Genomic DNA, 60,948 nt, shown 5'->3' with positions numbered 1-60,948 from the left:
TTCCATGACTTTTTTAAAAAAATTGCAAACTGAGTGGAAAAACGAGATACTGAAACTGACAAGTTAGTCAATCCCTGCATTTGAAGCACATTTGCTGTTCATCTCCTCGCTCCCTGCACTTTTGTGTATTTGTGATACATGTTTCTTGCTGATCTCCTCTCTCTGTGCCCTTCGCTGGGTGCTGCATCATCTGCTGTGCGGTGTCGCCAGCATAACTGTCTATTGTTGTCATTGCTATTATTATTATTGCTATTATTATTACAGTTAAAACAAATTACAGTCACAGGAATAAGTCTATGTGGGGAGGTGCCATTCACACTGTCAAGCAGCTCTGTGGACAAATGCGTTCTGCCAATAGGGGTTCCTGAGACTGTAAAATTAATTACTAATCATGTTGTGATTATTAATAAATATAGTTTGGGAAAGTAATTATTTATGGTTGCATCCTGCGCTGTGTGCGTGGAGTTCTGCTCGTGGAATGAAGCTTTCCGTTCCTCTCTTCTCCTCATGCCCTCTCCAAATCTGCTCTGCAGGGTCCCCCAGCCAAGGGGAGTTCTGTTGCACAAGTGGAAGTTTGTTGGTGCAAGTAGAAAGGCAGTGCTGGATACACAACCCTTAATAATTATGTCTTGATGATAAATATAGTTAGAAAAACAAAAGGGAATGGAGGTCTTTAATTGAAGCTGACGCACACGGACACATATTCTGGACAACCAAGTGAAGCTTCCACAACACTTTCAAAGACAGCACAGCATGTAACACATTGCAATAGTCTAAATGGGAGTAAGTTAGTTGGACAGGGAGTCGGCTTTTGGGGAGGCAGCTAGGTGAGAATTGGTGTTCAAAAACCAGAGCTTGGAAAAGTTACTTTTTTGAACTACAACTCCCATCAGCCCAATCCAGTGGCCGTGCTGGCTGGGGCTGATGGGAGTTGTAGTTCAAAAAAAAGTAACTTTTCCAAGCTCTGTGAAAAACCCATTTCATCTCACCTCAATAATAGCTTAGAAAAAAAATGCTGTTCTTCCTTTTGGAGGAGATCTGAGCGTCGTCCTTTGCAGTGTAACCACTAGGGGGAGAAACTTGCAGCAGCAGTCTGGATGGCAGAGATCCTAGACTCTGTCTGGAGCAAAAGATCCTTGTTTGAGGGACTTGCCAAGCAGAAAAGCAGGACATAATTTTTAATATAAACGTATAAAGAAAAGAAAGTTGTCACCCCAGCGCTCTAGGTGCAAGGGATGTGAGTCAAAGCTGTGTAATGCTCCGAGTCTGATCTACCAGGCTGTTGAGCAGGCCATAAATCCTAGATTAGTGGTTTGCATAAATTTTAACCCCACAGACCACTTGAAAATTTCTGAGGGTCTTGGCAGACCACTTAATGATTTTTCTGTCTGTTGTAGCAATTTTAATGTACTGTGCTAGATGTTGTATGACTTTTACTTTGCTGCTAGTTGCCTCCGCTCCTTTTAAGTGCCTCCTCCCTTGATCACTTCCGGTCCATCTTGCTCACCTTCTGGATGGACCTCTGAGTTCTAATAATGACAGAACAGCTGCTGCACCTCGTGTTGACAGCTGCTGCTCCCACTATACTTCAAAGACATACCGTGAACCACCTGAATGAAGCTTGCGGATCGGACGTGGTCCACAGACCACAGTTTGGGAGTTCCTATCCTAGGCCATAAAACGTGCAGAAATTTTAATTATGGAACATTCACATCATGCAAGCCCTCACCTGCAGTCTGAAGTGCTATAGACCAGGCACAGGTTGGCCACCTTATCTGCTGTTGGTGAAAACTTGATCTCAGCCTTCAGTTCAGTCGACTCTACGCAGCATCTTTCCTTGACCTCTACAATCCAAGTTTTTAGGGCACCAATGGAACTGCATGCAGTCTGAGAATTGCACACCAGAATTCTTATCATAAGATCATTGAGAACAGCCCTGCCAGATGAGGCCCAAAGCCCATCCTACATCTCAGTGGCCAAACCCTGGGACTGGTGGTAATCATCATCATCATCATCATCCCAAAACAATTTCACAATAGAATAAAAACATGTAACACAATCACATATGTAAGAACAGTTTAAAATGCATACATAAACATTTTCAAATTCAATACAGACACGAACTGGTATCGGTATTGAAGACAAACAAGTTTTCCCTCCAGTGCAGCATAGCAAATCCATTGTTCTGGTTCCAGTGAGGAAAGCTTGTGATGTAAACAGGTCGCAGGCTGTCATATCATGTTTTGGCCGAGGCTGGGGGGGACTGCAGTCCAAAAACGTCTGGAAAGCACCAAGCGGAAAGAAGGCCAAAGTAGAAACACACCAGGCTGTCAGATATCTCGAGGGGAAGTCAGTACAGAACTTGCCTGCTGCTGTTATTGTATTGGTTTTGTTCCAGGCACGAGGGAGCAAGGATGCTGGTTATGCCACAGCAATGTTCTGCATGAAATGTGTTTGTTATGGGGAAACGATGTGTGGATGCACAAGATACTTCCCCGTCACATCAGGATATGTTTTATGCGATGTAATGCCAGATATTCTGGTAAGCATTGGCAGAACAGCTAATGCTATCTATTTCCTTTTCCTAAACAGCTGATCTATGGGAATAAAAAGAAAAAAAAGTCATCTGAAGTATTGGATAAGAAACATTTTGTGAAGTTAGCATCCTGCTTTCCGTTCTCTAAGTGCAACTTAACAGTACAATCCTGTACACATGTACTCAGAGTTAAGCCTCACTGAGGCTATGGGCACACTAGTCACTTGAAAAGCAGCCAGAATGGTTTTTATGGATGCGTTTTGAAGCTACTCTGCCCTGTGCTGGCCACCCCTCCCTTCCCTACTGCTGCCTTCAGACCTTTCAGGACCGCCCACAGCAAAGTGTTGGGCCAATCACTGTCTCTGCCTGAGCCTACAGCAAAATGTTTCTATTAACCACACCTGGAGGGGCAACGGGTTGATCTACCCATCAGATGCGATACCTCTCTGAAGCTGGATTTTTAAAAAATGCACTGGAGCTATCTGATGATGATTTTAAGAGTAAAAAGGGGTGGAGTTCAACTAGCATCACGGGCAGGGCTGGTTCTAAAGGGCGGCCAGGTGGGGCACTGGCCCGAGGGCCCCTGGAGCTATAGGGGGCCCCTCAGTGGCCCCTCCGCTCCCCTTCCGTGATTCGTGGCGATCTGCACCCCCCCCACTTACCTTTCTCCTGCCTTTTAGTATTGCCCTTAATGAAGATGGCGGCCGCGGTTTCCCTAAAGTACTGAAGCCCCTACCACCATCTTAGTTGATGGCAGAGATGTGCGTGCATAGGCTTCATCCCCTTAGGGAAACTGCGGCCGCCATCTTGGTTAATGGCAATAGTAAAAGACAGGAGACAGGTAGGTGGGGGTGTGGGAGGGGCCTGCGCATGCACAAACGCACACACATGCCGGGGCCCAGGACAAGCTGATGCCCAAGGGCCCCAGCATGCCGGAAGCCGGCCCTGGTCACGGGCTCCTGTTTTGAGAAAAGAGAGATGGAGACGCACTGGAACTGGCACAACAGTAAGCGTTTCTCTATCCTGAGTTCAGGTGGCATTACTCCTTGGTGTGCATAGCAGGAATACGGAACCTGTGGCCCTCCAGATGTTACAACTCCCACCCTACCTGACCACTGGCCATGTTGGGAGCTGGTGCTGATGGGAGGTGGCATTGCAAGGGCCTATGGCAACAAGCAATAAATATTCATCGTATTGTGAGAGCGTATATGCTAATGCCGCACCCCATATCATGTCCCTAGCATAGCGGCTCTTTCACAAGCCATCAACAGCTGCCTGGATCTAGTCCTCATGACGGAATATACCTGACCAAAATATAGATTGTACAGATTTGGTGAAATATGGTAGAATTCGTCCTGAAACACCATCCTCCCACAACAGAGGAAATAAGACAACCCTTTTTCACACAGTAGCACCAGATTCTATTTATTTGTATGTATTTACATTGCATATAACATTTAACTGTTCACCCACAGTGGGTGGGAGGCGGGGAGGGCACTGGCAGAGAGCATCTTTAAAAGCCCTTGGATTAGCTTGGAAGAATGATCCAAGGTTTTTTTCAGTTGCGGGGGAGGGCGGCAGGAAGACCTCAGAAAATTTTCAAGTTAATCTGAGGTGTCTAGTCCGAAGCTGTGTTGTGTAACTCAGGGACGGCCAATATCTGCTCTGCACATGATCTTGGACCCCAGTTCTCATCAACTGTGACCAGCATGGCTAACAATCAGGGATGCTGGGAGTTGTAGTCCAACAGCATTTGGAGGGCACCAGATTGGCTGTCCTTGGCCTTGTAGTGTTGACTTTCACGTGGCTACATAATCTAGGCAGGTGAGACACTGAAGCCCCCCTCCCAAACCTTCCTCTCACTGTGGCCATTCACCTGCTCAGCATGCAGCCATTCTTTAAATTATGTAAGAACTGGTTCCTGAGTCTCATCAATTTCCTCTCTGCTCTTCACCTTTTCCAACCAACTGTAAATGTATTATAAATGTAAATGGTAAACCTCCTTTAACAGAAAAGCAATGCTATCAGTGCAAAATAAATTAAATAAATGCAACTCATCTGTAACGCTGATTATCCTGTCCAAAATGGTTTTACACTTCTATTCAAACAGATTTAACCTTTTCTTTACTTATTGAAAACCATCGATCAAAGTTGGTTATTAAATAACAACAAAGAACAAACAAATAACTTTTCCTCAGAACTTTTTAAAACCACATGGAAATTTCGCCTTCTCCTGATTCACCAAAAGCATGGGAGAAATTTCCCCAAAATGGAAGAACCATATAGCATAGAATAACTCTGTGCTCCTTTCGTGTATTTTGTCACACGGACATCAAACTCTGGCTGGTTCTGCTTTGAGGACGTGGGTGGGATATTCCTGGAACACATGACCTTCCAGCAAGACAGAGGTGTGTCTGTGCTGTGCATTTGTTTGGCCTTTGAGGGATGCCCACCTATGTCTCTATTTAAATAACGTAGGGATAGCAAAACTGTGGCCCTCCAGCTGTTGTTTGGAATCCAACTCCCATTGGCCCCAGCCAATGTGGCCAATGGTCAGGGAAGATGGGACCTCTAGCCCAGCAATGTCTGGAGGGCCAAAGGTTCTCCACCTCTGAGTTGAAGCATTCACAAGACAGCAAGCCTACCCTAAAGCCAGATGTGTATGAACTGGAAAAAACAGTTGACCAGTCACAGTAGATTAGGGTACTGCCCAGATGTTGTTGGACTCCATCTCCCATCAGTCCCAGGCAGCCAGGCAAATGGTCAGGAATGATGAGGGCTTTAGTCTAGCAACATCTGGAAAGGCTCAGTTCCCTCATCCCTGCCGTGGATCAACACTGCTGACTCTAGTCTACAAGCAGACAATCCAGTCTTCCCAGGTTGTATATTTATACTTTGGTTTCTTCAGAACCCTGGAACTGTGATGACCTCAATAAAGAGGGAAACTGGGTTCCTTTCATAGGCCTAAAACACATCTCTCCTAATTCTTTTGGGCCACGGTGGTCACCACAATACATGACCAGGGTTGGCTTTCATTAATGAGGCCAAATTCACATCAGGCTTAAATCCATGTCAATCCTGTTCTTCAGTAATGTCCATTGGATGAGGATAGGCATTGCTATTCAATCCAGTGCCGGGAAGTGACGCCAGTGCTATACCACTGCTGTGTGAGTGCAACATTATTTCAATGTTTACGACTGCTGATGTAGTGGGACCGTAAGATACTTCTGCCCAGTCCAAATCCTTTGGGATTGATTCTGCCCATCAATCTGGCTGGCTTTACTGATGCTGTAGCGAAGAGCATTGGGTAGGATCATCAATGACTTTTTCAGTACAGCTGAAAAGGGGACGCTTAACAAACCTTAGTGATTCTGCTGAAGTGAAGGAGTGGTCCAGCATAGATGGATAAAGTATGGGGTAGGCTTGAGGAATCCCATTACTCATCTTTATTATCTTCCTGGAAATCGCTCTCTGCCCTCAACTTTTGGCTGCTGACCTCATTGTACTTCAGCCAGAGTAGGACCTCTTCCGGAAGATCCGGAGACTCCACCTACAAGAAAACAGAAAGGAGATAAAATATGCCAGGGTGGTGGCGGCGGAAGAATCCATTATAAATCAGAGGAACACAAAGTTAGCATTTATGTGAAGCAATGACAATGCAATCTTGTTTTCTACATGCAAAAAAGTTAAAACCAGAATTTGATAACAAAATCTGAATGAACACCAGTAGCATCTGGAGGGCAGGTTTCAGATTTCTCATTCACCAAGATACAAGGTTTAAAGGCAATCCCCACCCCTCACTTATTTTCAGCCAAGTTAAAGTCCAGGTACTTAAAACAAGCTTTAAATTTTCAAATGGGGTTTTTTAAACGTACATAAGATTATGTTTCAGTTCTACTGCAAATCTTCATGGTTATATTTGCACTGTGTGCTGTAAGCCTTGGCTCGATAATATGGAATACGATGTCTCTGATGGTGGAATAGTGGCAATCTTTTCTTTCTGGCTAGTCCAGATGGCACAAGGAAATTTCTGCTAAAGTCTCACAAATCACAAGCAACAGGACCACCTTAGAACTTTGCTTTGTCTTTCTTCTGTTTCCCTACATTTATATCCCAGCTTTCTCCTATCATGGAACCCAAGGCAGCATAGATGTAGTTTCCAGGCGATTACCCATCTAGGTAAAGTCAGACTCTTGACCAGCTTAGCTTTCAGTGTCCCCAGGTAGAGATTCTACATTGCACTAACACAAGAATTGCCTTGTTGCTTCAAGCTCTGGGTAGAAACACCCTCCCTGTTCTGCAGATTCCAGTGCGTCTCCACTTCTCTCTTCTGAAAACAGGGGTACACCACCCTGCTCAAAACCTACCCCTTTTTACTGCAAAACCTGGTGGGATCAGATTGAGTGCATTTTCCCCACGCAAAAAATTCAGCATTGAAGAGATTTTGCAACTGATCGGCAGATCAATCTGTTCCCCCTCCAGGTGCGGCTAATGGAAACTGTTTGATCAGGCAACTAGTGTGTGTCTATATCTATTTAGTTCAGCATTTTGCTGCCAACAGTGGGCATTCAGATCTATATAGGAAGTTTATTTATTATTTGATTATTATTTGATTATTATTTGATTTATATCCCGCCCTTCCTCCCAGCAGGAGCCCAGGCAGCAAAAGTTCACCAAACAGGGAATGAAGGTAATGGGTGTCCCTATTGCTTGTCCCCCCCCATGGTTGCGCAGTCCCTCCCTCCATGCCCACATCTTGCCAACGTAGTTCACAGTCACCCCTGCCTCCAGTCTGGTGTGGTGGTTAGTGTCACGACTTAGGGAGACTAGGTTGCAAAATCCCCGCTCAGCGATGAAGCTCACCGGGTGAACTCAGGCCAGTCACCTTCCCTCAGCCTAACCTATCCCACTGGGTTGCTGTGGGGATAAAAGAGGGAGGAGGAGAACAATCTCTGCCACCTTGAACTCCTTGGAGGAAAGGAGGGATATAAACGTGGTAATAAACATAAATACAAATCCAGATCTCCACCCTGCAAGGTTAACATCTGAAGCTCCTAGCTTTGACCATCAAAATTATTTATCATTCCGATTTCAGTAACCCCCAACGTTTTAACTCCCCTGCCTCCAAAATGAATTGCTACAAGCCCCCTGTAGCTTCCTTGCCAATTTCTCACATGAAGGGATCACCTTTTCCTTCACAAGCCAACCTGCCCCCTAAGACTGTTTCCCATTCTTTTGCTTCCCCCTTGCTTTCTGGGAATGTGTAACATCTTTTGGTTCAGAGGCTCCTGGAATGGGCCAGAGCAGAGGCTAGACTTGCCTGCTGTGCTTGTGCTGGTTGTAGTTCTACCAGGGACATCGGAAGTTGCCTTATACTGAGCCACACCATGGGTCTGTCTCTAGCTCAATATTCTCTACACTGGCTGGCAGGGGCTCTCCAGGGCTTCAGAGTGGGGACATTCCCGGCCCTTCCCCGGAGATAGCAGGGACTGAACTTGGGACCTTCAGTGTGGAAAGCAGGTGCTATGGCCCTTCCCTTCAAATCTTGCCAGTCATTTCACAGAGAAGTCCAAAGCAGGTGAGGGAAGTAGCCATGGAGTAGGTTTTCGTGAAAATTTTGAATCAGGTTGTTGTTGTTGTTATGTGCGCCTTCAAGTCGATTATGACTTATGGCGACCCTATGAATCAGTGACCTCCAATAACCTCTGTCACTAACCACCCTGTTCAGATCTTGTAAGTTCAGGTCTGTGGCTTCCTTTATGGAATCAATCCACCTCTTGTTTGGCCTTCCTCTTTTGCTACTCCCTTCTGTTTTTCCCAGTATTATGGTCTTTTCTAGTGAATCAGGTCTTCTGGTTATATGTTCAAAGTATGATAACCTCAGTTTCATCATTTTAGCTTCTAGTGACAATTCTGGTTTAATTTGTTCTAACATCCAATTATTTGTCTTTTTCGCAGTCCATGGTATGCGCAAAGCTCTCTTGCAACACCACATTTCAAAGGAGTTGATTTTTCTGTTATCCGCTTTTTTCACTGTCCAACTTTCACATCCATACATAGAGAACGGGAATACCATGATCTGAATGATCCTGACTTTACTGTTTCCCAGTAATTAGGATAATTTGCATACGAACTTTTTAAAATTTTGCATTTGGTAAGATGGTTTTGTAAAAAAAACAGCTCGACAAACTCACAGAGGAGAGATACCCGCAGGTGTTTCCCATGGCAGCTAAATGTGGCTTTTTAGCTTAGAGGAAAGGCGAGTCAGAGGCAACACGGCAGAAGTATATAAAATCATGCATGGCATGGAGAAAGTGGATAGAGAAAAGCTTTTCTCCCTCTCTCACCACACTAGAACTTGTGGACATCCAATGAAGGACAGACAAAAGAGTTTCTTCACACAGTGCAGTTAAACTACGGAATTCGCTCCCACAAGAGGCAGTGATGGCTTTAAAAGAGAACGAGGCAAATTCATGGAGGATAAGGCTGTCAGTACAGCTGGTATAGCACAGTGGGAAGGAAAGTCTGGCTGGGAGTCCAGAGTCTGCAAGTTCAAATCCTTGCTCGTGTCTCCTGGGTGTCAAGGGCCAGCTAAAGATCACCCTCACAGTGAGTGGCTCAGGGGTTATGTGCGCTGCCACCTGTGAAGCCGCATAGTTCCAGGGAGCCCAGTTGCCCCCAGCTGGCAGTTGCGGGCAAGGAAGGGGCTGGCTTGTGCAGCTGTGGCAAGCTGAGCAGGCCCTAGCCAGCTGGGGAGGACTAGGCTCAGAATGAGACAATGGTAAACCACCTCTGGATACTGCTTACCATGAAATCCCTGTTCATAGGGTCGCCATAAGTCAGGATTGACTTGAAGGCAGTCCGTTTCCATTTTCCAAGGCTCTCAGTGGCTACTAGCCATGGTAGCTGTGATCTATCTCCATGGTCGGAGGCAGAATGTTTCTGAATACCAGTTGCTGGAAACTGCAGGAGGGGAGAGTGCTCTTTGCACTCAGTTCCTGCTTGCGGGCTTCCCATGGGCAACTGGTTGGCTACTGTGAGAACAGGATGCTGGACTAGATGGGCCCTCTATGGCCTGATCCGGCAGGCTTTTCTGATGTTCTTATGAAAGTACTTGTAGAGCGGCAGGTGCAATTTTTGCGTGTCACATTTTGAGCCCAAGCAGGGAGGGATAGCTGTTGGCTTCATGCCCTGCTTGTGAACGTCCCAGCTGACACCAGAGACAGACAGCAAGACTAGATAGGATTTTGGTCTGATCCAGCAACAAAAATCTTATGCTGTTACTAAAGATGCTTTTCTTTCGCATCATCTCTACAAGAGCACGGATTGCTAAGGATAAAGAGAAGCGGCTGTTCTTGCTTCTCAGGCTGCAACTTGCATAAGCACCAGGCTTCAGCAAATCAGGAGGCCCATCACACCCATAAGAAGCATCTACACTGTAACTATGCCCAACCAACGTTGCCAGCTTTCCCCAACCTGGTGCCCCGCAGGTGTTTCCAACTGCAATCCCCATGATCCCTAACCCTGCACGGGGCTGATGGGAACTGTAGCCCATAATATGCAGCAGGTCAGGGAAGGCTGCACTAAGCCAACAAATGGCAGCTGCTGTGGCTCAATGCACCTTCCTTCCTTCAGAGGCCACCCACCTTTGCTTTATGTCCTCAATCAGATTCCCCTCCACCCATTAGCTAGCAAAATGCTGGCAGGATATCTGTGCTGTCTATGCCTGTTTTCTTGTGAATGCTTTCCTTCCCACACTACAGATATTAATACAATGATCTCCAGCAAGTGCTGCGTAAATTTATCACCAATCTCTACTGTAAAAAGTGTGCCTATTTAACAGTCAGTAATTATCACTAATTTTTTGCATCTCATTGCCTTTCAGCTCACATCTTACCATCTTCTTCCTTTATATACTTGCCAGCTAAGATTCCACTCTGTGCGTCTGACTTGAATCCACAAAGCCGTATTCCATAATGAATGTGTCAATCTTACAGGTGCCACAGGACTCTTTGCTATGTCAACATCCTACGTCATTCACTGCTCTCTTTCCACCGGGACACAACTCATTACACATGGGGGAGAGGGGCACATGAGGATAAGCATGCTCCAGTATCCTCCCCTGGGCATCCCTAAATCTTGCTGATGTCTTATTAATGAGTGAAGTCGTAATAGCAACAGGTTCTGCTTGCCAAAAACATGGAAAACAGCATACCTGCCTTCTCTGAAACTAGTTATTAGGATGTGGTTTGTCTTCTCATATGAATTCTGCTTCTCTGCACATGGAAAACTAGTTGAGGTCAGGAAGAAGAGGAACACTTTCCTCGGACACACCAGTTTTTTATGTGGAAGGCATTCTTCTTCGTATGCATTTATTTTATTTAACAGGATTTTGTTGTTTGTTGTTGTTATGTGCCTTCAACTTGATTAAGACTTATGGCGACCCTATGAATCAGTGACCTCCAAGAGCATATCTCATGAACCACCCTGTTCAGATCTTGTAAGTTCAGGTCTGTGGCTTCCTTTATGGAATCAATCCATCCCTTGTTTGGCCTTCCTCTTTTTCTACTCCCTTCTGTTTTTCCCAGCATTATTGTCTTTTCTAGTGAATCATGTCTTCTCATTATGTGTCCAAAGTAGGATAACCTCAGTTTCATCATTTTAGCTTCTAGTGACAGTTCTGGTTTAATTTGTGCTAACACCCAATTATTTGTCTTTTTCGCAGTCCATGGTATGTGCAAAGCTCTCCTCCAACACCACATTTCAAATGAGTTTATTTTTCTCTTATCTGCTTTTTTCACTGTTCAGCTTTCACATCCATACATAGAGACCTGCTGGGAGGAAGGGCGGGATATAAATCTAATAATAAATAAATATAATAAATAGATCGGAAATACCATGGTCTGAATGATCCTGACTTTGGTGTTCAGTGATACATCTTTGCATTTGAGGCCCTTTTCTAATTCTCTCACAGCTGCCCTCCCCAGTCCTAGCCTTCTTCTGATTTCTTGACTATTGTCTCCATTTTGGTTAATGACTGTGCCAAGGTATTGATAATCCTTGACAAGTTCAATGTCCTCATTGTCAACGTTAAAGTTCCATAAATCTTCTGTTGTCATTACTTTAGTCTTTCTGACATTCAGCTGTAGTCCTGTTTTTGTGCTTTCCTCTTTAGCTTTCATCAGCATTCATTTCAAATCATTACTGGTTTCTGCTAAGAGTATGGTATCGTCTGCATATCTTAAATTATTGATATTTCTCCCTCCAGTTTTCACACCTCCTTCATCTTGGTCCAATCCTGCTTTCCGTATATGTTCTGCATACAGATTAAACAAATAGGGTGATAAAATACACCCCTGTCTCACACCCTTTCCGATTGGGAACCAATCAGTTTCTCCATATTCTATCCTTACAGTAACCTCTTGTCCAGAGTATAGGTTGCGCATCAGGACAACCAGATGCTGTGGCACCCCCATTTCTTTTAAAGCATTCCATAGTTTTTCATGATCTACACAGTCAAAGACTTTGCTGTAGTCTATAAAGCACAGGGTGATTTTCTTCTGGAATTCCTTGCTCCCTTCCATTATCCAATGAATGTTTGCGATATGATCTCTGGTACCTCTTCCCTTTCTAAACCATGTCAGCCCCCAACCAACTGAAGTGGCGCAGCCCACAAGTTTTGCTGCCTCAGTGAGAACTTGTTTAGATAGCCTGTGAAAGGAAGCCATGGCAGAACATGGTATTCAGATGTTTTGGACTACAACTCCCATCAGCCCCTGCCAACGGTCAATCATGGTGAGAGTTCTGGTCCAACCTGGTGCCAACCTCCACTGTCGGAGGCAGTCCACCTCTGAATGTGTCGATGGGGATCACAAGTGGGGGAAGAGCATCGTTGCACTTAATCATGTCCTGCTTGTGGGCTTCCAGGAGAGTCATCTGGTTGGCCACTGTGAGAACAAGATGCTGGCCCATATGGGCCACTGGCCTGACCCAGCAGGCTCTTATGTTTTTTTTTTTTGCACTGTGACCCACTTTGTGGGCTCCTGGGCAAGACAGCAGAAAAACGACACAAGCCAATTGCACACAATCACATTCAAGGAGGAGCCAAGGGAGGGGGATGTCTAGCTACAGGGCCTCAGCTCAGTGGTAGAACACGTGCCTTGCACGCAGAAGGCCCAGGTTCAGTCCCTAACAGGAAGAGAAAAGACTCCCTGCCTGAACCCCTGCAGAGCCTCTGCTGCCAGTCAGAGCCGACAATTCTGAGCTAGATGGATGAATGATCTGACTCAACACAAGGCTGCTTCCTATTGATGGAAATCTCTAAAATACAGGATGCTTCAGTAAACTATTAATTGCATTCTAATCACATCAGGACGCTCTAGTGAACTATTAACTGTACCCTTATTACTTGTTGACAGATATTTACTATAGCATGTAGGAGGATGGAAGGAAAGAGCAGATGACACTGATATGACAAGGGGAAGTCTTAAGAAAGATGAGTCATGAAACTCATAAAAGTCAATAGGAAGAAGTGTGATATGTATAAAGTGTGTTGCTTTTACAGAATATATTACACAAATGTAACCTTGCATAGATCTCAGTTAATTGTTAGGAAAGGGTAAAGAAATGTAGCTAAGTAGGGCACAAACTAGAATAGATACTAACACCAGGAAACAGGTGCAGCATAGACAGTTTGTGGTTCAGTTCTGCTCTGTCTATCAATACAGGAGAGGGATACTAGACGGGAGGAAGATATACCAAATATGGGTAATAATAAATATGAGTATGGGGGAGTTAAAATATGAGTAGTGGGAGATGTAAACAAAGGCGGGACTTCCTGCGAGACTAATAGGCGGCACGGATAGGTTGTAAACCCTGGAGTACTCGACCAATGAGGAAACAGGGGAGGGAATGAAGCGACGGGCAATAGGATAAAAGAAGTGTAACAATGTTGCTTGGGTGTGCCTACTTTATGGACACCTGCTCTTGCAAGGACGTATCATAAATTTATATTACTGCTTCACTAACGATCTCGTGGTGGGTCTCTTCAGAACCATTGTTTCTCACAGAAGGAATGTATAAAGATGAAACGCCGGCTTTGTTTCGGGGCTGCTCACTCAAATAACCCCTTGTGTTGTTGGTGTGTATGCCGCTATTGCAATAGCTAATAAAGAAGTTGTGGTTCAACCTTGTTGCTGAGTTTGGCTCCAGTTTTGACAGTCTCACCCGAGAGATGGGCAGCGGGTTTGGGTAGTTTTCCCATATTTTCCCGTAACACTATTATAAGGGCCTTGGCTCAGCCCGTGGGAGCATCTGCCTTGGAGGCAGAAGGCCCCGGGGGCTCAGTCTTCAAGACTCCCTGCCTGAACCCCTGCTGCCAGTCAGAGTACTGAGCTAGACAGAAGAAGGCTCTGACTCTATGGAAAGCCATTTCCTATTATAAGCCAAGGGCCTTGGCTCAGTGGTAGAGCATCTGCCTTGCATTACTTATGATTAGGGCTCCATCCCGCCTTTCCTTCCAGTAGGAGCCCAAGGCGGCATGCAGAAGGCCCTGGCCTCGGACCGCTCCGCCCGGCTCACCTTCCTGCGGCAGAGGCGCTCGACGGCTTCCGCGGGGCTGGCCCCCGCGACGTGCTGCCGGACGTGGAGGACGGCGCAGACAAAGCCGTCGCGGGCGCGGACGAAGCGCTGCTCGAGGAGGAAGGCGCGCCGGTCCCAGCCCAGGAGCCGCGTGCGGATGGCGAAGCGCTCGAGCAGGTGGAGGGAGCGGCGGTAGCGGCAGGCGGCGGCGGCCAGGACGGTGTGGGCGCCCAGCTCCCGGACGGCGCGGAAGAGCCCGCAGCGGGTCAGGTGGACGGCCCGCGCCAGGTCGGCCTCCCGCGGGTACCGGGCGTTGTTCATGTGCAGCAGGCAGTCCAGGTCACCCGGCAGGACCCAGCTCGGGAAGCTCTGCTCCTGCAGCAGGTCCCGGACGGGGGCCAGCGCCCAGCGGGCGTAGAGCAGCGTCAGGGGCATCCGCAGCAGGTACCAGCCGTCCAGGCAGGCGAAGAAGGCGGCTAGCGCCCCCAGAGCCGCGGCCAGCGCCAGCCACGGCATCGCGGCCACTGCAACGGGGCGCACGGAGGCGAGCGAGGGTGCCGGCGGCCGCCGCTCGTGCCACTTTGCGGCAGTGGGGAAGCGAAGGTCAATGAAGGTGCTGCATTCCCCCCCTGCTCCGGGGCCGCGTTGGTTTCTCCCGCCGCAAACCGAGTCGGCCTCGCCTCCTCCCGCTGTAGGCAATTCTTCTCCTGGCGTTGGCAGGCAGCGCCACCTGCTGTATCGCCTGCCGCCAAGAGCGTGCACGGATTACAAAGCGCGGGGCTCCATGTCTTCATTTGGGTAGGGCAAGGGCCCTCGTGGTAGCTCAGTGGCAGAGCCAGGCCTGTAGCCAGGAGGAGGCAAATGGGGACATTGGACACACACACACACCCCGATTTGTTTTGGGAGAATTGTCTTATTAATTGGTGGCATGACAGATGATGACAACCTCCATTTAAAGAACAATAGCTTGTTTTAAAAATAGGAGCAATTTGAGAATGGGACCCTCCGAAAAATTCAGAGAATAAGGCAAGATGAGTGCACAACAAAAGCCTAATTAGGAAGAGCCACCCCAAAGTCTGCTCACTGAAGACTTTCCCTGACTGAAGGTCGATTTTTCATGATCACAATCACCCTACAATAGTGATCCAGGAAAAATCAGCTGGTAAAGTACCATGACCTTTGAAGAGTTAAATATTAGAGCTGTGTGTTAAAGGCCAGAGTCAGACACCTTTGCTCTGCTTTTCAGTTTGAGTTGTGTCCTCTACCCAGCCAGCAATAAAGAAGCATGTTTGTTTTCCTGCAGTTAAAAAGTAAGAGTTTGTTTATTATGTAGTTATTACAATAAGTAGAGCAGGATTGGGTGCTTATCGCTAAAGGGTGAAATAAAGAGATAACTTAAAGTGACCTGAAAAAATGGCTGCTCTAATCTACCCTTTACTCTTACTATACTCGTAATCATAGTAGCTCTTTTGTCGTCTTTTTCTTGAGTACTTGATGGCAAAGGATGGAAACAGTCCTAGAGGAATAGAAATATTGCTGTATACAATACAGTTAGCTAGCTGGCTGGACGGCCGCCTAGGTTGTAACTCAGGCCTAATTTCTGATTTTCCCAATATGTTCAGCTCAGCATGAGGTCTTTTCAGGGTTTCTGGGATAGATAAATCAAACTGACCAGTAAAAAAAATTCAAATGCTTTCCACAATTAGTTGCCAATTGCTTAGTTAGTCCTTTATGTAGCAGTGACTTGAAAAGTTTTCCCTTGATTGTCCCAACAGGAAGGAAAATCTAAAGGCCAGGGACAAGACTAGAAGGAGGGACTCTCAAGGCAGAGCTAACAAACACACCCTAAAGTATTTGTTTTCTCTTTGCCGTTGCCTAAACTTGTAGTATGGATAAGTTTGTTTTTCAGGTGGAATTAAAAATTTGAGGAACTTCATGCAGCATCAAAACTGTGCTCCGGAACTCACTGTCTTTACTGAGGTAGTTCAGTTCATGAAGAATCAGACCACAGGGACAGACCACAGGTGAAAGGGGACTGTAGCTATAGGCAGTCATGCTTTGAGTTTGGTATTCCTGGGGATCTCTCATAAAAGGCTGAGACAGTTGAACAGATTGCTACAGACCTGATGCAGCAATAATAATAATGATAATAATGATAATAATAAGAACAATAATAAATAACAACAATAATAGCAACTCATACTACATTATTTTCCCCAAAAGATCCTGGGAACTGTATTTTTTAAGGGTGCTGGAAATTGTAGCTCTGTGAGGGGTAAACTACAATTCCCAGGATTCTTACAGGGTGTGTGTGGAATAATATGCTTTACCTGTGATGCTCTGACTGACTTCCTTCTGTCCCTAGACTGTTACGTCTTTAGGGAAGCTTACCTGCCCCTCCTCCTTCTGCCCTTTCCACTCCTTTGTCCTCCGACTGTCCGGGAGAGAGGAGACATCCCTTTGTCTCTGCTCTCTCTCCTAGCATGGGGCTAACTCCCGCACCTGGGCATTACGCCTCCAACTTAGTTAGTTAGTTAGAACTAGGTTTGCCTTTCTATCTACTATGTATTTCTATAAATAAAGTAGCTTTTCTTATTTTACTAAGTCTCCAGTCTCAGTGATCCTGATGCAGGGTAAAAGCCTGCTTTCTTAGGTAAATGCACACACACGCTGGCACACTCGCATTTCAACATCCGCTGTTACTCTCTGCTGCTGTGCTGCTTTAAACTAAATCAAGCACACAAACACACACAGCAACAAAAGTGGTTTACCATAGAGAAAAACGCAAATACTCATTTAGACTTCTCTGCAGGTTTGTTAACAGCATTCAGCAATGTGTTCAAAAGAAAGAAAGTAAGAATTCAGTAGGACTTACTTCAGAGCAGACATGGTTAGGAATTTTCTGTTAATTGCAGCCTAAACTGGTGTTGTAGCACCATTGGTCTGTTACAGTGTAAATACACAGTTACTGCTTTGTAGTGAAGCACTGAATTCCCAAATGAGACCTATGCATTTTTTAAAATCACAACAGGGAATAAAACACATGCAGAAGAGCAGATGTCTCTGTTCTGCAAATATGCAAATAGAGCATCCCTGTATTTTCAGGCTTGCACGTCTACAGCCAGAAGGGCTAGAAATGTGAAATTTGAGATTCTCAGGATGCTGAGTGCTTCGCTCCGCCCCAAAACAGCAAGCACAGCAGCCTGGAACAAGCATGAGATATTTTATTGGGCAGCTTCTCTTTGTGTTAAGAGCTTGCAAACTTTTGAGCTAGACAGAACACTTTGCAGGACAAAAGAACTGTATTCTTCTGGATGAAGTATGAAGTGTGCAGTGAAGTGTGTGCAGAGGGGAGATACGATTGTACTCTTCAAGTACTTGAAAGGTTGCCACACAGCGGAGGGCTTTCATACAATTATATCCCGGAAGGTTTCTTGTGCTTAGGTCCATCTGAAATATGAACATCAACAAACTTCTAGAAACAGACATCTGACATGCCTTGCAGTTACTGCAGTTTTAATGCTCTGGATTATCTCAACAGATGTTCTCTTTTTCTGGATGATGTCCCTCCAGAACCAATCCGTCCTCTTCCTGAAGCCTTATAATCTGGTCCAGAGGAGGCCAAAGGCAATGGCAGCTATAAAGCCTGTGGCAGAGATTGTGGCAGTGGCCTGTTGCCCTGCACCAATGTTGCAGAAATCCGTGAAACAGCAGTAGTCTGGGTGACTGTCTCCAATTCCATCCAGCTCAGAAGGCACACACTTTTCAGAGCAGGATTTGGTCACAGTGATGTTTCCGAAAAAAGGGTATCCTGAAAGATAGTGTGAGAGAAGGTGGAGAAAGGAGGTGTGTCAGTGATGTTGTTTTGCTGTCTTGTCATGTAAAACAAGCACATGTAAATATCCTGTTTGTTATGGATGTTGGGAGACCATCCTTTGTTAGGCTGAAGGCTTCCTAAGAGCCCCATTGAAGATGTTTCATCAGTGGGAGCTAATAAGGGATGATGTACTCCTGATTGCAGAGAAACTCTCTCCAACGTTGGAATGCATGACCCATCCGCATTTGGGAAGGGGACACCGCTGAGAGCCGGGGCGGGGGGGGGGGAGTGGAAGGGTGGGGATGGAGAGGAGGCGGCTGAAAAGGAGGCAATGGTGAGCTCATGGAAGCATCCTTGGAGTTCAGTGACTCTCCTGTCAGAAGCAGTGTGCCTCTGAATACTAGTTGCTGGGAATCACAAGTGGGGAGAGTGCTGTAGCACTCAGGTTCTTCTTGTAGGCTTCCTACTGGAGCATCTGGTTGGCCACTATTATTATTATTATTATTATAGTTTATTTCTATCCCGTCTTTTGCTTACAAAAAATAAACACAAATATAGAAGTACATATCAATAAAAACTGTACAATTTACAAAAATTAAATAGCAAGATGCTGAACGAGGCGGGCCTCTGGCCTGACCCTGTAGGGCTTGTTCTCGGGCTCTTACAAAAATGGTCTAAAGATAAAGATAAAGTGGGGTAGTAGAACATCAAGATGCTGCAATGGTTAAAAAGCCCATCACGCTTAAGTGTTATTATTTTAGGCTGTCATTGGGGGTCAAATTAAAATATACAAATTGTCTGCGGAGGTATCCAATAATAAAAATGACATTTTTAAACCTTCACTGACAACTTTCTACCCAGGTGGCGGTGGTTTTGCATGCAGATCATCAAAGACCGATTCTGGAATAGCGAAAAGGGTAGATCTGGGCCAGCCTTCGCCAACTGGGTGTTCTCCAAAGGTTTTGGACTACAACTCCCATCAGCCCCATGGCTGTGCTGGCTTGGGCTGATGGGAGTTGTAGTCCAAAGCCTACAGACGACATCCAGTTGGCAAAGGCTGCTCTAGGTCTTTGCTGTGTGTGTGTATTTGTTCTTACCTGAATCCACTGAGTGCACCGTCGTCTTGCACGCGGTTGTCTTCATGGAGCATTTGGTGATGGACACGCACTTGCCAAGGTCGGTGGGCTCTTTGCAGGTGTAACACTGCAGAGAGAGAGCTATAATGGGAGAGAGCACCATTAGAGCGCTCCGCTTGCAGCTGCATTGTCACTTCTGGTGGGGAGGCATTCTCTTGGGGCTTCTTGAGAAGGTCACAAGGTGAGAACAACACATGAACTTAAGACCATCCGTCCTTCTAGACCAACAGGTAAATCCTCAAACCGGCAGTGGCAATAGATCTGTGCTTGCTTTCAGGCTGTGCTTGCCTAGCCTGATGGATGACCCAAATTCCTTGTTTTGTTTCATTAAACAGGAGATGTGGGGGACTGATCCTAGCAGAGGAATGGGGAACCTTGGGCCCTCGGGACTCTCCGTAGTCCACCCCCCTCTCCTCAGGTCATAGTCCTCACTGTCACTGTTTCTCATCCCGAGTGTTTTCGCCTGGCTGCAATACATCCTTCACCTTCGACAATGCGTCCTGCTTGTCTGGATGGAAGCGTGTGAGCATTACTACAAAGGTAAAATTTACATTGGTTGCTCCGCCCACTTTTGCCTCTGGCCCTATCCACCACTGGCATGTGGCCCTTGGCATGTGGCCTTTGGAAGGGAATGTGGCCCTCGGTGTTGAGGAAAGGACCTGAGAAGTAACAGGTAGGGGATTATTGATGGCCTTCATTTCCCACCTTTTGTTGGTGATTTTAAAGGCATGAGGGGGATTTGTCGGAGGACATTAGTGTATGTGCATTCCACACATGAATGAACAGCATCCTGCAGTTCTGATGAAAATGCTTCTTATGAAGCAGACATCGACTTTTTGGGAGGGTGGGGTAGGGATGGGGAGGAATTGCCTATTGATGCCACACAGTTTTGTAGCTTCTGAGGAGAGATTTTCCTCAGGACTGCAGGAAGAGAGGGAGGGGTTAAATGCCATCTCCATGCTTGCTTTGATCTCATTAATGATCAGCATCCTCACCCTGGGTGCATGTTAAATGCACAGGCATAGTTTTTAATGCTATTACAAATAATAGCATTTATAAACACCACTCCTAACTTCTTGAAAGATTCCACCAATGCTGCCTCCAGAAAATTCTGCAAATTACTTGGGAAAACAGACGGACTAATGTTAGCGTTTTGGAAGAAGCAAAGACTACCAGTGTTGAAATAATGAGCCTTCAACAGCAACTTCCTGCTGGGAGGAAGGGTGGGATATAAATCAAATAAATAAATAAACTTCGCTGGACTGGCCATGTTGTTCAAATGCCTGATCACCGTCTTCCAAAGCAGCTACTTTACTCCCAGCTTAAGGATGGAAAACGGAATATTGGTGGACAGCAAAAGAGGTTTAAAGATGTTCTCAAAGCTAATCTTAAAAAATGTAATACGAGCATCGAGAACTGGGAAGTCTTGGCCCATGAACATCCCAATTAGAGGTCGGCGTTATCAAAGGTGCTATGGATTTCGAAGAAGCGTGAATACAGGGTGAACGGGACAAATGAGCTAAGTGGAAGGCACGTCAAACAAGTCCTCATTGCGACCATCTTCCATCTGCAAACCTATGTCCTCATTGTGGGAGGCTGTGTGGATCCAGAATTGGCCTCCACTTATGGACCCACCGTTAAAGACCTTATCTTGGAAGACAATCTTACTTGGCCATGAGTGATCGCCAATGAAATTAATTAATTAATTAATTAATTCTAGCCTCCCCTTCCTCTCAAAGGAGACTTGGGTGGCATACAACAAAGTAATGGAAACAATTCCATTAAAATAAAACATAACATTGAAACAGAGGTTGGAAAAGTAACTTTTTTGAACTACAACTCCCATCAGCCCAATCCAGTGGCCATGCTGGCTGGGGCTGATGGGAGTTGTAGTTCAAAAAAAGTTACTTTTCCAAGCTCTGCGTTGAAAACAGAGCAGCTAAAGCCATGTTCAAACATTAAGAACATCTAAAAACATCGCGTCTGCTTATCCTTTGTAGGATGCAAATTACAAACGTCACTTTCTGAGCACCAGTCTGAGGTTCTGAGGACTCTCCTTGCGGTTAGCTGGCAGTGTCCCACTTTTCATCTCCCTACTTTATAAAGGTGGTCCTTATTTCCCATTATCTGTGCCTTGTAAACCATTGCCTATGTTTTGCATTTTGGAGGGATGGAAACCTAGGAAACTGCACCGTCCTGCCAAATCAAGGCAATGAAGATATAGGAAGCTCCCTTATGACGAGTCAAACCAAACTGATCAATCTAGCTCAGTATTGTCTACACTGACTGGCAGCAGCTCTTCAGCGTTTCAGACAGGGAGTTTCCCCCAGCCCTACCTGGAGATGCTGGGGATTTAAGCTGAGGCCTTTTACATGCAGAGCAGGTGCTCTACCACTGAGCTACGGCCTTACTTAGTGATCCCTAATCTATCAGACTTCTCCAGCATCTTAAGTAGAACCTTTTCCCTGAAACCTCAAGAACAAGCCGTGTCTTTCCCGCTGTCGAAAGACAGGCAGAAACTTGTTTGAGGTTTTGAATTCTTATTCACATTAACAATTCAAGGTCCACCCCCATCCTCAAGACTTCTCTGTTAGCACCCACAACATCATACTAAGGCTGGACCCTGTCAAGCAATTGTAAAGGAAAGATGACCACTGAGATAGCACAGAGTGCTGTTCTAATTTCTTACTCCATGCCATCTTTGGGCAGGGTTCAACCTCTCTCTCTTACACAACAGTTCCAGTTTTACAGCTAAGCCCCCATCAGCCCCTAAACATAAAAAGGTAAAGGTGTCCCCACACTTGTAGTGCGAGTCGTTTCCGACTCTTAGGGTGACGTCTTGCGTCGTTGACTAGGCAGACCGTATATATGGGGTGGGATTGCCAGTTCCTTCCCCGGCCTTTCTTTACCCCCCAGCATATGCCAGGTACTCATTTTACCAACCATGGATAGATGGAAGGCTGAGTGGACCTCCACCCCTTTTACTGGAGATTCGACTTCCTTCTTCCGTTGGAATCGAACTCCAGCCGTGAGCAGAGCTTTGGCTGCGTTACCGCCGCTTACCACTCTGTGCCACGGAGGGTCTAAACATACCTCAACAAAAATTAGTCTTACCAAGTTCCAGGGATGCTACCAAAGCCAGCCAGACAGCCAGGAATGCTTTCATCGTTGCAAGCAAAATCTGGAGACTTGTGGCCACTCTCTGGTAGTTCCCGTGTCTCCTTCCAAGTCACCGATGGCCTTTGCTGGGACCTTGTGTGTTCACACAGCCCCTTCCTGTTCTGAGCGGCGCTGCATGGCCAAGGAGAACAGGTTTGCTCACTTGTTGCGAAGAAGATATTCCCTTGTTAGGGCCACGCCTCCTCTGGCCTCCACCCTGTCCTTCTGGGGACGTGCCGTGCCCGGGGGGAACAGCATGGAAGGAAGAAGCTTCATTCAGAAAAAAAGCACCTAGACTTGATCTGAGGTTGGAAATGGACTCAAACCATTAAAGGCTACCTGGTGGTCATTGCTGGAGATCTACGCAGGCAGGCCGGCCCATCTGACGCACCTCTTGGCTAGAGTGTCCTTTGGCCTCTGATACTTCAAAAGTCATTTGCGGCAAGGGTTAATGCTGCGTCCGTGGACACTTTGGGAAATGCTAGCCCGTTGGGTGTTTGTTCCATCACTGCACCCAAGGAAAGCTGGCAAATGCAGCCCTGAGGCAGGCTCAACAATTCAGTACAAACGCAGAGCCTATGTGGGAGGCATCATACATATGAGTTCTTGATTGAATGAGTTTGTTTACATGCCACCTTTCCACAGCAAACAGTGCCCAAAAGTAGCTTTCAACAAACATTCAAAATATCAAATGGGGTATGGGAGAGATGTCAGTTTAGAAAACATAATAAATTCAAACAGGACAAACACCAACAAGTTAACAAACTTAAAACAAATCCAGTATTGCAGAAATAAATAATCTAGATTTAAATGCAAAGTATAAACAACAACAACAAGCTATCAGACAACAGAGCTCCAGGTACTTGTGTTGCTGCCCTCCAAGGACCCTCAGCAGCCTGCTCTTAAATACAGTTCATAGGGGAGGGGTCCTCTTGTCAGGCTACATGACCTACAGCTGGCTCCAGCAGCAAAAAAGGAAAATGCAGGAGAGGGTGATGATGGCCAGTCTTTCCCCCCAGCTTCCTGAAAGCTCCAGTTGCGAGTGCAGGTCTGATTGCACTCCTTGAGGGATAGAAACATGGAGACAGAATTTGGCTGCTGTCAATTAAAGGTCTTTCAGTGGCAGAAGTAGTGATGGTAAATGGAAGGGGTGGGATTTGCCTCTGTTGAAAGTTGGTTGTCATCTGTAGTAGTTGCAGTGGGGTTGTCCCTTGTGGCTCTTTTGAGGAGACCTCTGCCCTGAGCATCTTACACCTTAAATGTTAATTAGGGGTTGTTGTTATGGGCCTTCAAGTCGATTACAACTTATGGCGACCCTATGAATCAGTGACCTCCAACAGCATCTGCCATGAACCACTCTGCTCAGATCTTGTAAGTTCAGGTCTGTGGCTTCCTTTATGGGATCAATCCATCTCTTGTTTGGCCTTCCTCTTTTTCTTCTCCCTTCTGTTTTTCCCAGCATTATTGTCTTCTCTAGTGAATCAGTTCTTCTCATTATGTGTCCAAAGTACGATAACCTCAGTTTCATCATTATGGCTTCTAGTGACAGTTCTGGTTTGATTTGTTCTAACACCCAATTATTTGTCTTTTTTGCAGTCCATGGTATGCGCAAAGGTCTCTTGCAACACCACATTTCAAATGAGTTGATTTTTCTCTTATCTGCTTTTTTCACTGTCCAACTTTTACATCCATACATAGAGACTGGAAATACCATGGTCTGAATGATCCTGATGTTATGAATGAATGATCAGTGAGGTTAATTAGGGGAGGGGCAGAGAAATAAAAAACATTTATTTTCCCCCTTCCTGCTAAGTCTACCCTGAATGTTTGCATGAGGGATCCTCAAAGTCCCAATTTACTTGTTTTGTTTCTTTGTTAAATTTGCATCATGACTTTCCGCAAGGCTAACAGCAATAATACAGAACAGAGGTGGCCAATGACAGTGCCCTCCATATGGTTTGCACTACAACTCCCTTCAGCCCAAGCTAGCATGGCCAATGGATGATGGGAGTTGTGCTTCGCAAAATCTGGAGGGCACCACGTTGACTGTCCCTGCAACAGAATATAATAAAACAGCAATGAAGTGCAAGGATAAACAAACCCCATAAAAATGGGGCAAGTAAAACAGAGATTGGGGAATAAACAGGCTGCGGCCTCCAGTTCATTGCACCCAAGCCAATATTCCTATTACTTTTGGAAATCAAACCAGCATTGGTGGCATGAATCATTGTGAACGGGTAAAAAAACAGACTTTTTACTAAGTCAACCAGAGGGAGTTGTAAAAATAGTGGACATTGTGAATAATTGTCCTTTGAGCAGCTAGTTGCTTTGGGGTCAGGAGACGCCCTTGGCAGCAGATAAGCACAAACGCACTGACAAAAGGACAGGTATTTGTGCAAGAGGTGTGGCCCTCTCGGGCAGAGGCCTTTTCTCTCTCGATGTGCTCTCCGGAGCACCCTGCCCTGCCGAAAATGTACCAGAAGGGCTTTTTTCTCGCCTGAGGCCTAAAAAGGAGTGTTGTTTCGGGACAAAACTCAGCCAAGAGTGGAGAACAGCTTCTTTGTTGTGCCATCTTCCCTCTCATGGAGGAATCAACCCGAAAGATTTACTAGTATTTATGATTGATTTATTAACTTACAATAACATTGAAAAGAGAGCATTACAAGAGTAAAATAAAAGTATTGGCAGTGTTTAAAAGCACTGGGTAAACAAAAAAGACTTTCAGCTATGCATAGAGCTGCAATCTTATATACATCTGGCAATGGACCTCACAGAATTGTGCTCTGTGCAAAGCCACCCTTGAGGACAATCCAGAGGCTGCATAGTGCAGAATGCAGAGCCGGCCGGAAAGCGCCAGCTCTGGCTAACAGGTCTCCTAGGGAGTAAGAGCTCCTTGTAGGCCACAAGGGGATTAAAAATAAATCTTTTACTCTGCCAGCCTTTTGGTGGACCCCAGTGCAGCTGGGAGCGTCCCAGTGCCGCCGGAAATTCACAGCATCCAACTCATCCCAGTGTGGTGGAAGGGTGAGTTGAACTGCACCCTAGATTGCTTCTTTATTTATTTTATACTATTTATATATGTATAATCTGTACTTCATGAGTGTATCCCAAGGCAGTATACCACCCATATACAAATCATTAAAAACATCAATAAAACATCAAGAAATATTGACTGGCTAAAAAGAACTTCATCTTGCAAAAGCCTGTCTAAACATTCTAGTTTTCAAGAGACATCTGAAAGGAAGGCAGGGATGTTTCTGGCCAAATCGCTGCTGGTATGGAGTTCCACAGGGCAACAGTGCCTGCCACGCTAAAGGCTCAGTCCCTGGTAGACGCCAACCATCCCTCAGGCGCACGGAGATCCTCTGGGGTATGTGGTAGTTTGCTTGTGGGGGCAAACTATCGCTAGCATATGACACCTTGTTTGCAGGATTTGCACAGACAGCCATTTGCTACTGGACCAAGGTTTTGGTGCTAATATATAAGGCCTTACACACCTTAGGTTACTTGAGACACCCCTAATTCCTTATATACCGAATAGGTCACTGTTGTACTGCTTTTAAAACGATTTGTACCTGCTTTGATAGGTTTGTAAATCGCCTTGACACACGTGTAGAAGGTGATTCATAAATAAATAGACTTACTTCTGAGTAGGCATGTATAGGATTGTGCTGCATTACGATTGGTGGCAAGCAAGCTTCTTTGGGGGAGCATCCCACAAGTGAGGTGCCATGAGTGAAAGGGTCGTTCCCCATCTAATCTCTCACAGGGGAGGGGTGCCGGGGAAGGCCTTCAGCCTGTATAATCAGCCAGGTTTGTGCAGGACAGGAGCGTGGAACCTTTTCCAGCCCAAAGGTTGCATTTGCTTCTGGGCACACCAGTGGGGGGAGGAGCAACTCATGCAATTTTTCTACATTTGCACAGAGGTGAGATTCTGAACAAACCCACACACTCTTCTCTGCCCTCCATTCAGACAAGCAAGAGGCATTATCAGAGTTTGAGGATGCATTCTAGCAAGGCACAAACACTGATGGAAGGTACAAAGCAAGGCAAGTGAAGACTTTCGCTTGGGGAGTTGCACAGGGCCGGATTGGCTCTTGGGCCTGAAGTTCAAGTTCGAGGTTCTAGTTTTGGTGTACAAAGCCCTATACAGCTTGGGACCAGGATACCTGAAAGACCGTCTTATCCCTTATATGCCCAGTAGATCACTGCACTCTACAGGTGAGGGCCTCCTGCAGATACCTTCTTATCAGGAGGTCCATTCTGCACAATATAGGAAGTGGACCTTTACTGCTGTGGCACTGGCACTTTGGAATTCCCTTCCATTAGACATGCACCATCTCTGTTATCTTTTCAGCACCTACTGAAGACCTTTGTCTTTCAACAAGCCTTTTAATCAGAAACCTTATCCCAGTCTGGAGAACCAGTGTGGTGTAGTGGTTAGAGTGTTGGACTACGACCTGGGAGACCAGGGTTCAAATCCCCACACAGCCATGAAGCTCACTGAGTGACCTTGGGCCTGTCACTGCCTGTCAGCCTCAGGAAGGCAATGGTAAAAAAAACCCCTCTGAATACCACTTACCATGAAAACCCTATTCACAGGGTTGCCATAAGTCAGGATCGACTTGAAGGCAGTCCATTTCCATTTTCATCCCAGTCTGCATCTGTGTTGGAATTGCTTTTTAATACGTTTTTAAATCTTCTCTCTCTCTCTTTTTTAATGTTTTTAATCTTTTTTAAAGATTTTTAAAAAAATGTTTTTAAAGGTGTTTTGTTTTAATATATTTTAAAGTCTTTTTAGTGCTTTTCTTTGCCACCCTGGGCTCCTGCTGGGAGGAAGGGCGGGATATAATCAAATAATAAATAAATAAATTAAATAAGTTCCTCATCCTGGTATAAGAGAGGGGTACCCTTCAGATACTGGGTCCCAAATCCAGATGCCCCAGCACATCCCATATTTCTGTATCTCAGATGTCGCTTTTGGGGGTCCTCAATGCTCACCTCAAAGAAGCGGTCAGTATTGGGAGCCTTGAATTCTCCTCTGCCTTGCATTAAAGGCCAGGGAGAGGACCGTTTGAACACCAAGCGGACAATTTCACAGAATCTACACGGCTTCTGTTTTCAAGGTGTAATGTAATGATTTGGTGATGGCAAATGCTCAGGCTCTGTCTTCTGTGGGAAAAAAACAAACACTCTCCAACATTATCAGAGGGCAATAATTTCCTAGGTCCTGGGGTGCTGAAACTCCTGTGTTATCTCTGAGGCCTTGGGCTGAAGTTATGAAACAGGGTCCAATTCAGTCCATAGTTTATAAACTGGACAAGCCCAGCTAGTGTTTTTCCAGGGCAGAAAGAAAGTCAGCCCCCCTGACCCAGTACTTGTCAAGAATGCAGGGGGAGTGGGGATGATGGGATCAGCATTCGTACTTGACTCGCCAGCTTTATTCATAATTGAACTATAGAATCATGGAGATAAATTATTGTAGAAGAGTCATGTGGAGGAAGGGTATAGAATCATGCGCAGACTGAATGTTAGGCACTATGTCTTCAAAGCTACCACTGCCTTTTAAAAATATATATTTTATTTTGTAATTTGTTGATTTACTTCTTGGGCGCAGTTCCCTTCTGCAAGCAACACCAGAAGTGGTATGCCAAATATATAGAGAGAGACACTCTGGCTATGAAACAATCCAAATAAAACCAGAATAAAAACCATTAGTTAAAACATATGCACACGATAACATCAAACAGAAATAAAAAAAATAATTAGTATAAGGTTGTTCAATAAAATTTAGCCAGCATCACCTATAATTACATCAGCCTGCCAGAGACACCTTTTGGAATAACTTTTTTATTTTTTAACATGTATGCGAAAATTAAGCAGAGGATGTGGCCTCTGTTGGGCGTGCAACTACAAGCAGCAGGTATGTCGAAAGCTTTCTGTGGCTAACATTGGCATTAGAGTGACAACCAGTTCAAGTGAACCCTGGGATGGCCGATAAGACCTGCATAAAAAATACATCTGACCATGGGGCGTTGATTCCCAAAAAAGGCAACCAAAATATACAAGGGGATTGCGCAACTCCCCTATAAAGGAAGGTTACATACAATATTTGGGGCTATTTAGATGACAGTGATGATTATTATTACACTTATTACCTGCTCTTCACCAGCAGGTCCCATGATGGGTTGTTGCTGTTGTTATGTGCCTTCAAGACGATTTTGACTTATGGCGACCCTATGAATCAGTGACCTCCAAGAGCATCTGTCATGAACCACCCTGTTCAGATCTTGTAAGTTCAGGTCTGTGGCTTCAGTGATGCAAAGAGAGACACTGACCAGCTAAGTCATCTTCATGGCTAAGTTGTTGTTGTTGTTGTTGTTGTTGTTGTTATGTGCCTTCAAGTTGATTACGACTTATGGCGACCCTCTGAATCAGTGACCTCCAACAGCATCTGTCGTGAACTACCCTGTTCAGATCTTGTAAGTTCAGGTCTGTGGCTTCCTTTATGGAATCAATCCATCTCTTGTTTGGCCTTCCTCTTTTTCTACTCCCTTCTGTTTTTTCCAGCATTATTGTCTTTTCTAATGAATCATGTCTTCTCATTATGTGTCCAAAGTATGATAACCTCAGTTTCATCATTTTAGCTGCTAGTGATAGTTCAGGTGTAAGGTTTGTTCTAACACCCAATTATTTGTCGTTTTCGCAAAGCTCTCCTCCAACACCACATTTCAAATGAGTTGATTTTTCTCTTATCCGCTTTTTTCACTGTCCAACTTTCACATTCATACATAGAGATTGAGAATACCATGGTCTGAATGATCCTGACTTTGGTGTTCAGTGATACATCTTTCCTTTGAGGACCTTTTCTAGTTCTCTCATAGCTGCCCTCCCCAGTCCTAGCCTTCTTCTGATTTCTTGACTTTTGTCTCTCTTTTGGTTAATGACTGTGCCGAGGTATTGATAATCCTTCACAATGTCCATGTCCTTGTTGTCAACTTTAAAGTTACATAAATCTTCTGTTGTCATTCCTTTAGTCTTCTTGACATTCAGCTGTAATCCTGCGTTTGTGCTTTCCTCTTTAACTTTCATCAGCATTCGTTTGAAATCAGAGCTTGGTTATGACTTAATGTTCTTCTGAGGTGTATTAATGTTTGCATTCTTGAGCACTCTGATTTCGTAACAAAAGGGCAGGGTGTTCTTTTCTGGCACCCATAAACTCTCGGGTTCTGCAGGGGAGAATGACATCAAACAATAGAAGCTTCCCCGGCTTGTCCAGTTGAGAAGAGAGGGGACGTGCCATCGCCGAGGTCCCCTGGGGCAGGGTGTTGCAGGCCGGCCAGTGTTTTTCCATATCGCTCAGGCAGAAAGTCTGCCTCTCCCTTTCCACCATCACCCATGCCTGCCTGAGGCTTTCAGCCCTTACGCAAGGCCATATGCTGTTGCTCTGCATCATGCTGAAAAGTTACTGGACCCTGAAGTCTTAATCCAGGGAGGCTGTGAGTAATAAAGAAGCAATCCACGACAATGGAACCAATGACCTAGGGAGGCGGTGGGCTCTCCAACACTGGAGGCCTACAAGAGGCAGCTGGATAGCCACATGTTGGGTATGCTTTAATTTGGATTCCTGCATTGAGCAGGGGGTTGGACTTGATGGCCTTATAGGCCCCTTCCAGCTCTATGATTAAAAATGTTAAAGGGTAACAAGCCATGCGAAAGAATATTGAGTTTGTGCCTGTTGACCAATAAGATGCATTTGACTGGAACATAGAAAGTTGCCTTATGCAAGGTCAGGACCTGTTCTGTCTCCTGTGACTACCGCGGTGGGTCTCAGCCATAGCTCAGTGGTAGATCACCTGCTTTGCATGCAGAAGGCTCCAGGTTCAGTCCCCAACATCTTCAGTTTGGGCCCTGGAGAGCTGCTGCCAGCCAGTGTAGAGAATGAGTTGGATGCACCAATGGTCTGACTCAGTGTAAGGCAGTCTCCTGTGTTCCATTATGTGCCAGCTGAAATCCTTTTAAGTGGAGATGAATGAGCCTGGGTTCTCTTGCATGAAAGCATGTGCTCTTCCACTGAGCTATGGCCCCTTCCCAAAGAACAGACTGACGCATGGATGGACAACCTCTGGTGCCCCTCCAGACGTTGTTGGGCTCTGTCTCCCATTATCCCCAGCTGGCATGGCCAAATGGCCAGGGATGAAGGGAACTGAAGTCCAACATCATGTGGAGGGCTGCAGGCTCACCATCCCTGGGCTGAAGGCTGTATACTAAAAATTGCTTAATCTGCAGGTGTGGCTCCTTAATCCCCCGTGATAATCATAGTCGGGGTGATTAGCAGGGAGCAGTTTACTTGTGGGAGCACCTTACCCCATATGTGCCCGCTTGACCCCTTCAATCTGCGGAACTGGCGCTTACAGGCTCCACACAATACTCATTCTTTTTAGTGTGGCAACACCTGCTCTTTGGAACTCCCTGCCTATTGACATCAAGTAGGCTCCTTCACTGTACTATTTTCGGCACCTGCTTAAAACATTTTTGTTTAGACAATCCTATGCAGGCATATAGAATGCTGGCATGTGTTTTAACCCTTTTGTTTACTGTTGATTTTAATAATCCTTTGAATATTTTAACTGTCTTTTATGATAAGAACATAAGAACATAAGAAGAGCCTGCTGGATCAGGCCAGTGGCCCATCTAGTCCAGCATCCTGTTCTCACAGTGGCCAACCAGGTGCCTGGGGGAAGCCCACAAGCAGGACCCGAGTGCAAGAACACTCTCCCCTCCTGAGGCTTCCGGCAACTGGTTTTCAGAAGCATGCTGCCTCTGACTAGGGTGGCAGAGCACAGCCATCATGGCTAGTAGCCATTGATAGCCCTGTCCTCCATGAATTTGTCTAATCTTCTTTTAAAGCCGTCCAAGCTGGTGGCCATTACTGCATCTTGTGGGAGCAAATTCCATAGTTTAACTATGCGCTGAGTAAAGAAGTACTTCCTTTTGTCTGTCCTGAATCTTCCAACATTCAGCTTCTTTGAATGTCCACGAGTTCTAGTATTATGAGAGAGGGAGAAGAACTTTTCTCTATCCACTTTCTCAATGCCATGCATAATTTTATACACTTCTATCATGTCTCCTCTGACCCGCCTTTTCTCTAAACTAAAAAGCCCCAAATGCTGCAACCTTTCCTCATAAGGGAGTCGCTCCATCCCCTTGATCATTCTGGTTGCCCTCTTCTGAACCTTTTCCAACTCTATCATATCCTTTCTGAGATGAGGCGACCAGAACTGTACACAGTATTCCAAATGCGGCCGCACCATAGATTTATACAATGGCATTATGATATCGGCTGTTTTATTTTCAATACCTTTCCTAATTATTGCTAGCATGGAATTTGCCTTTTTCACAGCTGCCGCACACTGGGTCGACATTTTCATTGTGCTGTCCACCACAACCCCGAGGTCTCTCTCCTGGTCGGTCACCGCCAGTTCAGACCCCATGAGCGTATATGTGAAATTAAGATTTTTTGCTCCAATATGCATAATTTTACACTTGTTTATATTGAATTGCATTTGCCATTTTTCCGCCCATTCACTCAGTTTGGAGAGGTCTTTTTGGAGCTCTTTGCAATCCCTTTTTGTTTTAACAACCCTGAACAATTTAGTGTCATCTGCAAACTTGGCCACTTCACTGCTCACTCCTAATTCTAGGTCATTAATGAACAAGTTGAAAAGTACAGGTCCCAATACCGATCCTTGAGGGACTCCACTTTCTACAGCCCTCCATTGGGAGAACTGTCCGTTTATTCCTACTCTCTGCTTTCTGCTTCTTAACCAATTTCTTATCCACAAGAGGACCTCTCCTCTTATTCCATGACTGCTAAGCTTCCTCAGAAGCCTTTGGTGAGGTACCTTGTCAAACGCTTTTTGAAAGTCTAAGTACACTATGTCCACTGGATCACCTCTATCTATATGCTTGTTGACACTCTCAAAGAATTCTAATAGGTTACTGAGACAGGACTTTCCCTTGCAGAAGCCATGCTGGCTCTGCTTCAGCAAGGCTTGTTCTTCTATGTGCTTAGTTAATCTAGCTTTAATAATACTTTCTACCAGTTTTCCAGGGACAGAAGTTAAGCTAACTGGCCTGTAATTTCCGGGATCCCCTCTGGATCCCTTTTTGAAGATTGGCGTTACATTTGCCACTTTCCAGTCCTCAGGCACGGAGGAGGACCCGAGGGACAAGTTACATATTTTAGTTAGCAGATCAGCAATTTCACCTTTGAGTTCTTTGAGAACTCTCGGGTGGATGCCATCCGGGCCCGGTGATTTGTCAGTTTTTATATTGTCCATTAAGCTTAGAACTTCCTCTCTCGTTACCACTATTTGTCTTAGTTCCTCAGAATCCCTTCCTGCAAATGTTAGTTCAGGTTCAGGGATCTGCCCTATATCTTCCACTGTGAAGACAGATGCAAAGAATTCATTTAGCTTCTCTGCAATCTCCTTATCGTTCTTTAGTACACCTTTGACTCCCTTATCATCCAAGGGTCCAATTGTCTCCCTAGATGGTCTCCTGCTTTGAATGTATTTATAGAATTTTTTGTTGTTGGTTTTTATGTTCTTAGCAATGTGCTCCTCAAATTCTTTTTTAGCATCCCTTATTGTCTTCTTGCATTTCTTTTGCCAGAGTTTGTGTTCTTTTTTATTTTCTTCATTTGGACAAGACTTCCATTTTCTGAAGGAAGACTTTTTGCCTCTAAGAGCTTCCTTGACTTTGCTCGTTAACCATGCTGGCATCTTCTTGGCCCTGGCGGTACCTTTTCTGATCTGCGGTATGCACTCCAGTTGAGCTTCTAATATAGTGTTTTTAAACAACTTCCAAGCATTTTCGAGTGATGTGACCCTCTGGACTTTGTTTTTCAGCTTTCTTTTTACCAATCCCCTCATTTTTGTGAAGTTTCCTCTTTTGAAGTCAAATGTGACCGTGTTGGATTTTCGTGGCAATTGGCCAGTTACATGTATGTTTAATTTAATAGCACTGTGGTCACTGCTCCCAATCGGTTCAACAACACTTACATCTCGCACCAGGTCCCGGTCCCCACTGAGGATTAAGTCCAGGGTTGCCGTCCCTCTGGTCGGTTCCATGACCAACTGATCTAGGGAATAGTCATTTAGAATATCTAGAAACGTTGCTTCTTTGTCATGACTGGAACACATATGCAGCCAGTCTATGTCTGGGTAGTTGAAGTCACCCATTACTACCACCTTTCCTAGTTTGGATGCTTCCTCAATTTCATATCTCATCTCAAGGTCTCCCTGAGCATTTTGATCAGGGGGACGATAGATCGTTCCCAGTATTAAGTCCCTCCTGGGGCACGGTATCACCACCCACAACGATTCTGTGGAGGAGTCTGCCTCTTTTGGGGTTTCGAGCTTGCTGGATTCAATGCCTTCTTTCACGTATAGAGCGACTCCGCCACCAATACGTCCTTCCCTGTCCTTCCGATATAGTTTATATCCAGGGATAACCGTATCCCACTGGTTTTCTCCATTCCACCAGGTCTCGGTTATGCTCACTATATCAATGCTCTTCTCTAAGACCAAGCACTCCAGTTCTCCCATCTTGGTTCGGAGGCTCCTAGCATTAGCGTTCAGGCACTTGTAAGCAGTGTCTCTCTTCAAGTGTCTTTGGCACTTGTGGTTAGGCCTGTGGTAATTTTGCTCTTCTGAATTTATATCCTGTGCCCCTGCTCTCACAATGCCTACTTCTAGGCCTACCCCTTTTAAAATTTCATCATTTCTTTGGTTTTTATCCCAGGGGGGAGGTTTATTCCGAACCGGACCTTTCTGAGCTCCTGTCGGGTTTCCCCCCTCAGTCAGTTTAAAAGCTGCTCTGCTACCTTTTTAATTTTAAGTGCCAGCAGTCTGGTTCCATTCTGGTTCAAGTGGAGCCCGTCCCTTTTGTACAGGCCCGGCTTGTCCCAAAATGTTCCCCAGTGCCTAACAAATCCGAACCCTTCCACCCGACACCATCGTCTCATCCACGCATTGAGACTGCGAAGCTGGGCCTGTCTGGCTGGGCCTGCGCGTGGAACCGGTAGCATTTCAGAGAAAGCCACCTTGGAGGTCCTGGCTTTCAGCATCCTACCTAGCAACCTAAATTTTGCTTCCAGGACCTCACGGCTGCATTTCCCCATGTCGTTAGTGCCAACGTGCACCACGACCACTGACTCCTTCCCAGCACTGTCTACCAAACTATCTAAACGACGGGCGATATCCGCAACCTTCGCACCAGGCAGGCAAAACACCTTGCGGTCTACACGCCCATCACACACCCCACTGTCTATGTTCCTAATGATCGAATCACCCACTACAAGGATCCCTCCACCCCCTGGAGATATATCCTCGGCACGAGAGGATAGCTGCTCATCCCCCAAGGAATGGGTCCCTTCTAAGGGATCGTTTCCCTCTTCCTCAGCTGGATGCTCTCCTTCCCCGAGACCATCATTCTCCATGATAGCAGGAGAGCTATCATCGTTGGAGTGGGACACAGCTATAACGTCCCTGAAGGCCTCCTCCACACACCTCTCTGCCTCTCTCAGCTTTTCCAGGTCCGCCACCTTGGCCTCAAGGAAATGAAGTCGTTCCCGGAGAGCCAGGAGCTCATTGCACCGAGAGCACACCCACGACTTCTGTCCAACAGGCAGATAGTCGTACATGCTGCAGGCGGTGCAAAACACTGGAAAGCCCCCACACCCCTGCTGGCTTCTTACCTGCATAGTTTTGTTTAAGGTTTATTACGTCAATAGGTTGGAGACTGCGGTTTAGTTGAGGTCAGGGAACAGACGGGCAGAGTGGGGGGCCCTGGCCTCCTCGCCCTGCTGCCGAACTCGCTCTGCTGCTTAACTCGCCTTGATGCTTCATCAGCTGGGGCTCCCTCTAGCTCGTGGAGCAAGCCTCTTTTGGAGGCATCCAAGTTGCTAGCCATCACTGTTTCCTGTGGGAGCAAATTCCATGGTTTAACTATTTTATTATTATTATTATTATTATTATTATTAACTTTATTTATACCCCGCCGTTTTTCCAAATTGGAACTCACGGCGGCTTCCAGATAAAAAACAGATACAATTAAACCCTACCAAAGTTAAAAGCATATAATACATAAGTAAATAAATATAGACAGATATAATTAAAAAATGACCTCTAATGTAAAATAGCATTAAACTGTTTCTGATAATTAAAAACTATACTCATAAAATCAGAATAAATAAATAAATAAACAAGCCAGAGCAATATGACCTCCTTTTGGGCCTATCCTTAGCCGCCTTCGGAATCAAAGGCTTGCTGAAATAAGAAAGTTTTTACCTGTTGACGAAAGGACTGCAGGGAAGAGGCCATTTTTATCTCCTTAGGGAGGGAATTCCAAAGCCTAGGGGCAGCCACCGAGAAGGCCCTATCTCGTATCCTCACTAGTTGTACTTGTGCGGATGAAGGTATTGAAAGAAGGGCCTCTCCTGAAGATCTCAGGGCCCGGGCAGGCACATAGAGGGCGATGCGGTCTGACAAATAGCCTGGACCCAAGCCGTGTACTGCTGAGTTCTTCTTCTTCTTCTTATTTCCTGCCCTTCACCAATAGGTCCCAGGGCGGGTTACAAAATCTAAAATACAATATTAAAAAGTACCGAAACGCATTTCAATCACAAGAATAGGGTGGGTTCTGAAAGCATACATCTCAGGAACCGGAGGCCAGGGTAAAGAGGTGTGTCTTTAGCATTTGCCAAAAACTGCATAGCGAAGATGCCACATGCACCTCCGTAGGAGTGAGAGGGAATTCCGCAACTTAGTTCTGGAACTTAGTTGAGGGCTTTTGACTTCTGGGCTCATCCACATGGTGATTTAGTGTGTGTCTGTAATTCACATGGTTCACATGACATTGCAGGCAAGCAGAAGCTATAACACAGTTTCCCCCTTTAAATCTGTATCAACACAATCCAATTATAATGCAGAAAGGAAAGGAAAAACTGTCTCAGTTTCACCATGCTCCTGCATGTAGGAGCTTTGCTTCAATGTTTTTTTTTAGTGGGTGGGCCGTCTTATGCCCCATCGCCTGCTCCTTCTCTCTCTGCCGCCTGCAAAAACTGCCACAGCCGCTGCCTACTTTGCCTTTCACTCACAACTCCCTGTAATCAGTTTCATATAGTTTCGTGTTATTTGCACCCAAACATTCTCCCTGAAGCAGGGAAAGGCGTGCAATTGACAAGAAACAATGAGACTGACAAAAAACCCTCCCCTTCTCTATTAGCAATATGGATACTCTGGAGGGAGTAAACATGTAAAATTGGGGGCAGGACCACAAGGAAACAGCGATACTAAACCTTTTTAGACGAATGCCTACTTGTGTGAAAGGAAAACAGCAGATTGGAAGCTACCATTGGGCAAGAAGTGTGGACCTTGAAAAGCTATTGCGATGGTAAAAGCAGCTTCTTTAATACAAAGTTAGGCTTCCGTGTGGATAAGCCCTTTGAAGAGGCAATTAAGGGGTAGGGCTTATCTCTTCATTTCATGCCTTTTTGCATGTTATTTTCACTCAGGTATTCATTTTTATACATGCTTTCCTCTAATTATATCCATTTTTGTAAATGTTGTTTAGCTGGCGAGCTGCATCCCAAAATTCTAATAAATGTGAATTTCGAAGGATGGTTGTGTTTTGGTTCTCATACTGTTTTGGAAATTGCGAATTTGATAAATTCTGCTTGAAATGCAAACTGAATTGAAATTCTCACCCATCCCTACCTTGAACTCTGACAACTCCTCTTCCTTGCCTGGCTGGAGGATACAGAGGGATGTGTGAATGTGTGTAGAAACTAGCCTACTGTACTAGGTAAAATACACATTCATTGCCCCGCTCATTTTTACCTCTGGCCCTGCCCGCCACTGGCATGTGGTTCCTGAAAGGTTGCCCGGAAGAAAAGGTGGCCCTTGGGCTGAAAAACTCCCCCTCCCCCATGTAAAGAATTGCAGCGCAAGTGAGTGATATCACACACTTCAGAATTTTTGTTTCCCGGTGGCTTATAGCACAGTGGGAAGGAGAGCCTGGCTGGGAGTCCAGAGTCTGTGAGTTCAAGTCCCTGCTCGTGTCTCCTGGGTGTCAAGGGCCAGCTAAAGATCACCCCCACAGGGAGTGGCTCAGGGGTGACGTGCCCTGCCACCTGTGCAGCCGTGGGCAAGCTGCATGGTCCCAAGGAGCCCAGTTGCCCCCCAGCTGGCAGTTGCGGACAAGGAAGGAGCTGGCTTGTGCAGCTGTGGCAAGCTGAGCAGGCCCTAGCCAGCTGGGGAGGACCAGCCTCAGAGGGAGGCAATGGGAAACCCCCTCTGAATATCACTTACCATGAAATCCCTATTCATAGGGTCGCCATAAGTCGGGATTGACTTGAAGGCAATCCATTTTAAATTCATTTTAAAAAAGCACACCCAAAATACAATCAAACTATTTAGAGGATAACTTAGGTAGACATATCTATACTTTAGGTGTGAACCAGCGTAATGGTCCCCCACGAATCCTCATGTTCTATGACGGGGCTAGGGACATCCATTGTCTCAGCGTCCTCACCATTACAGTTCTAAGGATTCTCTGGGGGAAGCCACGGATATTATACTAGTCATAAATATGATATAAATTTATAATGTACAGGCCAGCTCTTGTCAATCTGGTGCCCTCCAGCTGTAGTTGGACTACAACTCCCATCAGCATAACTCTGCTTGCTGGGGCTGATGGGAGTTGTAGTCCAAACAGTCTGGAGAGCACCACCTTGGTGAAGGGTGGTGTAGGTTATACTGTTTGAGATCTCCGAGTCACTTGTAGGGTTATATGCAGAGATAACTGATATACAAGCGAAAAGGAAGGACAATATATAAATGAAACAATTCATATTCTGTGCTACAAATAATGACACCAAATTGATGAACCTTCTTATCTGGTCCCAAGTGTGAAAAAGAAAAAAAGCTGATCATTTGTCATCAAATTGAGAAGCATTTTGACACACCTGCTTTTAGGGAGGGGAGCATAAGTTGATGACCCAGTATCCACCCTAATGCGGCATGCATGTGCAGCTAATTATGGACTTCTACCAAATAATTTTGTAGGTGCTGGCTGAGCATCCTTGAAAAGGTCAGTTGCTTAGCAATTGTGCCAGCTGATGTTTCATCAATGGGAGTTAATGGTAAGAGATAGTAGTCTCCAGATAGCTGGGAATATCTCCCCCAAATGTTAGACTGTAGTCCCGTGGCAATGTTAACATCTTCCAGCTAGGGAGAGGGTAGTAAAACAGCACAAAGTAGTCTTGAATGTGTAAAGAAAGTGAGAGGGAGGCTGGGGGAGATTTTGGAGCTGTGAGTTGAAGGCGCTGCATCTTTGGGATACAGGGGCTCTCTTTCTGGAAAAATGGCTTTAAAGGAAAATAGTCACAATATTCAGCATATGAAGTTCCTTAAAAATCTTATTCTTTATTACTTTCTTTTAGGTTTTCAATGCTGCTCTTCAACATAAGATGTTTTTGGGTGGCTTGCAAACAAGAATACAAAGGTGAGAAAAAAATGCAACACAGGATCAACTATAAAGTCTGAGCAGTGAGCACATATGAGAACCGGTTTTATTCCTTGTCCAGAGTGGCCTGTTTGTCTTGAGAGAGGTTGCCAAAAGGATGCAAGGCAGCCCATTGTACCCACACCTACTCCTCATTCTCCCTGCTAGCTTGCCTTTTTCCTTTCCAGACACTGCCCCGCCTAAAATGCTCAATCCCTTCATGATTCCTGTAAAATAAGTCTTCCCAGTTTTCTCTCTGTTTCCTCACTCCTGCATGTGTACCTTAGAGATGGGCAAGAATTTTGTTAAAATTGGACTCTGCTCAAAACTTCCCAATGGTCTGCAGGTTTGCTATCTTAGCAGATTGATCCTGAATGCTGCCAGTTTCCCTGGCTTTTCCTAAAACTGGATTTTTTTTTTTAAAAAAAACACCCATTGAACTTTGCTTTGTTGATGTGAAACTGACAAGTCTGTCTCTGTGCTTTGCACACTCTGTCTTTGCTTAGCTTGCTGTTTGCAGCCTTTGTGTTTGCTTTGCTAACCTTAAACTGATAAGCCTGTGTCTTTGCTTTGCTGAGGTGAAACTGACCAGCCTGTGTGTTTGCTTTGGAAAGGATAAACTGACAAACCTGTGCCTTTGCTTAGCTAAGGTCAACTGACTAGCCTAGGTGTTTGCTTTGTGTCAAAGTGATCTCTCATTTTCTCCCAGGGCTGGGGGAGGGGGAGAGGAATACTATTTGGGAGGGGGAGGAGGGAGCATTGAGTGGGTAGGCGGGCACCCGGTACAGGCGGGCCCCATTTATATGGCAGGTTCCGTTTCGGACCCCCGCCGTAAAGCGGAAATCGGCATAAAGCGGAACCCTATTGAATAATGGGGCGCTGTTCGAAAATGCTGCAAAAATGCCGCAAAAGCAGCAAAATCGGCTTTAAAATGGGGAATGAAAGCCGCCGCATTAGCGGAATGCCAGTAAGCGAAGCGCCGGTAAGCGGGGCCCTACTGTATAGGGAAAGCTGCTTTCCTTTTCCTTCTGGAAAGGAAAACATTGATAACAATACTGTTGTTTTTTGGGAGGGGGAATGAAATGGTAAACACAAAGGATAGTGGAAAAGCAACTAGCCCAAAATGGAACTGCCTGGCAGTTTGACAGAATGCAATTAAACAGGCACCAACAAGTGGCTCCCATCCCTAGTGTGCCTTGTAGGACTCCAAAGATCTGAGTCTCAGCTCTACAGAGTCCATCTTGAAATGCTTGAAAGATGACTGTGCCAATGTGCTATTCATTGGCTTGGCCCTCCCCTGCAGTCTCAGACATGGATCATTCCCAGCTGCGCTCCCTGAGATCTCTTTTGCAAGAGACGGCAGAGACTGAAGCCAGAACCTTCTACATTCAACGCATGAACTCTGCCATGTGGCTAGGGCACCTATGCTGAGGTAATGCTCATCTAGGTATGATTGAATGCTCCTCTACACACACTCTCTCACACACTCTCACTCTCATCTGTCCATCTATCCATCTATCTATATCCCTGCATGCAGAGAACATAAAACCTCCAGAGCAGATTTGGGGACAGTGTGGGGAGGAGGGGGGAATCTTGTTGCGCTAGTGCTAATCCTTGGACTAGCACAAGAATTTAGTTAAATACTGCCCAATGTTTCAAAAGATCTTGTTTGGCAGGGCTCTGTCACTAGACCACATGGGAATGCTCACTCCTGTGGTGAGCACCAGGTAAGATTATCTCTGTCCACCAGAAGGTTTGGTGCCTCCCAGTTACTCTTGACCAGAGCCATTTCCCCTCCAGCAAGCAGTGGTTTTGGTTCTCATCTGCTCTTGTCTCAAACATTATCCAGAAAACCTAGATGGAACTTGAACCCACAATTCCTAGCTTTGGAGCCTGATAAGGTCGGCTGCTGTTGAAGGTAGCCCTACTTGTGACATAGAACCCAACTGACAAGTACCTCCTCAGCCATAATCTTATGAAATATAATGTGTATGAAGACAATGCATTGCTAGGATACTAAGAGACATCAAACTGGCTACAATGTGCACACTACACTGGAATTTGCACACCATCTCCTAACACCTACGAAGGGCATGCACAACCACTCCCACAATCCTTAACAAGTAGCTCTGCAAAGATCTTGGCATTCATTCAGAGCAACTGCACACAGCAGATCTACACAGTGAAATCCTAGACTGTGATTTTGAATGTAGCTTTAGTGGGAAAGAATCTAGATTTTGTTTCTCTTCTGTACAGCTACACACACTCTCTCTCCCTCTGTGCTGACCCTCACAGTCAGCTCCTGAGAAGTATGCAGGCGAAGCTGGCGAAAACAGCAAAGGCCACCTGGGCACAGCTCATTCTGAAGCTGGAGGCCCCGTTGACATTGCAGAGGTCAGTGGCACAGCAGGAAATGTTCCTCATGCCCACTTTGAAGTCCTTGAAGTACGGGTCACAGCTCATGGCACATTCTTTAGAGATGACGTTGAAAAGGCCTGCGACTCCTGGAAAGCAGATGGGCAGAGTTGATTATGCCCATGAGAGAAGGTCATAGGAACATAGGAAACTGCCTTATTACGAGTCAGACCATTGGCCCATCTAGCACATATTATCTACACTGACTGGCAACAGCTCTCAAGGGTTTTAGGCATGGGGCATTTCCAGCCTACTGTGAGAGACCAGCAACAGAACCTGGGGACATTTGCATGTAAGGCATGTGTTCTACCACTGACCTATAGCCCTTTAGAAACAAGGCTCTCAAATTGTGGTCTGTGGGCCACTGGACATCTGCAAGGTCCCTTCAGGGAGCTAATGTTGGAACGATTTTTTCACTAGATGGGGTTTTGGTCAAATCCATCAAGAGTTGCAGAACAATCAAGAAAATCTATACTTATCTGGCCTGTCCTGACACTTGATTTTTTCTCTCTCAATAGAGAGGGAGGCCATTTTGACCAGGACTGGATTATCGAACAGACTAAGAAGATCCAGTCTTAAGGGGCATGATTTTCATACTATGGTGCTCATGCAGCCTAGTAATTTCCCCTTAAATGTACCAGTTATAGGGGACCTTCTCAGCAATTTGGCTTAGGGCCCATGATTATCATAACACGGAGTGGTTCGACAGCAATGCTGGTACTAAAAAAAGCATATTTTTTAAAATCATATTTAATCCAAAAGCATTAAAATGGTTATTTAAACACAAGTTCTATACATCCTTTGATGCAAAGAACAAAAAAGAGAATCAGGTGGTCCACTGAGTGTGGCAGGAATTTTCAAGTGGTCTGTGTTAAAAAAAAAAGTTGAGAACTGCTGGCTTAGCTAATGTCAGAAGCTATGTTATCCACCCAGTTCCCCAATTCCTCAATCCTCCCCTTTAACCTCTGCAAGTTACTTTGCACATGTGGGAAAGATCTTGGCAGGCTCCCCACATCCCTAACTACAAATGCTCCATACAACCAGAAGAGGCCTGACTAGGGCCTCTCTTAAGAGCATGAAGCTGATATGTGGGTGGTTTGATCCACGTGGGCAGAAGGGGGACAAGCTTGGAATTTTTCTCCAGCTCAGATTTTAATCTAAGACAGAGAATATGGGACTCTCATGCTTATATCTTGGACCACCACTTTCCCCAGCAGCCTGTGCTTTTTTAAATGTGCAGCTTCATCCTAAGTCTACACTAGAGATGTGCTAGAATTCTATCCAATTCAGATTTGGTATAGAATTTTCCATTAATTCATTTATTCTCAGTCACTGAGGGTCAGATTTTAATGCAGCAAATTTCTGCAGCTATTTTTGAAACTGAGGGGGGAAACCCGACAGGAGCTGAGAAAGGTCTGGTTCGGAATAAACCTCCCCCCTGGGATAAAAACCAAAGAAATGATGAAATTTTAAAAGGGGTAGGCCTAGAAGTAGGCATTGTGAGAGCAGGGGCACAGGATATCAATTCAGAAGAGCAAAATTACCACAGGCCTAACCACAAGTGCCAAAGACACTTGAAGAGAGACACTGCTTACAAGTGCCTGTACGCTAATGCTAGGAGCCTGCGAACCAAGATGGGAGAACTGGAGTGCTTGGTCTTAGAGGAGAGCATTGATATAGTGAGCATAACGGAGACCTGGTGGAATGGAGAAAACCAGTGGGATACGGTTATCCCTGGATATAAACTATATCGGAAGGACAGGGAAGGACGTATTGGTGGCGGAGTCGCTCTATACGTGAAAGAAGGCATTGAATCCAGCAAGCTCGAAACCCCCAAAGAGGCAGACTCCTCCACAGAATCGTTGTGGGTGGTGATACCATGCCCCAGGAGGGACTTAATAGTGGGAACGATCTATCGTCCCCCTGATCAAAATGCTCAGGGAGACCTTGAGATGAGATATGAAATTGAGGAAGCATCCAAACTAGGAAATGTGGTAGTAATGGGTGACTTCAACTACCCGGACATAGACTGGCTGCATATGTGTTCCAGTCATGACAAAGAAACAAAGTTTCTAGATATTCTAAATGACTATTCCCTAGACCAGTTGGTCATGGAACCAACCAGAGGGACGGCAACCCTGGACTTAATCCTCAGTGGGGACCGGGACCTGGTGCGAGATGTAAGTGTTGTTGAACCGATTGGGAGCAGTGACCACAGTGCTATTAAATTAAACATACATGTAACTGGCCAATTGCCAAGAAAATCCAACATGGTCACATTTGACTTCAAAAGAGGAAACTTCACAAAAATGAGGGGATTGGTAAAAAGAAAGCTGAAAAACAAAGTCCAGAGGGTCACATCACTCGAAAATGCTTGGAAGTTGTTTAAAAACACTATATTAGAAGCTCAACTGGAGTGCATACCGCAGATCAGAAAAGGTACCGCCAGGGCCAAGAAGATGCCAGCATGGTTAACGAGCAAAGTCAAGGAAGCTCTTAGAGGCAAAAAGTCTTCCTTCAGAAAATGGAAGTCTTGTCCGAATGAAGAAAATAAAAAAGAACACAAACTCTGGCAAAAGAAATGCAAGAAGACAATAAGGGATGCTAAAAAAGAATTTGAAGAGCACATTGCTAAGAACATAAAAACCAACAACAAAAAATTCTATAAATACATTCAAAGCAGGAGACCATCTAGGGAGACAATTGGACCCTTGGATGATAAGGGAGTCAAAGGTGTACTAAAGAACGATAAGGAGATTGCAGAGAAGCTAAATGAATTCTTTGCATCTGTCTTCACAGTGGAAGATATAGGGCAGATCCCTGAACCTGAACTAACATTTGCAGGAAGGGATTCTGAGGAACTGAGACAAATAGTGGTAACGAGAGAGGAAGTTCTAAGCTTAATGGACAATAGAAAAACTGACAAATCACCGGGCCCAGATGGCATCCACCCGAGAGTTCTCAAAGAACTCAAAGGTGAAATTGCTGATCTGCTAACTAAAATATGTAACTTGTCCCTTGGGTCCTCCTCTGTGCCTGAGGACTGGAAAGTGGCCAATGTAACGCCAATCTTCAAAAAGGGATCCAGAGGGGATCCCGGAAATTACAGGCCAGTTAGCTTAACTTCTGTCCCTGGAAAACTGGTAGAAAGTATTATTAAAGCTAGATTAAGTAAGCACATAGAAGAACAAGCCTTGCTGAAGCAGAGCCAGCATGGCTTCTGCAAGGGAAAGTCCTGTCTCAGTAACCTATTAGAATTCTTTGAGAGTGTCAACAAGCATATAGATAGAGGTGATCCAGTGGACATAGTGTACTTAGACTTTCAAAAAGCGTTTGACAAGGTACCTCACCAAAGGCTTCTGAGGAAGCTTAGCAGTCATGGAATAAGAGGAGAGGTCCTCTTGTGGATAAGGAATTGGTTAAGAAGCAGAAAGCAGAGAGTAGGAATAAATGGACAGTTCTCCCAATGGAGGGCTGTAGAAAGTGGAGTCCCTCAAGGATCGGTATTGGGACCTGTACTTTTCAACTTGTTCATTAATGACCTAGAATTAGGAGTGAGCAGTGAAGTGGCCAAGTTTGCTGACGACACTAAATTGTTCAGGGTTGTTAAAACAAAAAGGGATTGCGAAGAGCTCCAAAAAGACCTCTCCAAACTGAGTGAATGGGCGGAAAAATGGCAAATGCAATTCAATATAAACAAGTGTAAAATTATGCATATTGGAGCAAAAAATCTTAATTTCACATATACGCTCATGGGGTCTGAACTGGCGGTGACCGACCAGGAGAGAGACCTCAGGGTTGTAGTGGACAGCACGATGAAGATGTCGACCCAGTGTGCGGCAGCTGTGAAAAAGGCAAATTCCATGCTAGCGATAATTAGGAAAGGTATTGAAAATAAAACAGCCGATATCATAATGCCGTTGTATAAATCTATGGTGCACCTGGTTGGCCACTGTGAGAACAGGATGCTGGACTAGATGGGCCACTGGCCTGATCCAGCAGGCTCTTCTTATGTTCTTATGTTCTTATGGACTTTTTTTTAAAAAAAACCCCCACCTCTAAGACATCTATTACAAGAATGATAATTTATCAATATTTCCTTCAAAATATTGATATTTAAGGGAAATATTAATATTTCCTTCACAATATCAATATTAATATTATCCAAAAATATTGATATTAGTATTGATATTTTTCCCAGCAGAAAAAAACTGATCGGTAAAAGCAGCAGCTAGCAGATGCAGAATGAACTGAATCAATGTCAGCCTGTTATGGCAACAGAATGCTTGCGAAGTGGCACCAGCCAATGGAGCCCATCCATAGTCAACACTGAAAACATTGGGATGTTGCTTAACGAAACGGGGGTTCAGAATGTAGGAAGCCGCTTTGTAGTGAGTCAGCCTAATGGTCCATTTCTAGCTCAGTATTGCCTATTCTATGTTAGGGATGGAAAGGATCTGTCAATTTCAGTTCCCTCAGTTTTTCACTTTTCTAACGTTAAATTCAGTTCTTTACATTTTATAGTGATCTGCAATTTTTTTTGAAAAAAAATCCTCATGAAAATTCTTCACCATTTTAGTGTGAATTCTCCAAATAACACATTTTTGCAAGCCATTTCTCATCATTTCATGCCTTTTGCATGTTGTTTTCACGCATGTATTCATGTTTATGCATACTTTCCCCTAACAGATGCATTTTTGTAAATGCTGTTTAGTTGGCAAACAGCATCCCAAAATTTGAATATATGCGAATTTTGAAGGATGGCTGTGTTTTGGTTATATCGTTTCGGAAAGTGCAAATTTGGCAAATTCTGCTTGAAATGCGAACTGAATCGAAATTTTCACCCATCCCTACTCTATATTGATTGTCAGAGTTTCAGACAGCAAGTCTTTCTCAACTCTGTGAGGGGATGCAATGAATTAAACCTGGGATCTTATGCATGGAAATCAGATGCTTTGTCATTGAGTTATGCTTCCTGCTATCCATAGCCTTTATTTCAGGTGGTCTGACCTGCTTCTGAGGCAGTTAGTTCATGGATGACAGGGGTCTAAGCTAGGGTTAAAACAAATGGTGTGCGTGTATCAAGTGTGTGAGTATGGGATGGATTCTTGCAATACTTCAAATGGATATTCTCCCGAATTGTTTGTATAATATTTCGAGTTACTGAAGCTGTTGGATTGAGTGTGTGATTTGTTTGCTTCAGGTTCAGTTAAAATCCAGATTTGCTGCGTTATCCCTTTACCCATCGCACTTCGCCTCTAATTTGCTTTTACATCGGGAACTGTTTGTATAAACCTTTCAAAATGATTTTGAAAACACCCTTGCAAAATGAGAACAGAGAAACTCAAACGAAACTGGGAAAACGTTTGGCTTCCTTGACCTATTTGTATTAAAAAAGGGGGTATAAAAGTTTCGTGTGAATGCAGGAGAATTTTTTTAAAAACGTTTTAGTTTGGCTCCAAGATTTGAAGTGGCAGCAACAGTAAAACCCACCAGATCAAGGAGAACGGTGAGTCACATCCAAGAGACTGACTTACCAATCACATCAGTTTTGCATATCCTTGCATTTCCATCGCAGGTTGCTGATCCTTTGCAGTTAGAGTTGCTGACCTGGGTGTTGCATGTGTAGCACTGCAGTGAACCAGCTGGAAGAGAAGAAAATGGTTTAATGGAGGAAATGAGGAAGAGCCATTTACCTTGCAAGCAAGCAAGATGGTTCAGCTGGGGACTGTTATAGGGAAACAGCTGCAGTCCACTGCTTGTCAGAATCAACTCCTTTGAAATGTGGTGTTGGAGGAGAGCTTTGCACATACCATGGACTGTGAAAAAGACAAATAATTGGGTGGCCAAACAAGAGATGGATTGATTCCATAAAGGAAGCCACAGACCTGAACTTACAAGATCTGAACAGGGTGGTTCATGACAGATGCTCCTGGAGGCCACTCATTCAGAGGGTTGCCATAAGTCGTAGTCGACTTGGAGGCACATAACAACAACAAAGAACAAATCTAACTAGAACTATCACTAGAAGCTAAAATGATGAAACTGAGGTTATCATACTTTGGACACATAATGAGAAGACACAATTCACTAGAAAAGAAAATAATGCTGGGGAAAACAGAAGGGAGTAGAAAAAGAGGAAGACCAAACAAGAGATGTGTTGATTCCATATTAGAAGCCACAGACCTGAACTTACAAGATCTGAACAGGGTGGTTCATGACAGATGCTATTGGAGGTCACTGATTCATAGGGTCGCCTTAAGTTGAAATCGACTTGAAGGCACAGAACAACAACAACTGCTCGTCAGAAACAGGCTACGAAAGGGATTTAAAAATATTTTTTTTTGCAGAAAGCTATGATGTCATTTATCTAGTCTAGAGTTCTTCATCTGCAGTGTGTATCATAGTATTTATTTATTTATTGCTTCACCAAAGCCCTATGGAGTAAATATATTCCCCATTTTATAGACAGGGAACTGATGCAGAAAGAAACTGAAATTTCCACGTTCAGAGGCAGTCTACCTGTGACTACCAGACTACCAGACAATTGGGCCAAACAATCCAACTGTTGTCTCCACTCATTCCTTGCAAGTGTCCTGGAGTGTTTCTGTGTGGTTGTGTTGGAAACAGAGTTTTTTACTAGATAGTTCTTTGGTGAAGTCTACCAAGGGACTTCTTCCTGGGTGGGAGGTTGGACTCAGCAGTCCTTGATGCAAGGCTTACTAGACTACCCTAGCATGTAACTTAGCATGATAAAACTAGCATGAACGGACAATGTCTCATTGCCCACGGGATATTATCAGCCAGGTTAATGTCTCCTTTGTCCAAATTCTTAGGGTGGAGCAAAGCTCCAAATTCTGAGTGCTGAATTATGCTATAGGAGCAGAGTAAATCTCATCACCCCTGACCATTGGCTATACTGGCCAGGGCTGATGGGAGGTGCAGTCCAAAACATCTGGAAGGCACTGGGCTGGGAAAAGCTGCTGTATGACACAGCACTGGATTAGTCTGTAGTCACTCTGAAGGAAGAACAGAAGAGCCCTAGGTCAGGAGAAGAGCATTTGCTTTGCATGCAAAAGGGCCCAGGTCCAGTTCCTGATGTCTCCAGCTACAGCTGGGAACATCCCCTGCCTGAAATCTTGGAGAGCCATTGCCAGCCAGTGTTGACAGTACTCAGCTAGATGGACCAAGGTCTGACCTGGTATAAGGCAGCTTCCTTGTTCCTCTGATATATTTTTGAGAACCACACTGCACACAGGACTCTCGCAAAGAAATGCTTCCACTAGGTGAATGGCTTCCAAACCATATTCAAAAGCCAAACTGAATCCTGAATCCTGGTTGGTTTGGAAGCCTTTAGTCAGGGCTGGGGAACTTGTGGCCTTCCAGATGTTGTTGGACTCCAGAGTCCCATCAGCCCCAGCCAACATGGTCAATAGTCAGGGATGATGAGAGTTGGAGGACTGTAGGTCCTCCTCAACTTTAGCCAGCGTTCCCTGGACAGCAACTGCCAGTCAGTGTAAACAATACTGGATGGACCCATGGTCTGACTCAGTTTAAGGCAGCTCCTTAGGTTCCTGTGTTCCTGGTTTGTATGTAAGAACATAGGAAGAGCCTTGCAGGATCAGGCCAAAGGGGGCCCATCCGGTCCACCATCCTGTTCTCACAGTAGCCAACCAGATGCACCAATGGGAAGCACGCAAGCAGGACCTGGACGCCAACAGCACTCTCCCCACTTGTGCTCCCCAGCGACTCATGTTCATGCTGCCTTCAACAGTGAACACAGCCATTGTGGACGGCAGGCATTCATAGCCTTATCCTCCGTGTACAATGGGAAGCTGTGGTTAACTGCAGCTGACTGCCATAGGGAGAAGTGAAATGGCAGGAAAGGGGCTGTGGGTGGGTGGATCAAGCTCAAGCTGAATAAGCCAGGATTCGACCATGCAAATGGGCCATTATCTTGGAAAGTTTACCTACTGCAGGGCAAAGTTTTGAGATTTCTCTTTGCCGCCTCTTCTTCTGATAGAGTCTGCCAGATAGACTGACTAGTACCGCCTTTCCCAACTAGTGGGCCACCAGATGTTGTTGGACCACAATTCCCATCTTTCCTGACCATTGGCAATGCTGGCTGAGGCTGATGGGAGTTGTGGTCCAACAGCATCTGGTGGCCCACTAGTTGGGAAAGGCTGGACTAGTACTTGGAGCTCTACCTGCAAGTCTCCTACCTCAGCAACTTTTCCTTACATTTTTGATCAGCAATCAAAGCTGCATATATATATATATATATATATATATATATATATATATATATATATATATATATATGTGCACGAACATGCGTGCACACACCAATGGGCTAAGCAATTTGAGCAAGGATCTCGGCTTTCATCAAGATATCGGTTCAGATGCTATGTGAATGAACAACTCACACAGAGGAAGAGACTTCTTACTTTAACATTAGAAAAATCACTCCTCCAACTCCTGGCACAAATCTGTCTCTCCTCAGTATTATACAGCCACGAGAATAATTCCAAGCTATGCAGGAAGTGGATTGGACTGTGAAAGACCAACCCAAATTGTTTGCATTTTGACAAATTTGTAGGGCAGTATGATCTCAGAGAGGAGGTCAGGTCTCCTGCTCCCCTGGTGCATTCACTGTAGCTGCCCAAATTCCCTGCTTTTTAAAGTTTGATAGAAATATCTGTGGGCTATGGGTACATTCTTAAACCACAAGGTTTTTTGCCTATTAGTGAATTATTAATTGATCTTGGCTGCAATCCAATGCACACTTACCTGGGAGTAAGTGCCATTGAACCCATTGTAGTTTACCTCTGAGCAGACATGTATTGGATTGCAGCCTTACTACAATCATCAGTGGCCATGGCACTTTGCAGAGTGCAAGAGGATAGGTCCCTGCCCTGACAAGCTTACAATCAAGAATCAAACCAGGGGAAACAACAGAGGAATGTGGAAGCAAGGGTAAATTAACTGATACACATTTTGGCTTGGCTGTAAGTTAAGTGGCAATGGAACATGCACCTCTGGGATAGTATTTTGTTTTTAGTAATATATGCATTTTAATGTACATATTACCCTAGTATATGCATTTTTGTACCCATTACTTGGCTGGAGAGCTGCACTGCAATATTTGGAGTAGTATTCATTTTGAAGGATGGCGGTGTTTCTGTTCACATATTCTTTTGGGAAGTGTGAATTAGGTGGATTTGCCTTTAAATGTGAACTGCAATGAATTGCCGAACGAACTCCTTAATTGCTGGCTATCAGACACAGCCATTCTCTTGCATGCCAAGTAACAAAGCGTGCAAAATGCTAAATACCACTGCATGTAAACCTGACAAATATTGACTATTGAAATGAAAGGTGATTGTAAGATTTGAATTTCAAATGTTTGATTAATATTCCAATATTCAGAAAATGTGTAGGGAATGTTAACAGTAAATATCCCAAAGAAGACTTTTTGGGAGCAAACTCATTTCAGGCTGTAAACACACTCGTCTCCAGATCAAAGTGTTTCTATTAGCCACACCTGGAGGGGGAACATTGATCTGCTGAACAGTTGCAAAATCTGTGTGGACCGGACTTTTTTTTAAAAAAAAATGCACTCAAGCTGATCTTACCAGGTTTTACAGTAAAAAGGGGTGGGGTTTGACTAGCATCATGTGCCCCCATTTTCAGAAGACAGAAGTGGAGTCACACTGGAACTGGTAGAACAGGGAGTGTGTTTCTACCCTCTATTCTGTTTTGGAGGTCCTTAGCTTTATTGTACCTGTCAATTTACCTGCAGCTAGAGTCAACATTCGACAGCTCCTACTGACATTGTGGAATAAAGAAATGGGGGGGTATACAGTCCTCTAGATGTTGTTGGACTCCAACTCTCATTCCCCCAACCAGCATGGCCACCAGCTTGGACGGTTTTAAAAGAAGATTAGACAAATTCATGGAGGACAGGGCTATCAATGGCTACTAGCCGTGATGGCTGTGCTGTGCCACCCTAGTCAGAGGCAGCATGCTTCTGAAAACCAGTTGCCGGAAGCCTCAGGAGGGGAGAGTGTTCTTGCACTCGGGTCCTGCTTGCGGGCTTTCCCCAGGCACCTGGTTGGCCACTGTGAGAACAGGATGCTGGACTAGATGGGCCACTGGCCTGATCCAGCAGGCTCTTCTTATGTTCTTATGTTCTTATGATGGGAGTTGTAGTTCAAAAACATCCAGAGGGCCACAAGTTCCCCATCCCTGATACACAGAATTCTGTAAATTAAGCATCCAGCAAATTCACAACCAGTGGTTTGGTCAGTAATGCAGAGATGTCTCCTCCTGCCATCCTAACTCTTCTCCCATAATAAATCAACCTCCCTCCCCTAGTTTATATTTTCTCCCCCAATTTAGAAGACTCAGATTGGCTTCAGAAGGAATAGGAAGGGTCCTACAGCCCATATGCAGGAAGCAGAGCACCTGATAGAGCTGGGTTTCCCAGGGAAAATACTCTTGGGAATGCAGGAAGACCATCTGGAATACTTACTTGGCTGTATGAAGAGGCTTCCAGCCACGACAATGATCAGAAGTGCCTTCATTGTTGATCAATGAACCTGTCACACAGGGAATGGGACATCCTCTCCTCTTAAGGTTGCCTTATATGCCCTGAAAAGTAACTGTTGGACCATGTGAGTCTGGGTGAATCGTCTCCAACTCCAGGCAACACCAATGGGTTTCTTTACACAGCACCATCAGTATTGTGAGACATCAACGTCCTTCTACCAAATCTGCTCTTTGAACAGGTGCTTGGGTCCTCCCACCACTGCCTAATCCACCTTTAGGCAAGTAGCAGAACATAGCAGATAAGGAATGAGGTGGGCATCATTTTTGTGAATGGTCCTCTCCCTCCCCAAACAGGGTGGGTGAGATTTCTCCTGCTCAGATGTTAAAATGATGACCTTCATGCAGAGCTTGGAAAAGTTACTTTTTTGAACTACAACTCCTACCAGCCCAATCCAGTGGCCATGCTGGCTGGGGCTGATGGGAATTGTAGTTTATTGTAGTTAATTGTGCCTTCATGTTATTCACCCAAACCTGCTTAACTTGGTCCATTGGGTTCAATGTAAGTCAATTTTGAGCCACTGAATTCAATCTCTTCTGATTATGGTGGGACTAGAGAAGTCCCCAGGGCATCAAAGTCATCCTGGATTAAGCTTTATCTACACGTGAAAGCTATTTCCCCACCCTGCTTTTTTAAAAATTTGTTGTTATATGCCTTCAAGTTGATTTTGAAACCTTTAAATAATGGAAACTCCACAGCCTCCTTGCTAATATGTTTCAATCAGCAGCCAAAAGACCCACAGAAAGAGCCATCCAGGCCCAGGAGAAAGAGCCAGGATTGTGTGTTTGCCATGATTCTGCATGAAAACAGAAAAGCCACAAGATTTGGGCAGCAGAGGCCTGTGATGCCCATGCATATGTTGTACAGTAATTATGGTGTCAGTTTTGTAGGGTAAATGTGGTAAGTAGAGTGAGTGAGGGGGGGAGTACATGGGTTGGAATGCTGGGGAATGCTGAGTTGTGATTGGCTGAGCATCTGGGTGGTTGAAGGTATAAATGAGAGAATGACAAATAGGTGAAGGTTGGTTCTGGGTTTTGGAGGGGTGGATTTGTGTTTAGGCGGGTAGTGAGGCAGGGTTTAGGACTAAGATTTGTAAGAGAAAACTATTATATGTAACCACACGCATGTTGACTGAACTTAAAGTAATCTTGTTTATTCCTTGTGTTAATAAATAAATAGTTTTGGTTTAACAACACACCTGATCCTGGGCTGGGATATTACAGGCCAGAAGGGTGGGCAGAGCAAATACCAAAGCTGGGAACAGCATCAATGGTAGCAACGAGGAAGGGATAGCGTAACAGCAGCAGGTATCCAAAGCAACCCAGGGCTGTCATTTTTAAAGGCGGGAAGATACAGGGGGATTGTGGCCTACAAGTGCACCGAGACACTACGTAGCAATCTGAGGAGGAGACTAAGGCACACTCTCAGGGCAGTATTGTGTTACAGAGTGTCAGGTGGTGGTGCCTAGTAGTGGGATCATGAGAGACCTGTGCTGGGGCCAGAGGGAGAGATCCATGACGAGACCAGACCCAGAGTAGGGGTCTGACAAGGCCAACTGCTGGAATGACAATTTTCAGGGTTGTTGCTTTTTAAGATTTATTTATTAAAGAAAGCAAGTTTCTAGCACTTAAGGTTGTGGAGATATGGTTGGAAGTGTTTGTTTAGTGAAAGAAACAAGAGCTACTCAATAAGAACATGGGTGGTGAGAGTTCTTAGGAGACCCCCTACTCCCTTCACAGAGCTACACTACCCAGAGTTCCCTGGGAAGAGGCATTGCTTGTTAAACCACTCTGAGAATTGAAGGTCTGTGAGGAGAATAGGGGTCTCCCAGCAACTCTCAGCACCCTGAACAAATGACAGTTCCCAAGATTCTTTGGGGGAAACCGTCACTATTTAACGTGGTGTGTGGCACAGCTCTAAATGTATAGTGCAGATGGAGCCTATGTTTGTAACAGAGCCCTGGGAAGTTGGTAGTATTACAGATGGGGTGGGGGTGGGGGCTGTGCCTTTGTGAGCTCATAGATGAGGTAACATTTGAACTGGGGACTTCCTAACTCACATTCAGCCATGGAGGTGGCTTAGAAGAGCAACAAAGGAGAAACAGGAAAGCATGTTCTGCAAGAAGCTGCCTTCCTTTAGTTAACCAGAGAAGCTTTTCCTAGCCCTGATTCTAGAACTGGAGGAGAAGAGGCTCAACCGGGGGCTACCAGCATAGAAAAGCAAGGGCCCTGCCACTGAACTATGGCCGAACCTGGGCGACTTACTGGACACACATTTGATGGCTTGCCTGTCTCCCAGTGGAGGGTCCTTCCTGGGCTCTGAGTCCATTGGCTCAGCAGCCTGTTGGGCTCTGGCATCAGTGATGGATGTGGCGTCATAAATACTGCCCCCTGGATCATCAGCGAGCCAAGGCATGCGTCTCATCAGTGATGCAGGAAAGATGGGTCTGGGCCACCTTTTAACTTTGGGTGAGTGTGAATAATTGGTGACATGGAGATTTAGTCATCCCCAGTGGCATCGTTTTTGGAAACTCGGAGATTAAATTTCTCTCCTCTTTTCACAATTTAAGAATTAAGAAGAGAGACGTTCAGAGTGAGGTGGGTTTTCCTGTCACCCTGAAGGGAGAACTTATACTGCCCCGCAAGAGAGATGGGTAAAGCTATTTGCTTGTTTCAATCTGTTTGATTTGTTTTCTTTTTCAAGGCATTTGATTAAATTGGAAATACTAGTCTTTGTTCTTACTGCTCCTTACTTTAGCTTAGCTTTGTTTTCTGAAGGAGTTGTTAATCCATTTCTTACTTTTTGGATTTGTTTTTATGGACTCTGTAATTTGTGTATAATCTTTTCCCCCCGGTGTATTTTTAATTGTTTATTTAATTGTTCCCTGCTCTAGAATTGAAATATGAAGAGCAGGTTAATAACAACAAAAACAGCAATAATAAATACATCTGTGGGATTTCTGCCTTTCTTGGATCTCAAAGGGTTGAACTCTATCATATTTGCATCTAAAGCTGCTCTCTGCAGAGTTGGACCACTGATGTCTCTAAGTCAGTCTTGTCTACCCTAACTGGCAGGTAGGTGCCATTCAGGTCCTGGCCTGGGACTGTCAGCAGGCAATGAATGTGGTCGCTTCCCAATATATATGAAGTTAGCCTCTTATTGAGCCTAATCTCCAAATCTTGGTCTGGGATATTATTTGTCCAGTCCAGTTACCTCTGATCCACTTAGCTGGAGATACCAAGGACTAAACTTATGACATTCTGCATTCAAAGCATGTACTCTTCCAGTGAGTACATAGGGGAAGGGTTGTAGTTCAATGATAGAGGGCTCATCTACATGGGAGCATTTTTTCCTATCAAATATACTGCTTTTACCTTCATTCTTTATTTGCACCATCAGCAGTTTCTGCTCAGTGGTAGTGCCAATCGGTTTTTCCCATTCACACAAGTAGGCACTCTTCTGGGAAGGATTAGTCTAATGGTTCCCTTGTGGCCCCACCCTCTAATTATACATTTCTACTCCCTCTGGTTGCTAGGCAACCAAGCATGCTCAGTCTGTTCTACCAGCTGCAGTAGGTTCCTTAAAAACAACAACTTGGAAGTGCAAGTATCTGTTTTTTCCCTGTCTATGGTTGGTAGGATACAGCTGAAATACAAATCTTTGTTGGAGCAGTGTTATGCTTTTGTGCACAAGCTAGGGCAAAAAGAAAATAAAGGCACCATTTCAGCAACATAAAAAAAGCCAGCAGAATGGAGGAGAGCAGCCAGAAGTTGCTTGTCAGCCCACAGGAAACAAAATGAAAGAAGGGAGGAGGAGACGGTGTGGAGAGGGGAACGATTGACACACCCACCTAAAAGCATCAGAGCAAAGTCTCTGCAACCGCTAGAGAAACAGTGGACATGTTTTTTCCTCCACTTTTCATGTTATCAGCGGATTGGGTTAGTACGGATTTATTGGGGGAAAACTGCATGATAGCTTCTGTTTGCCGGTAACGTCATGTGAACCATGCAAATTTGAGGAAGATGTGAGTAGCATCAAACACACAAGATGGCTAAGATGGCGGCCTAGGTGGAGGAGCTGTGTTTGGAGCTCCGCCGTTTATCTATTTTTAACATCAATTAACATTTTATTCTTAACATCTTTTAACACCGTGTGGGTTTTCAGGCGAGTATGTTGGCGGGTGAATGCTTTTTTGGTGTTACCCATTTCTCCTTTGCCCTGGTAAACTTGGAGTAGCGATTGCGTTGTGGACGGAGACGGTTGGATCCGGATTTGGGAGACGCAGAAATCGAAGCTGGGGATGAGTGAGGCCTCTTACCTTCTCTGCTGCTGTCGTTGCTGCGTTGCGCTGTGCTTCCTGCTGCGGCCTGTGCCTTTGCTGCCGTTGTTGCGGCTGTGCTCTCTGCCGAGGCTTGTGTGGGTCCTGCCTGTTGTCGTCTGCTGGCGTCGCCTCTGCTGCTTCTGTCGTTGCCGTCCCTGTGTTCTCTGTTGCCGCTTCTGTCGTCGCTGCCGCTGGGCTCCGCTTTCTTCCTCATTGCGGCTTGGGCCGCTTTGCCGCTCGTTGGGACTGCGGTTGGTCGTTGCTGGGCGGCTTGTTTCCTCTCTGCCGCCGTTATAGCCTGCGGTGCTTTTTCTGCTGCTTTACTGCTGCTGCTAATACTACGCTCTGCCCTCTGTTGTGGCTTGTGCTCCGTTGCTGCTGCGGCTTCTTTTCCCACTGCAGTTGGTGTTCTCTTTCGCCGCTGTTGCGGCCTGTGTGCTTCCATCTTTGCCGTTGCGGTTCACGCTTTCATCGGTGGCCCATGCCTCCTCGCCACCACCATCATCTGGACCTTCCAAGGGTGGCGTTTTTCGTGGGAAGAAGAGGGATTTTGGAGCTGGCGTCTGCGTGCACAGAGTGCGGGATTATGTTTGGCGTGTTGGTCTGAATTGGATGAGTGGCTGTTTATATGAGTGTGTGTTGTGAGTGACTGTGTATGTTTGTATATATAAGTTGTTTGCATATATAAGTGTTTGTATATATGAGCTTATTATGTGCCTCGGAAAGAGGTTTTTCCATCAAGTGGGGGGACTTGAGGGAGCCCCAATTACTGTAGTGACGGGCAGAGGGAAGTATGGCGCTGTGAGAAGGACGTGCCAGGTAAGGGGAACGAGGCCCAGACATGTAGTGGCCTTGTTCCGGTCCTTCTCACACCCGCAGGGATGTTGGTTGTCCTCTCAGCCAACTCTCAGATCTCCAGTTGCTGCTCCTAAATGCCAGATCGGTACATAATAAAACCTCCCTTGTCCACGATTTGATTGTGGACGAGGCAGCCGATCTGGAATGTATAACCGAGACCTGGGTGGTTGAGCAGGGAGGAGTTAGTCTCTCCCAGCTCTGCCTACCGGGGTACTTGGTCCAGCATCATGGTAGATCTGAGGGTCGGGGAGGTGGGGTTGCTGTGGTCTGTAAGAGTTCCATCTCACTCACCAAGCACCATGTCCATGCAGTTACTGGCCTGGAGTGTTTGCACCTTGTGCTGGGCCAGAGGGACAGGCTGGGAATCCTTTTGGTGTACCGTCCACCTTGCTGCCCAATGGCTTCCCTAACTGAGCTGACGGAAGTGGTCTCGGAGGTATTGCTGAGATCCCCCAGACTATTAGTACTGGGGGACGTCAACATCCATGCCGAGGCTACTTTGTCTGGGGCGGCTCAGGACTTCATGGCAGCCATGACAACCATGGGGCTGTCTCAATATGTTAGTGGTCCAACACATGTGTCGGGGCACACTCTAGACCTTATCTTTGCTACTGGACATGGGGATAGTAATCTGGATGTGGGAATCTTACATCTTTCCCTTTGTCATGGACAGATCATTGCTTGCTGAAGTTTAGACTTTCAGTAGCCTTTTCCCTCTGCAAGGGTGGGGGACCTATTAAATTGGTCCGCCCCCGGAGACTAATGAATCCTGAAGGTTTTCAAAGGGCTCTGGGGTTTTTTTCCGGCTGATAGGACTGGCGCTCCTGTTGAAGCCCTGGCTGATCTGTGGAATGCGGAGATGGCCCGGGCTGTTGACACGATCACTCCTGCGTGCCCTCTCCTATGTAGAGCCCATACAGCTCCTTGGTACACACCAGAGCTGAGAGCGATGAAACAAAATAGGAGGTGGCTTGAGCGGAGATGGAGACGAACTCCCGACGAATGCAATCATGCGCTGGTTAGCGCTTTTACCAAGCTGTATGTAGGAGCGGTGAGGGCGACGAAAAAACATTTTGCTGCCACTATTAAGTCATCTCTGTGCCGCCCAGTGGAGCTTTTTAGAGTTGTCCGAGGGCTACTCCATTCTGGCCTTCAGGACACGGTAGAATCATCAGTGGCCTGCTGTAATGAGTTTGCTGAGCACTTCCAGCGTAAGATCTCATGCATCCGCCGGGACTTAGACTCCCAATTTATAGCGGCTGATCCTAATGAGGTGTCCGGAGCACAGTCTTGTCATGTTTTATTGGATGAGTTCCAGTTGGTTCAGCTCGAGGACGTGGACAAGGTGCTTGGACAGGTACGTGCAACCACTTCGGTACTGGATCCTTGCCCCTCCTGGCTAATAAAAACTAGCAGGGATGGAACAGTTGGCTGGGCCAAGGAAGTGATAAACGCCTCTTTACGAGAGGGAGTGGTCCCTGGCTGTCTGAAAGAGGCAGTGATGAGACCACTTCTGAAAAAACCTTCCTTGGACCCAGAAAATTTCAACAGCTACAGACCAGTAGCGAATGTTCCATTCCTGGGCAAGATCTTGGAACGAGTGGTTGCTGGCCAGCTCCAGGCGGTATTGGATGAAACTGATTATCTAGATCCATTTCAATCGGGTTTTAGGCCCGGTTTTGGCACTGAGACGGCCTTGGTCGCCCTGTATGATGACCTATGTTGTGAGAGGGACAGAGGGAGTGTAACTCTGTTGATTCTCCTTGATCTCTCAGCGGCTTTTGATACCATCGACCATGGTATCCTTCTGGAGAGGCTCGCGGAGTTGGGAGTTGGAGGTACTGCTTGGCAGTGGTTCCGCTCCTACTTAGCGGGCCGTCTCCAGAAGGTAGTGCTTGGGGGACATTGTTCGACACCGTGGGCTCTCCAATGTGGGGTCCCGCAGGGGTCGGTTTTGTCTCCCATGCTTTTCAACATCTACATGAAGCCGTTGGGTGCGGTCATCAGGAGTTTTGGAGTGCGTTGTCATCAGTATGCTGATGACACGTAGCTCTACTTTTCCTTTTCATCCTCTTCAGGTGAGGCTGTCGATGTGTTGAACCGTTGCCTGGCCGCGACAATGGATTGGATGAGAGCTAACAAACTGAGGCTCAATCCTGACAAGACTGAGATGCTGTTGGTGGATGGTTTCTCTGATCCGATGGTGGATATATACCCTGTCCTGGATGGGGTTACACTCCCCCTAAAGGAGCAGGTTCGTAGTCTGGGAGTCTTTTTAGACTCTTCCCTTTCACTCGAGGCTCAAGTAGCCTCAGTGGCACGGAATGCGTTCTACCAACTTCGGTTGGTAGCCCAGCTACGTCCCTATTTGAGCAAGGAGGACCTTACATCAGTTGTACATGCTCTGGTAACCTTGCGTTTGGATTACTGCAACGCGCTCTACATAGGGCTGCCTTTGAAGACAGTTCAGAAGCTACAGCTAGTGCAAAATGCGGCGGCCAGATTGTTAACAAGGACCAAGCGGTCTGAGCACATAACACCTGTTCTGGCTCGCTTGCACTGGCTTCCAATATGTTTCCGGGCCAGATTCAAAGTGTTGGTGTTGACCTATAAAGCCTTATACGACGCAGGACCACGATACTTGTCGGAACGCCTCTCCCAATACGAACCGGCCCGTACTCTACGTTCTTCTACGAAGGCCCTCCTCCGGGTTCCGACTCACAGAGAGGCCCGGAGGGTGATGACAAGATCTAGGGCCTTCTTAGTGGTGGCCCCCGAACTCTGGAACAGTCTCCCCGAGGAGGTGTGCTTGGCGCCGACATTGTTATCCTTTCGGCGCCAAGTTAAAACCTTCCTCTTTTCCGAGGCATTCTCATTTTCATTTTAATTTAAGCTAACTTAATTTTAAATCTGTTGCAATTGATTTTAGATTGTTTTATTTTTATATGTCCTTGTTGTATTACTGCGTATTTTATTGTATTTCTTGTGTTCACCGCCCAGAGAGCTATTGCTAGTCGGGCGGTATAAAAGTCTAATAAATAATAATAATAATAATAAATGCAGTAAACTGCAGTGTAGATGAGACTGCTTTCCATGTAGAAGATTCCAGGTTCAACATCGACATCTCCAACTTGGACTGAGAAAGACTCCCTGCCTGAAACTCTGGAGAACTGATGCCAGTTGATGTAGACAGTACTGAGCTAGATAGATCAGCAGTCTGACTTTTTATAACTCAGCTTCTGATGTTCCATGCACTGGTGGCTGGTGCCCATTTGGACCGGTGGAGCGGAAGGCAGGGAGACCAACAGGAGCTGGAGCCAGAGCCAATGGCAGGCAGAGCCAACTAATTTTAGTTTGTCCCTATCCTTCTCCCTGAGTTCTGAGTTCTACAAGGGCAACACTGAGACGAAGGAAGAGGAGGAGGAGGAGGAGGAGGCTGACTGGCAGGGCCAACTCACTGTAAGTAAGAAGGGCAGACTCAGGTTGGTGGGGCAATTCCCCATTTGCCTTGATAGAGCAGGGTCTACTGTTCCCATGTAAACAAGATCTCAACTATACCTTATTTGCCTCTGGCATAACAGAGCCTGTCTAGTGGTTGCTATACTTACAGCACATCTTCATCCCTACTGCCTTATAGTATTGTTGCATTTGACTGGTGAGGCCCTCTTAGTGGTGCTGCAGACAATACTGGCATCAGCCAGAGGCAGGGCCTTCTCTGTGGTGGAGCCCCTTACTTCGGACCAATTCTCCACTAAACTGAGGCAGGTGCCTTCACTGATGACATTTTGGTGGCTCCTTAAATGTAGGTACCAGGGCCTTTGCTGGTGCTTAGTTCCAATATGTCATTCATTTTATCCCCTCCCCCCCGTTGTTCAGCTGTGTTTGCATCATATTGTACTTTTATTGACCTTTTATGTGTTGCGCACCACCTCGAGACTGTTATAA

The 60,948-nt window shown here is 45.5% G+C and overlaps 3 protein-coding genes across 5 annotated transcripts; all 3 read right to left on the bottom strand.

Annotated features, from left to right (window-relative positions):
• Positions 1 to 958: 958 nt before the first annotated feature.
• THEM6 (thioesterase superfamily member 6) lies at positions 959 to 14,865 on the bottom strand. 3 transcript variants are annotated; one of them, XR_009760236.1, is made up of 3 exons: positions 14,117 to 14,865; positions 5,898 to 6,086; positions 959 to 2,597 (listed from the first exon to the last, which is right to left on the bottom strand). XR_009760236.1 is itself a non-coding variant. In XM_061607063.1 (2 exons), the coding sequence occupies exons 1-2, from the start codon at positions 14,630 to 14,632 to the stop codon at positions 5,973 to 5,975; spliced, it is 630 nt and encodes a 209-aa protein (XP_061463047.1). In that variant the 5' UTR covers positions 14,633 to 14,863; the 3' UTR covers positions 3,766 to 5,972. The 3 variants fall into 3 exon arrangements, 1 of the variants encoding a protein (XP_061463047.1); XR_009760235.1 differs by lacking the exon at positions 959 to 2,597 and adding an exon at positions 3,766 to 4,503 and having other exon boundaries at positions 14,117 to 14,863; XM_061607063.1 differs by lacking the exon at positions 959 to 2,597 and having other exon boundaries at positions 3,766 to 6,086; positions 14,117 to 14,863.
• A 2,351-nt stretch (positions 14,866 to 17,216) lies between these two features.
• Positions 17,217 to 23,092, bottom strand: LOC133376282 (secreted Ly-6/uPAR-related protein 1-like). The gene is made up of 3 exons (XM_061608086.1): positions 22,184 to 23,092; positions 19,031 to 19,150; positions 17,217 to 17,927 (listed from the first exon to the last, which is right to left on the bottom strand). Exons 1-3 carry the CDS (start codon positions 22,233 to 22,235, stop codon positions 17,716 to 17,718), a joined length of 384 nt encoding a protein of 127 aa, XP_061464070.1. The 5' UTR covers positions 22,236 to 23,092; the 3' UTR covers positions 17,217 to 17,715.
• A 15,604-nt stretch (positions 23,093 to 38,696) lies between these two features.
• On the bottom strand, positions 38,697 to 51,891 carry PSCA (prostate stem cell antigen). The gene is made up of 3 exons (XM_061608072.1): positions 51,750 to 51,891; positions 46,753 to 46,860; positions 38,697 to 41,304 (listed from the first exon to the last, which is right to left on the bottom strand). Exons 1-3 carry the CDS (start codon positions 51,799 to 51,801, stop codon positions 41,096 to 41,098), a joined length of 369 nt encoding a protein of 122 aa, XP_061464056.1. The 5' UTR covers positions 51,802 to 51,891; the 3' UTR covers positions 38,697 to 41,095.
• Positions 51,892 to 60,948: the final 9,057 nt, after the last annotated feature.

Source organism: Rhineura floridana, chromosome 1 (genome assembly GCF_030035675.1).
Source record: "Rhineura floridana isolate rRhiFlo1 chromosome 1, rRhiFlo1.hap2, whole genome shotgun sequence".
NCBI classification, from domain to species: domain Eukaryota; kingdom Metazoa; phylum Chordata; class Lepidosauria; order Squamata; family Rhineuridae; genus Rhineura; species Rhineura floridana.
Note: the sequence above shows the minus strand (reverse complement) of the source record. Positions and strands in the feature narration are given on the sequence as shown.

Bases quoted from the DNA above. Each gene is read 5' to 3' on its own strand.
- THEM6 (XM_061607063.1), bottom strand. From the start codon at position 14,632: ATGCCGTGGCTGGCGCTGGCCGCGGCTCTGGGGGCGCTAGCCGCCTTC. The intron at 6,087-14,116 runs GTGAGCCGGGCG...GTTTTCTTGTAG, and splicing joins AGCGCCTCTGCCGCAGGAAG to GTGGAGTCTCCGGATCTTCC.
- LOC133376282 (XM_061608086.1), bottom strand. From the start codon at position 22,235: ATGAAAGCATTCCTGGCTGTCTGGCTGGCTTTGGTAGCATCCCTGGAA. The intron at 19,151-22,183 runs GTAAGACTAATT...CTCCCATTATAG, and splicing joins GGTAGCATCCCTGGAACTTG to CTCTCTCTCTGCAGTGTTAC. The intron at 17,928-19,030 runs GTAAGAACAAAT...ACTATCTTTCAG, and splicing joins GGTGCACTCAGTGGATTCAG to GATACCCTTTTTTCGGAAAC.
- PSCA (XM_061608072.1), bottom strand. From the start codon at position 51,801: ATGAAGGCACTTCTGATCATTGTCGTGGCTGGAAGCCTCTTCATACAG. The intron at 46,861-51,749 runs GTAAGTATTCCA...CTTCTCTTCCAG, and splicing joins AAGCCTCTTCATACAGCCAA to CTGGTTCACTGCAGTGCTAC. The intron at 41,305-46,752 runs GTAAGTCAGTCT...TCTGCTTTCCAG, and splicing joins ATGCAAAACTGATGTGATTG to GAGTCGCAGGCCTTTTCAAC.